This window comes from Rhipicephalus microplus, unplaced genomic scaffold (genome assembly GCF_043290135.1).
Source record: "Rhipicephalus microplus isolate Deutch F79 unplaced genomic scaffold, USDA_Rmic scaffold_42, whole genome shotgun sequence".
Lineage (NCBI taxonomy): Eukaryota > Metazoa > Arthropoda > Arachnida > Ixodida > Ixodidae > Rhipicephalus > Rhipicephalus microplus.
Window position 1 is genome coordinate 34,623 of NW_027464615.1, and position 72,089 is coordinate 106,711.

Consider the following 72,089-nt stretch of genomic DNA (forward strand, 5'->3'; position numbering starts at 1 on the left):
ATATGATTATGAGAGTCACCGTAGTGGAGGGCTCCGGAAATTTCGACCACCTGGGGTTCTTTAACGTGCACCCAAATCTGAGCACACGGGCCTACAACTTTTCCGCCTCCATCGGAAATGCAGCCGCCGCAGCCGGGATTCGAACCCACGACCTGCGGGTCAGCAGCCGAGTACCTTAGCCACTAGACCACCGCGGCGGGGCACCCAAAGAAAGAAGTGCGTTGAAAAAGCATGGGGTTTCAAATATTCGGCGCCGTCTATGTCTGACTGTAATGTTTATGTGCCGCCGTGCCACGCAACCTGATCAAGATCAGCGTTCAAATAAGCATCTCGCTTCGACTAAGAAATGCATCTTATAGCGCGCTGAAGGCTCTTATGAACTCTTAGCACACTGCTACAGTCATCCCCATTCCCCGAGATCTTTAAAATGGTGATGTTTATCTGCAGTAACGTATCATACATTGAAAACTGTTTTCTGTACCGACTGATGTGCTAGCCAAACTGACAGTATACCCCCGAGCAGCATAAAAACATTGCAGATAAATTTAGTGCGATAAAAAAGTTTTCTTACCATTCATGGCTTTCGTAGCTTGTCATCGTCACAGTCACGGTTAGCGTAAACCGAAAACCAACTTCTAAGGCACTGACATTGCACGGAGAGGTGCTTTTTTTCAACGAAGCAGTACGAAATTGTGCGCGTGCCGCTGCTAACCTGCGTGGTGCGTCGAACCAGAAGCCTTCGTATCCCACAGTTCCCTGCGAATGCCCATATTATTGGTCACCTAATGACACCCACCATAGTACTAAACTTGTCGTCGAGTTCCAAAAATCTAACACGTGCCCTGATTATCAGCAAAATGCTGAGTAGACAACACTGGCTTCATGTTGTCTAATCATCTTTCTTATCATGGTGACGGAGTTTCGCTTCTTTTTTCATTCTTGCAGCTTGAGGCTGAAAACGGCGTTTGCTGTCCGTTTCTGAGAGATAATTTCTGAAAATAAAATTACATTACACGCACTTTCCTAGTAACGCATCACGTGTGGGCGACGGCAAACCAAACCAGTTTTTCAGATGTAGGGAAAAAATCATTGCAAACGTAGTAGGAAAGAGCAGCCTTATTTTTTATGAAAAATAACACTGGAACGTGTGGCGGAAAACTTCCCTCTGTACTTTTAATGAGGCGCAGTGCAGCGGCCAAATATGAAATAAAAAGGCAGGGTGATGTTGTCCCGTGTCTATATACGGCTTACACTCCCGTCACCAATGTGTATTTATTTTACGCTATTCTCTCCATCTGTCTGGGACATTTCAGTGAATAACGGTTGCGTTCGATTAGGATAGTTGCTATGCCACAACAAAATGAGGTGATAAAGTAAGAAGAAATGCTGCAAGAAGAAGGAGGGCATCAGATGAACACATTGTGCATGCTATGGAACGACTATTTTCTTTTATTGTCTCAATTCGTCACTTCACTGTTTACAAGTGGGATACGAGGCTATTTGCTTTGCACTCGCGCGTTCCCGTTCACAAAGGTGACGTCTGTACGAGAAAAGTAATAGGCGTTATAGAGCGTAAGTCTTAAAACTTTTTGCCCGATGGTAACGCTCACTGTAAGAACGAAAGTGATCGTCGGAACATGGCTGTAAGTAGACACCTTAGGCTTTGATTGGTGTAAATGGTACAGAGTCATGGGGGCAGTTCTGTTTCTTGCGGGTAACATATGGGTTGCTCGAGTTATCGGTGCAAGAGTATTCAACAGATCCCTATTAATGCATTGAAGATAACCGAATACACGTTAGGCCTTTCCCGTATACCTATCATGCTTCCGGCATAACTGAGGTATACAATTTACAAAACATAGACGCGCTGTTATGCGAAGCTTCGCTGCAATAATTTTTACGTGCATTATATGAGTGATTTAGTGAAGCAGAGAGGAGCTTGAATAAAAAAAATTATGGTGTAGAATAAGTCATTTATTTTACAGGAACACTGAAAGCGAGAGTAGAAACAACTCGAACAACTCATCAGCTCACATCAGCGTCTTCCGTATGTTTTTGCTTTAAACCTTGTCTGAACCACTTGTTAACGGCAAATACCATTGCGAACTGTGTTTATGCTTATCTAAAACCGGTATGCCTTTTCTTCGTAACTACTTTTATTACACATTTATTTTGGTCTTTGAGAGGGGGCATTGTGAAAGCGTCAGCGCGTAGGCGTGCAATACCGGCATTGGAAAACGCTGCGCACTGAATTACTCAGAACAAACTTGCATGAACCAGTGATAGAAATGTTTGGCACGTGGCTTCGTCCACCTGGTGGGGCAACGTAGGCCTCCGCGTGTGTCACACACGCCAGGTATATATTTAGTCCACAAGGGTAACAGCCCGTGTGTGTCGGTGTTTGCCGCAGTCTATCAGTTTACGTTGTGTGTCTCACGCATCTGTTGTTCAGCGGTGGCACCATGGTCTTCAGAAAGGAAATCGCTCTCACCTTCGTCGCGGCTGCTTTAGGTACGTTGTCAGTGAATTACCCTTGTTACTTGTGTTCTGCGAGCGGGGGGTAACAATAAGTATAGGTACTTGTGTTTACCGAATACCAAACAGGCTTTATCATTTTGAGGTTCATTGTAGTGCTAGCGGCCGGGGGCCTCGGAATAATAGTGATGCTATTTAGGGTTAAAACGAAGGGCCGGCCCACCACTTGCTCTTGCGCGGCCATGTCGTAAGACCATGGCTGCTCTGTCAGTGCGGTAAATGTCATTTACGGGTAGCACCAGGCTGTAAGCGTGAACAGCAAGAAGCACGTCGGCCTTCGTGGTTGACGAGCTACACCCAAAACAGCTGGCAATGCTGACAAACCGTTTGTACACTCCGCCAGAAATTGTCGTTTGCACCAGTCGCGATGGTTTGATTGTTATGGTGCTTGCTGGCTTACTGGAACCACAGTTTGCAGGATCTAATCTCAATTAGTTGTGGTGGCTGCCTTTCAGTGGTGGCGAATTGTTAGACCCATTTACTTAGTTGAATGTTAAAGAGCTTATGGTGCTCAGGATTTCTGGGTGCCCCCAAAACAGCGTTCCTCATAATCGCAGTCGGCTTTAGGGACGTAGAACCCCAAGAGTTAACGGTTATCAACCATCGTTGGTATATCTTTGGTGCAGCATAGGTGAACATGAATCGTATATAATGGAGAGGAAAGAATTTTTGAACTGGGTTAGCGTTCAGCGTTTCTAAAGATTCGCATTTGGCGAATGACAGTGAAACTTTTTGTAAATTTCAGCATATCTTTAAACACATTTCATTCTGTCGCAAAGCGGATGCATGACGCATTTCAAGGGACGTCCGAGTTTGCTGCTTTTTGCTGCTTTGCAGTTTTTTTGTTCATTGATGATGGCGCTTGTAATAACGTATGTGTGCGCTTTTAAGAAAAAAAAGATGTTATACGCACATTCGTTTCTACATTCACCTACTTTATTTTATTTTATTACTCTGTCCTAGCAATATATTCCCAAACAATGAACTTGCGCACTTAACACTCGTGCCGGATTTGATGACCTGCAATTTTTTTTTTTTTTTTGTGCTGAAACAGGGCAGATGGTGTTGGTGGTGGTACTGATTTTGCCGCAGGCGGAGTCAGCCTGGAAGACCTGTCCGGCAATTGCTTTGCCTGAGAGACTCTTTCCACGTAGTTTCTTTCACCATGAATAGCTTAACCCTTTCTCTCTTGAACAACGTAAAAGTATGTTAGTCATTTGCTTTCGCATCAACCGCACACCTGCAGGAAGCACAATGGCCTCGTAAAGCAGAGTTACGAATAGTTTTTATCGAAACGTTTGAAATAGTTATGTAAAGACCTCTGAAAACTATCAAGTTTCAATCAGCGCTATCTTTAACTGCTGCCGGATTCAAATACACAATTGTATGCTGGTCTACCAATGTTCTTTCCTTGGAGGAATCTGTCGCCGGTCATACGTGTCTCCGGTTAGAGCCACTATGCGCTGTGGGGGGTTGAAGACGAGTTGAAGAAACTTTATTTGTGCAATGATAGTTACTGTGCTAGAAGCTAGGGTGCCAGGAATCCCCTGCTAGGGGAAAGATCCCAGATCCTCGGTGACAACCCTGGTCCACTAGATTACCCACTATCTTGTGTTCCTGGGCCTCGCTCACTGAGTGGCTTGACATTTCTGAACGAAGCTCCCGCAAGGCAGTTTAAGAAAGTACTTCAGCAGATCTTATAGGCATAGAACAGCAAAGGTTGTGCAGCTCATTCAGACTCGCTCATTAACTATATTTTGCGCTTAGGCCTCACCCGGAATCGCCAAAGGTTTCCAGAGCGGCACTCACTTGGACTCGCAAAGATTTTCATCAACCGGGCTCACTCGGACTCAAAGTTGCCAAAATATTACCCACTCGCTCAAGCTCGCGGCTCGGACTGAGTCGACTCATGAGTCAGTTAGCCTGGAATTGACTTTTTTGATTATGGTGTCAATGCCCTTTACTATCAATATGTCTCGTTATCGGTGTTCTTGGCCGCTTTTGATTAGTACCTGCGAGTACGAGTTCCGAGTGGCTGAAAACCAGTAAGGACACTTTTCTTGAAAGATATAAAGATGTTGTTCGAGAACTTTCTTGGACAAGTTGGCGGTGTTGGTGGTTGAGAGTACAAGGCATGAATGCATGCATCTTCCCACCAATTCGCGCCTCTGAGCAATATTGAAATGGTGTATAAACAATACTGCCTTGAAATACGCGTGAGCACACGCAAGTATGACCATGAAATCCAGTTCAGACTGACAATAAGTAATGCTGGAGACAAGTAGATAGGATTACAGGTCGGCAATCATAAGTAGAACTCGCTCAACAAATATATTTTGCGCTTTGCACTCGCCCACACCCACGAAAAGTTTCCTGAACTCACTCGGGCTCATACTCGGGTAATTTTCCTTCAATCGGACTCAAACTCGCCAAACTATTACTGACTCAAACTCACTCACGGCTCGCTCGGAGTCTACGTGAGACGAGAGAATCGACTCGTGAGTGAGGTCACCAACTTATGGTTATAGTTCATCTCACTCCGCCTCGGATCAAGCCATGAGCCTGAGTGACTTGGGTTGAGTAATGTTTTGGTGAGTCCGATTGAGAAACATTTCTGTGAATCTGAATACGAGTGAGTGCGCTTGAGTAAAACTCTCATGAGCGTGAGCTCGAGCGAACCCTAACGGCGAGGTATATTCGACGAGTTAGTTCGAGTGAACTGAGCGTGGTTTTGCCCACTTATCGTTTTATCTACTCAACTTAGGCACTATATACTACTACCACCCTTAAGTCGACTCGCTTATATTTGGTCTACTCGCATATCAATGCAGTAGTGTTAATATGTCAGCGCAATAACAATTGAACAGAAGTGTATGAGTGAGTTTGAGGGCATTCTGAATTTTTTGTGGACGTATGGCTGGCGTAGTTCTTTCTCGTGCCCTATCTTTGTTTCATGCGCATTCCTAAAGCAGATGGGCCTTATATGTCCATTGGTACTGGCACCACGACCAGACCAGCGACGGTTTCAGCGCGGGCCAAGGGTGGTGCAGATGGTAGCGGTTGATAAAAGGGCTCGTCTGCAGCCGCCTCTGATCTACCGCCGGTGCCCTGTCCAGGCGCAATAATGGTTCCGTATATTTGTTCCGCTATTCCCAAAGCTGCGCAAAGCACGAGGCCACGAAATCGCATACCGGCTATCGACGACACTTGTAGTAGTTGCGAAACTCACTTGCGCTTAGATTTCGTGCACGTTAATTATTTACGGGTGCTACAACTTTTTCGTGAATTGCCCTACGGCATGCTTCCTAATCGGCCCATGCTTTTGGCGAGAAAGGCCTGATATTTCGTTATATGAACGGTTATATTGCATAAATTATATATATTTTTTTTGTACTCGCTAAACCATTCCAGATGTTTTTCTAGTTCGCTGTTCCGCTGTACAACCACACCTGCAACCTCGCATAAATCGGCCGTTTTCTTGTAGCGCGTAGGCATGTTCAAGCACTCGAAAAATATTTTTCGTCCTGTCGCGAATACCCGCACGCTCTTCCTGACCATCGTTTATCAGTCACACGTTTGACATGACCAACACGTAAGGCGTACGATAGATAACCAGTGGTCAGTGAGCGTGTGGAGGTGAATACCAAGAGGCGAGCAACTCAGCCGACGACGGCAGAAAGTTCGATGTACACTCTACGAAAAAAAAAAAAGAATCAAAACTTCTCTTTGCGATTTCTGACTTGCCACGTGTATGATACCCTCTAAATAGGCACGCAAACTCTCTTTGGGGTGTAACTGTACGCTCTTCTGAGAGTTATGTGACTCACAAGAGAGTTAGTGTGCCTCTTTAAGGAGTAATTCCCGCGGCAAGTCAGGAGCCACAAAAAAGAGACACGTGCACTCATTTTTTTTAGTGTTAGAAAAATATTTTCAGGCCCAAAATGTCATCGGCTCGTGAAAGAGGCTTCATTTATGATCGTCCTCCATCCAGCAGTGGACATTAAATAGCCGTATGAAGATGATTTATTCCAGCTGACTCCCTCTATCTGATTACATTTGGCATACTCGAAACACGTCGTAGCCTACGAGTGAACATTGACCGGCAGCTATGGCATAGAGATGAGTGGTGGCAGTAATTGCTCTGCCGATCAAAGTGTTGCTGTTTCGGCCCCGCTAGTATTCTGGTGAGAATATGATACAGACACGCTGGAGCACCGCGTCCACTGACTGCACTATAGCACATAGTTTGAGTTACACCGCGGTATCGCGTGGCTAAGTGCACTGTTAAATTGTACAGTGGCGCCGATCGTGGCATGTTATCGGGAAATAGTTTCTCTTTTCCTGCGAGTGCGCATCGTTTCGACGTGCTTTGATGCTCACCCTCGTTTCGCCCTACCGCGCTTTCATATTACCAAAGGATAACTTGGAGGGTGTACGCAGGCAACAGGAGGTGGTGCACACTCTCACAAGCAGCTATCTCGAAACTATGCCATGATCGGCGCCCCCGCACCACCTTCCAGTGCACGCTTGGCTGTGTTCAGCTCAAACTGAGCGCGATAGTTGGTCGTGAACCATTGGTTGTTAAAATCTATACTGAGTCCTCCAATGCATGGTGTCACTTGCATTTCAGCGCAGTTTATAGAGACGCTGGGAACTGTTTCATTTTCTGTACCACTGCTTGCGAAATGAGCCGAGTTAATTTGAAGCACCGTTTATTTTTCCCAAATATTCAGTGGCTGTGCTACAGTTGTCTGCCGCCGGCGCTCCTACTTGCTCCTCGGTAAGCTATAAATATTTATAGGCTGCGTTTTTAAATTGTGTTTATTTGTGGCCTCTTCCAAGTCAAAGGAAATACTTATTGCATGAGTACGCCTGTTACTTACACGATTCACCCTATTGAATGTATACAGCACAATGCCAGTTTGGCTGTTAAATTGTCACATACATAAGAGGAAAATTGCATCAATAAGTTTCTTTTCTGAACGAGAAAAAGGCGCCAAGTCTCTTCAAATGAAAAAGACTTGTAGAATGGCTCAAGGAACTAAACAGATATCAACACAGCCTCGAAGTTCTCTCAACACGGCTCATCGTAGCGTCATGTTTCTAGTAAACGTTCTCGTGAATTTTGTACTTATCTGGTACAGATGGGCTCCACTAACTCGAAAGTAGAAGGCCTAGGCTAGGCAATATTTAAACTTTTCTTGACTTAGAACGCTTGATCTACCAGAAAAGTAGCGTTAAACTCTTCCGTCACGTTGACTGTCACTTATTCTAAATTCGAAAACAAAATTTTGGTATCAATTTTTTAATAACCAACCTATTAACTCTGTATTTCCCAAAAATAGTTTTATCTATATACATCGGTAGTTCAAAGGCATTTGAGGTGTATTTTTATAGCGTACTTACATCTGGACTTGACAACTAAAAAACAAGGAGTGGCCAGAACTACCTTCTCTTATCACAGAGAAGTGCAAATTGAAGGGCTGATTTTCTTTTTTTTATACAGAACATTGTTCAGAACTTTGTAAAAGACAGAGACGGACAGCATCCTGCCTTCTTCCTCCAACTGGGCTAACTCAGATATGTCATCACAAGGCCTGTCAACGTAGAACCAAGACTGGTCGGCTGTTATCAGCTGCAGAGAAGGAAACTGGGGTGCCTCCGTCAAGTTTCATAATTAGCAGTTCAACACTGCTGCCTCTTGTAACGCATAACGCTTGCTGCAAATCGGCATGCACCAGCAGTGATTCAGCCGCATCAACTGCACCGCATCGTAAACAAACTCTCCCTAACGGTGGATCGACTTATAGGCTTGCCTGTTGACTTCGCGCGTCTCAGCGTCGGAGTCCTGCATTAGTCCTGTCGGGAGTGATATATTTAGTGAGACGCTGACCCTGACAGTACCGCACGCTTTCGGAACACGCTCGTCCGACGACATCGTGGTCCCGGAATGACCACTCCCGGGTTTCATGGCACCGAATGTTAATAACCAGTACAGGGCTATCTCCGCCTTCCTCCCTGTTAGTTGTCTTTTAGTTCGCAATAGTGTTCTCTTATCGAGTAGCACTGCCGCACCTAAGTGACAAAGGTCCATGCAGTGCTAGCGGAAAAGTAGTCAGTTTATACCGTGCGTTGCAAAGGAATGTGTCCGAAATCCTAAAGAAATTGCTAAAACCGATGTTATCTTGAAGCCTTCAGTTATTTCTCCTGTAGTCGCATGCGTGTTAAGATGGCTAAAGAAGCTAATTGGGAAGGTATTTAAAATTAAATTAAGTTTTATTTATTGAACTTCAGCGTTTATGCGCAGTCGGTGAATTAAAGCCCTTCATGCGAAGAACCCATTGCAGCTTCGAGATTTCGAAAGGCTGGTCTCTATATAGTAATCATGAAGTAGTGGGGTTCACCCGAATTCAGCGGTGAAACCGCAACTTGGAAGAGCGCAACTGACGTATTATTCCGAGACTTCCAGAATGAATGAGCTTCGTTATATCAACTATAAACAGAAATCGCATTGTAAATGCCCGGCCAGTAGTTGCAATTATAGCACGCATGACTCGCATGCGTGAACGAATGCGAGAGAATCATACCTGCGTGGCCCTTGTAAACAGCAGCCACGCCATCCTTGTCGCCTGCTTGTTGCGCTTTTCGGTGCACCGTTTTCACCGTTGAATCGCATTTCGCCACAGTGATTACGAAATGGCACATTTTCAGTATCAATAACGAAATGGCTGTGATGGGTTGCTTGCATGAACAGCTTCAGTTGTCCCACTTGACATAACAGCCGCGGCTCACCAGACCTGGCATACGTTCGCTAGGGTGGCCAGTCACAGTGTTAAGCCATTTCACGGTATCTTGGGTTGTACTTACCCTGACTAATTGCGTGTGAATGCAGGATTCTGACTGCTCCGGCGGTCAGCGATGCGTCGAGCACTTCAACATGTCGGTGAACTCTAACTGCGACAGCTACAAATACTGTAAGCACCTCTTTCATTCAACTTAAGTTCGATGCGTGTATTGCCAGTCTTATGCATGACCCTCACAAAATGCTTACATGTAATCTTTTCGCGGTGACTTCCTTTGTGAAGGCTGGGTGGAGGGCGCTCACGGCTAAGTGAACGTTTACGGTAAATGCGCGTTTTCTTTTTATTTCTGAGCGTTCTAATGGTCGCACTTTTTTTCTTTCAGTAATAAAAAGAGCGAAGGGAAGGTTTTTCTCGTAACTTCATGCATATGGTCCATCCCGCTTCTTCACTATTGCACGAAGGTCTTCTCTCCAGCAATGTAGCGCTTTTTATCGGCGTACTAGTGCGCCGTTTTTAAAGCTTTTTATTTATGTCACCAGATGGTAACACGTATAGCAAAGGAATGGATGGTTTCGTGACTAGCGCCTCGAAACCGCTTATTTTCAATTCAGAAGCACCGGGCGCTGCTCGGCTTGACACAGCAGTACCGTGGTTAGTTGCCTGTTTTCTGTTAGTTTTGTATAGGCTCGGCCCATCCCTAGTGTTCCCTCGAATTTCGCTCGTGAAAGATTTTGCATTTGGAAAATCAAAATGCGCATTGAGTCCGCCGTAGGTTAAAAGCACGCTCAACTTCCTGCCACCTGCAATTCCTTACTTTGTTTCTGCAATCTCAACCGTTTGTACTAGCTGGCTACATGATCAACTTGCAGATCCTTTAAACCATGCACTGTTCATTTTCTTTCGCAGGTATTGACGTGTCGGATACATCCTGCTCCGTGAGTATCTTGTTCGATGTTGTTTCTTACAAAATTGTGGGGAGTTGTCTAAAGCGACATAATCGTCTGTATTGAGTCTTGCCAACAAAACCCACAAAATAAACAAAAATGCACGGATTATTTTTTTGTGTGTTAGCCATGCATTGTACGTACAAGCTTTGTCACGAGTAATTGCAAAGGAATTATAGGCTTCATTATTCCAATTTCGTTACTATATAGTCACATTGTGATATCCATGCAGCCTCGCCTCACACCTTCCCGCCCTGCTCATCATTCTTTCCTTTTGCTAAGTAGAACAACTTTCGCAAGTTACAACCCTATAGCACTCTCTGTATGTTAATTGCGTTGGTAGTGAATGTTCCTTAGCCCACAAAATAAATCTAGAAGCCCACGTAGTGACATTGTGTAGTTGTGATAATGCGAACTAAATAACGGGATTTTCTTCCCTTTGACTTGTTCGTATTTCATTTGTCCATGACTCTGCGTGTTCGTCCACCTGTAGGGGAACTCGCGTGTGCGACTGGCACCCATTTTTATTCTTACATCGATGCTCGTGCTCCCTCACTACTCTACTTTTGAAAACTCAAACTGGCGTTTTAACTTAACCTCTCTTTGTATCCAGTGCTCTGATGGCTACACCTGCCGCCTGATGGATTGTCCACGTTCTCCGTATGAATGTAAGTGGCAAGGTCATTTCTCGTGCTCGGTTCTAGATTGGGTTCTTCATAGAAAAAAGATTCTTATCTGGACCAGTGAATGAAGCAAACACACCGATTAGCGAATACCAATGACATGGTTATAAATGCTAAAAAATATTCATTTTGCATGAGTCATGGATCTTGCTAATACGCAAAAAAACTACCATTGAGCTGTAATCAGTTTAAACAGCATTCGGTCACTCTAATCCACATTCGCTTCAGAGTAGAAAGACATATTTAGATGGAAGATTTGCTACCTATGGCGACGTGCCCTGATTGTGCACTTTGTACGAAGTTATTTCTTATTCCCACATAATGAACACAGCCTTGTAGCACTAATACTCATTTGGCGCTCACTTGTTGCCCTTACGTATTGTGGCGCTGATTGTGCGCAGTAGGCTATTTATTTTACTGGTGTTACGAATGAGAACTATTCTTCGGGAGCATATACGATAGGCCATTGCACTCAATGTAATGAACACGCCGATTATATTAGCGTAAGCACGTGCTGCTAGGGCTGTTAAATAGTAAGTAGAGTTGCGTAAATTAAATCGCCCATTACTGCTGTAAATGGCGTTTCATTTTGTCGCAATGAAATGATGCAGTTGGGCAACAACTTTGCTCGGGTTTCTCAGTACATTAAATTTTTTTATACTTTTTGTGGAGAATTCAGCATTCTAGTTGTACAACAAATGAATAGATGAATTTTTATTATACGTGAAATCATTCATCTGCATACATTAGGGGTAGTGTTGTCCGACCCGGTGCAACAGCGGTTACAATGATTGGCTGCTGACCCTAAGGTCGTGGGTTTGATCCCCTCCTTGGTGGTTGGATTTCAATGGCGGCACAATGGTAGACGCCCGAGTACTGTCCGACGTCAGTGCCCGTTAAGCAACATACCATACTCAAAAGTTTTGGAGCTCTCCATGACGGCGTCTCCTAAGATGGTACCGTGGTGTTGGGGCGCAAAATAGCTGTTGGTAGCTCCATAAGTAATCCTGGCATTAGCTTTTGCGTACTTTTGCGTAGCTGAAAGGTTATAGGTCTATTTCATCGCGCGAACCGAACGTTTCAGCCACGGTAGCCTGGCTCCCAGCATCTAAACACGCCTGCCTTTCTCATGCCGCGAATATGAGCGCAATGTTCCATACCATTATATTCCCCGTGAATTTCGGCCCTATGTTTACGTGATGCTATGTTTACGGTACTTTGGGCTGTATAAAGTCCTCCGTCGTCTCAGTGATGTTAACTATGAGGTGATTCCCGACAGTCCACCATGTCCAAGACGCCAAGGACATGCACCAGAAGTTGTGCACGTAGTTTGGATGAAACCTTATTTGTCCCAATGAACCCGTGGGCTGCCAGTGACTAATAACCCTTCCACCATGATGATGAAGCATTGGGACGATGCCTTCTCGAGAAGGAGGCTAATGTCACGGTTATTAGCCGTAAACACAAAAGGACGAAGAAGCCAGCATCACGAGTGGCAGTCTCTGGCGTTTTTCGAGGAAGACGACGTTGCGCGTTTGCTCTTGCGCTTTGTTTTTGTATGTGAATATAACCTTGCTGTTAACGCCGAAAGGAAGCCTTGTGTCCTGTTCTTTTCACGTTGTGACACTATTCTCGACCTACAGGCTTTGCTATGTGTCCGCCGGGCGTGTGCCTCTTTGCCTTGCTTTGTGCTGGGAGAACAATGTTGTAGTGTGCATGAGACCGGGTTTTCAATTCGACAAGCATTGAAAGCCTGGCTTGGGGTACTTGATCAAATAAAAAACTTCATCTCGTAAGCCTTTTTTTAATATACAGGGGGTTTTATGTATAGTGCACACGTTTTGACTGAAGACTTGAACTTTCGACTTTTCCAGTACGAAGGATATGCAAGTCCTGACCTTCAAAGAATATAGCGCTACGAGTCCCGAATTTTTTCAGCACGCAAAAAATCTAACGATGGCAACGGCACCCCACTTGCATATAGTTAAACACATTCACAAGAGTTTCTGCAGAACGTATTTAAATTGCTGATTGGTGACAAGTACGCGTCAATAGAAAATTGAGGCAACGCACAAAAAAAGTACAAGATATTGGTCGTATGTTATTATGATAGCTTAGTGGCTAACATGTACTGCTGCGGAACCTCAGGACGTCGGTTTGGTTTTTAACCAAGCAGGGCGTATTTTGACGGGGCAGATGGCAATAATCTTCTTATGCTTCCATCCACGGGCACGTTGAAGAACTCCAGGTGGTCCAAATTAGCCTAGACCACAACAGAGCTGCGCTACTGTACACCCCACTAAGTACCTATAATCCCAGCGTGTCAGTTAGACCCCCAAAAGTAAATTTATGATTTTTCCCTAGCAGAGCACCACATTATTATTATTCTCTCTGTATCGTACAGACGTAAAGTGATCGTGTTTCTACTCTTTCAATTCCTTCAGGTCTCTATTTAGAAGATACCACTCACCGATGCGGTGCATCAAACGTAAGTGAACGTTCATTTGTCTATTAGAGAGGTACAGCACAACGCAATTTAATTTCCAGCTCAGTGCAATGTGAAATCGCAGAAAAGTGAATACAACGCAGGCTTCTCGATACGCCGCCTTTCTGTTATTAGAACATGATTATCTCGCTAGCTTCAAACAAAACGTCCTGTTTTCACTATGAATACCTCAACCTTAATTAATCAGTGTAAAGGTAATTTTCTTAGAAATCGGTTTATTCATTGTTCATACACGGCTGCGCTGTGACACTCGTTTTACTTCACCGATATGAAACAAATATTTGCAGGCTCCAGTGTGCAAAGGAGATGAGACTTGCGCCTACGTCTTCAATCTAGTTTTTTGCTACAAGTGCCCCTGCTACGGACAGTTCAACGTCACCTGTGAGTACACGTCTTTGCGGTGCTCTTCCGAAAAGCAGTGAACACTGCCGCATGTATAAGCACATATTAAACACACCGTGAGAGATACGCAGAAGGAAGAACTTGCCTCCGATGAATATGCTCAGCTTTCAAACTATGCATCGACTTTTGCACTACGCTCGCACCTGTGTCTTCTACTCGGAAACCTCACCATTATAAATTTCTATTCAGCATCCAGGGTGGCACGAACTAAATATAGATTCGTCCTAGCCCGTGTGTTCTCACTTTCAAATATTGTGGTCCTATATATTTGTTTTCCTTTTTTTAGAGTGAAACTGTTCTCGGTTAACGCTTTCGTGTGCAGGAGAGACGTATATTGTAGTGGGATTTACCCACAGAAAATGGGAAAATTTCACTATGAATAAGTACCACTCCTCCCTCTGATCACTACTCCCATAACTCACCACGACGCCCACTAATGCTCTTGCCACTTCAGTCACCCACTTCATGCCACATCATGCACACTTCATTCAACACCGCTGCACGCAACTCCTAGCTTCACTGTTCCATCGGTGTTCGTGAAGTCAAGCTGGCTGTCTTTCCTGTCCTTCTAGGACCTTTCTTTCTCCAATTCCAGCAGCTCATCAAGTGCCGCTGTAATTCCGGCTGCAGAAATTACAATCAAATTTAAGTTGTCACATATGACTACATCTACGGCATCAGAGCTTGCAGCTATAAGGGCTGCTTTACAATATCTCGTTCAAGAACGTCCAGGAAAATGGGTCATATTCTGTGATTCGAAGGCAGCGCTTCAGAGTTTGCAGTCTGCCATGCGTAGGAGGAGCCATGACCAACTGGTACAAGAAATAAGACATTGCCATCATGAAGCTCTAGCACGAGGGCATGATATTATATATCAATGGCTGCCTGGACATATCGGTATTACCGGAAATGAACTAGCCGATGATGCAGCCCGCTCAGCCCATGAAGAAACCCGTGTAGTCCCGATTCCTCTATCAAGGAATGATGCAGCAAGACAACTTTACCTGCTGGCTCGAGATCTCACACGCACGTTCTGGTCGTCTACCAGCTTCCAAAGGTGTCAATTTTATGAACTGGATCCTTCGCTAAAGCTAAAGCTACCATCACAACTTTCCCGCTCCGATGCGACACTGTTATGCCGCCTTTGGTTGGGTGTTGCATTCACAAAGGTGTACTCCTTTCGCATTGGTATGGCAGACACTCCCACATGCGGCTACTGCGGAGATGAAGAAACCATCGAACACGTCCTCTGCAGCTGCGCTTGCTACGACGCACAGCGATGCCAGCTACGGATGGTTTTGAATCGACTTGACCCCGGACCATTTTGTGTGCGGAAGATACTAGGACCTTGGGCATCTGCCTCAGTTGCGCAGAAAGCAACTAAAGCACTGCTTCTTTACCTTAAGTCAACAAACCTGAGCGACCGCCTGTGAACTGTGTGTGCTCACCGAGTGTACTCGTGATTGTGTGTACCTTCTCATCTTTGTGCAACCTCTTTTCTCCCCTTTATCCCTTCCCCAGTGCAGGGTAGCAAACCGGATGTGCGTCTGGTTAACCTCCCTGCCTTTCCTTGTATCTTTATCTCTCTCTCTCTCTCTTTACGATATTCAGAATACCATGAAGGTACCTCTATGTCCGCCTACAGACTTTGCTGTTTTTTGCATAGAGAACTTTGTTTGTCTCTTTTTAGTACTAGATGTTTTTACCTAATAGCGCGCCACAAATATGAAACATTTCTCAGAAGTCACAATAACCTTCCCATATACCCCATTCACAGGTCTGAAGGAGAGCAGCCAGTACCCGGCCTGCGGACCAAACAGCATCGCCACGCTCTACGGCACTGAATACACATGCGATGGCTGCCGGTCGGCTAGTACCGTGCTTGTTGCACCCAACTGACCACATGAGTGCTGCCTCCAACAGCCAACCTCTGTGATGAACATTGACATGCGGAAAGTGTAGGCCTGCTTCGTTTCAGCAGTACCAATACATGAACGTTATATTGTGTTCTTTAATAAAGCAATGAGTTCATTGAAGTTTGCCAATTCTCCGCAAAAAAAAAGCAGTTTGTTTGTATTTTACGAAGTGTGGGGCCGGGCAATACATATATCGACGGTCCCATTGGGCGTCTTAACTCATTGATGACAGATGTACATGAACTTTTTTTACTAAAATAAGTGTATGCAAAAAATATTGGTTTTAATGCGAGAGGGGGGGGGGGGGGGGGCTGGCTAAGCCTTCTTTGTTGCGCGGTGTTGTCGTCGCGAAGTAAAAATCTAACACAAGGCTATACAGAGGTGTATAATACAGCCCTCGCACACTCGTTCCACGTCCTTGATTCAAAATCTGTCCGCGCACAAATATGCACATTTACAAGTATTCAAGCCATTCAAATGCCTACGATTGAAGCATAAAACTTTTTCATGAATCAGAGGATTGATACAGATGAGGCATTCATGCTGAACGAAAATTCACAGTCCATGCGACGAGCAGCATCTCAAAAATCCGAACAAAGCACACTCGGGGACAACAATGTAGAGTGAAACAAAAGAATATGCGTATTTTTCTGTACAAGGATCACAGTTCACAATGAAAGGCGCATCATGGCGTATAAGATTGCACAAGTGCATTTCCGCTTGCGGTCACACTCAAGCACGACACATTGCGACAAAACAAACGCGTGTATTACACAATAAAGCGCACGGCTCGGAACGCTTGGCACGGAGAACGTACTGGTAAAATAGAGCCAAATACAGCCCATACATTGCACGATAAGTAGCGTCACTCAAGATTATCTTCAGGCACAGCACTCTTAATGATAAGAGGAACATGCGTGATTTAACAAAAGAATGTCTCAACGTGTGAATCTTCGAGATGTTAGCATATATAGTGAAGCTCATGTTGACTCTCAGCCTCTTTTGGGACGTTAAGCAGAAACATCATCATTATTGGTCTTCTTAATTGCTCTGTCTTTAGTGTGTGTTCGTGTGATCGAAAACTGTATTATGTGTTCCTTCATAGCAATTATAGCGCGTAAGTTTGATTGATATGTGGAGTTAAACGTCCCAAAACCACCATATGATTATGAGAGACGCCGTGGTGGAGGGCTCCGGAAAGTTCGACCACCTGGGGATCTTTTAACGTGCACCCAAATTTGAGCACACGGGCCTACAACATTTCCGCCTCCATCGGAAATGCAGCCGCCGTAGCCGGGATTCGATCCCGTGACCTGCGGGTCAGCAGCCAAGTACCGTAGCCACCAGACCACCACGGCTAAGCAGAGCGCGTGATCTTGTACTGCAGCTAAGCACTACTACTCGTGCAGAACTCGCTTGGGATTGTCGACAAAGAACAACCGAGCTGCTACTGTGCGTAGGTTTACGCATCAGATTGTTCACTAGTGTCGACCACAGCCCCTGAGGGTAGCGTTTTCAAAATGTATTGAAGTCCATGGCTGGAATGACTCTTAACCACACAATGCATTATATATAACGCAACGCTAATTCTCTTTGATAAGAACTAGCTGAGGCTGTGTGCCCTAATTTCTTTAAGGCTTTTTTAACTACCGTATTATTGCAGCTATGTATTCACGTATACCAAGATAAGCTCACGTCAAGCCCAAGAAGCAGTAGCGACTGGCCTTCTAACTAAAATTTTAGCCATTCCAGCTAAAAGTTCACTAAGACCATGTAGTCCAACGTCCGCCAGACTTTTTATTTTTAACCTATGTGGCTCTTAAAGCTGTATGACGTCTTCACGTAGACCAAATCTAGCCCACTTCAAGTTTGGTGAACAGTGGTGATTGTGCAACTTAAAAACCTGCCGTTCCCGAAATACGAATTATCCGCGTCGTTCTGTTATCTTCAGCGTACTCGATGTCATCGTGCATGCATGCTGCTTTGTTCTGATTGCCAGCACGGGAAGGTCTGATCGCTAGATTTCGTGCCAGGCGTTCTGGGCATCAAGCCACGTCACTCGGTAATTATCGCCATTCATACACAAGTCCACCAATTCTTTTGGCGTCAATGTCCATGATCTTAGCCGAGGGCTCCGGAGATCTGAAGGATGGGCGTAAGGACGGAGCGGAGGTTCTTGTCACCAGACGTGGAACTGAAGTCGATGCTCTTGCACTTCTGGCCCGACCGGTAGGCGGTGCACACTGTTCCGAGTAGCTCGCCGGAGTACCTGTCGACGAGTCCCTGGGCGAACTCGATCACGTCCGAATCGCACTGGCCCTGGACCACCTTGCTTACGCACTGTTCGAACACGTTGTACTTGCTATATGAGGAGAGAGAGAGAGAGAAAGAGTGCTCAGAAAGGAGACAGAGATAGCCTTCACACTGCAACTCTATGAAGCTATCACCATGGTTATTGAAACTGAATTTCTAATCTGAAGCGAGAAGTGGTTGCTCAGTACTCGGTGGCTATTTCATTGCTATACGTTCCACGGCATAAAAAATGGTTTAAAAAATAAAATAAAGTACAGAAAAACATATCGCAAGCAGTAAATAAATAAATATAACACGGTAATGAACAGTTCACTTCGCAATTGATTGTACGCGCGCCCACAATTTTGTCAAAGTTCCACTCACAGTGTACTGAACACATAACTTCACGTGTAGTTGTGCATGACCGTTCGTCACGTTCATGCGCAACTTCATGACGAATATGTCAGTTGGAAAGAGATCGGCAATATTAAATATTTTTAAACCACGTGTTCTTTCGCGACGAAAGCTCTTTGTAAAAAGAAGGGTGTATCATAGCCGTACAATATAACTTGATAATCAAATAAACCATCGTATCGAAACTGAATAAACATGAACGGATAAGTGTATTAGAAGTGTGAACTGCCACAACTAATAAGGTTAGCCAGTAGAAACTGGAGCTGCAAGTGTGCCAGCGAATTCGACACATTTAGTGTCTTTTTACTTTTCATGGATGCTATTTGCCATAATTTTAATATCTGTGAAAATTAGCTATGTAAACCACCGAGAGCTTCTAATCAACTTCCAAAAAAAAAAGCTGCAGTTTAGCAAGACGCTTTCTTTGATTGCAACGCCTTATAGGAGGTCGGTTCATCTTAATTTCTTATTAGAGTACGCTTTAACACATTCTTTGCACTCACGTGCGAATTGAGAATTGATAAATTTTTACCTCCCCCTGACATCAAGAATAAATAAACAATACTTAGTGAAAGCCTGTTCTTAGGCATAGTGATCCGTGTTATCAAAAATACACCTGCAATTTCGCTTATTGTATAAATTCTGCCAGAATGATGGTAAGGTCGATGGGTCTAGCGGGCAACGTAGAGTGGTTAGTCAGACTCGACTATATATATATATATATATATATATATATATATATATATATATATATATATATATATATATATATATATATATATATATATATATATATATATATATATATATATATATATATATATATATATATATATATATATATATATATAGGCAGGCATGGTGGTTGAGTGGCCGTAGCGTTGCATATAGTCTAGTAGATCCTCCGTGAGCGGTCACAACGTGGTTTATTTCGACGTTTCGGCCTAGAGTCTGGCCTTCATCAGGAATCTTCATCAGGAGCCTTCATCAGGAGTCTGGCCTTCATCTGGCCTGATGAAGGCCAGACTCTAGGCCGAAACGTCGAAATAAACCACGTTGTGACCGCTCACGGAGGATCTACTAGACTATATATATATATATATATATATATATATATATATATATATATATATATATATATATATATATATATATTGAACGCGTTATTCGAAGGTCGTGGATTCGATTCCTGCTCACGGCTGGTTATTTTTTCATCCACTTTTCTTTCTTCTGTCTTCTTATTTACATTCCATTGGTTCTAATAACTTCCCCTGTACAATCCTTGGCATTACTGTCTGTTAGATCTCATTAATATTGTGTTAAAACACGGAAAAACGAGCCCTTAGGTATACACTTCTTTCCCTTATATATATATATATATATATATATATATATATATATATATATATATGGGAGAAAAGTGTATACCTAAGGGCTCGTTTTTCCGTGTGTAGTGGAGCATACGCACCAACGCGTATGCGCCTTCGGAAGACAACGAGAAGCCAGATGACTCGCATATTTGGTACAGCGGGAGAGTCAGGCCTAGTATCCCAACATGTTGAGAGTTCACGACCAATAGCTGACGGTGAATCTGAAACTGCGCCATCGTCTTATCAGCCCGCAGGAGCCTCTGCAATAGGCGTTCACAGCCAAAATGAGAAATTTGAAACCGCACCATCGTATTCTCCGTCTACAGCACCCTCTGCAGTAGATATACAGAGTGTAAGTGAAGACAAAGCTGCATATACAATAGATTCCGATGACATGGATTTGGACCCTAGGTCCCTGAAGAGATCTAGATCCCCTGTGTCAAGGAAAACTAACTCACCGAAACAAACAAAGAACAAAAAGTATCTGAAAGAAAAGGAGAGCCTTTCAAAGAGGGATTTCTTGAAAGAAAGCATTCTAGAGAAAGCTATAGCGGAAGCAGCTCTTTCGAAACCATAGGGTCGCTTAAGATTCTCCATTGGAATTGCCGATCAATCCTTTCTGCATCTACGGATTTGATATACTTGACTTCTAAATTCGCTCCTGATATTATAGCATTACAAGAGACATGGCTATCTGTACATAATTTGTTCCATTTAAATAACTTCCAATCTTTTCGATTAGACCGTCCATCGAGAGGTGGGGGTCTAGCTCTCTTTATTAGTAATAGAATTAGTATGAAAGTCAAATGCTCATACAAACATATGTCGCCAGAATGCGAAATTTTGGCAGTAGACATTACACTGCCCAACTGCTCTCCCTTCACTTTAGTTAATATGTATTTTCCGGATGGAGTTCAAGACACACGAAGTTTGGATCTAGCTACAAAATCGTGGTGCAAAGACAAAGTTTTAGTTGGAGACTTTAATTCCCAACACACGAGTTGGGGTTTTAGAACTGATCTTAGTGGGAAACGCTTGTGGGAGTGGACAATGGACAATGACCTGACGTGCCTCAACGTCAGAACCCCCACATTCATTCGTAATCACTCCAGGTCGGCCTTAGATTTAAGTTTTGTCAGTTCAGCCATTAGTACTTCTTCTTGGAAAGCGCTGGACTGTGGCACCAACAGTGACCACTTACCGATAAGTTTTGAAATTTCTTGTCCGATAATTCCATCTTGTTCAAATGTAAGAGTATTTGTAAATTACACTAAATTTAGGAATGACCTGAAGTCAGCACTGGCTTTTCACTCGGAAGAGAGCGATGATAAAAAAGCACTGAAAATAAACGCAGTCATTAAACGATCCTACAAAAGAGCCGAATTTACTGTTGAATCCACAAAAAGAGTATACAGCCGTTGGTGGAATGATGAATGTACAAGAGAGCACCGAAGACGTCAGGCAGCTTGGAAGCAGCTCTTACATAATCAATCCCCACAAAACTGGGCCGATTATAAATTCATTGCTGCGGGCTTTAAAAGAACGGTAGCTCAGGCTAAACAAGATTATGACAGAAGACATTATGAATACCTGTCGAAGCCTAAACATATGAAAGCACTGTTCCGATATATGAGAGCTCGGAAAATCTTGCCATCACCAGTTAATGTAGCTTTTGATAATCTGACGGCACAAGAAATGACCACTACCTTAGAGGCTATCGGTAAAGGTCTGGAAAGCAGATTCACTTCAGTAGTGCCAAACAACTGGCACAAGTCTACGACAAAGTCTGACTTTGAAGAAGTGACACAGACTGAGGTATCCAACGTGATTAAACATTTACCCTGTGCATCTCCTGGCCCAGATGGAATCACAGTACCCATGATTAAAATTCTGTTCAATTTATCGCCTGGAGACGTCGCCAATGTTATTAACTACTCCTTAAAAAACTCATGGGTGCCGCAGGATTGGAGGATAGCAAAGGTGATTCCTATACTAAAAAAGTCGGGTGGAGGATTAACAGTCGATAATATCAGGCCAATCTCTTTAACATCTAACATGGTCAAACTAGTAGAGAGGGTCCTACATAGCCGAGTAAGTATCTGGATGGCAGACAATTTAGTAATAAAACCGAACCAAATCGGCTTTCGTAGTGATTTCTCAATTTGGTGTGCCCATGCTGATTTAGAGAGCCGAATACAGCTCGCGCGTAAAAGAAGGCAATACGCTGCTTTAGTAACGCTTGACATAGCCAAGGCGTATGACAGTGTGGAGCACTTCATATTGTTAAATACGCTAGAGAGATTGAACTTCCCACAATATTTTATTGAGTGGGTGGCAGAATTCTTAAAATCAAGAGAATTCTACTGCGTCAAGGATGGATGTTCCTCATCTAGATTTAAACAAACGCGCGGAGTTCCCCAAGGAGCAGTCTTATCTCCAGTATTATTTAATGCTTTAATGAGCACAATTCCAACAGATCAAGAAGTTACTGTCTACATTTATGCTGATGACATCGCACTCTTTGCTGCTGACTGTGGTATTTACTCATTACAACTTAAATTACAAAGATATATTAACATGTTGGAAATTTGGTTGCAGTCGATTTCGTTATCGTTAAATGTCAACAAAAGCGCGCTCATGGCGTTTCCGCTTGCAGAACCATTTTCAATTTCAATTCTATATAAACAGGAACCCATCCAGCAAGTAGACTCTATAAAATATTTGGGAATCATTTATAATGACAAACTTAACTGGAGTCCACACATAGAGTATATAACTACCAAAGCACAGCGGGCTTCAGGCTTACTACACAAGCTAAGTAACCGGAAATATGGGTTACGGAGGCACACCTTGATAACGTTGTACAAGATGTACATGCGCCCCATCATGGAATTCGGCTGCATATTATTCTCGGGTGGCCCTGCTTATAAAACGAAACCTCTAGTTGTCTTGGAGCGAGAAGCACTGCGAATGTGTCTGGGACTCCCTAGATTTGTGGCTATCAACGTACTGTACCAGGAAGCGCGCCTGCCTACACTACTTTGTCGATTTCGAATTTTGACCGTACAAGCATTTTTAAAATTTTATAGCTTACCGGCAAGAAGATCTCAATATGCTTTTATCGCAAACCCAGACGCCTTCTTCCTTGCTCATTGGCCACGGTTTCACACACCTCAGATAATGTTTGTACAAAAAAATCTACAAAGTATAAATGTGAACATTAGAAATGTAATTGAGACTAATGACTCGAATTGTCATGTTATTATTGAGTATGATGATATATTCCCGCAAAACGCCAAATTACAATCCCTCAAATTTTTAAATAGCATATTATTAGATTACTTAGAGCATGCAAAAACTAAAAATATAATAGCCACAGATGCTTCCGTGAATAATCAAAAGGCAGGTGTAGGCATTGCCTCTGATTTGCTTGACTGGTCCTTTTCAGTGAGACTGCCTGATTTTACTCCAGTTTTTGAAGCGGAGCTCTTGGCGATTATTTTAGCTCTTCGAAAACTTCCATCAAATCAAAACAATGCAGTAATAATGACGGATTCTCTTTCAGTTTGTGCAGCTCTGACAGCTTCAGAGAACTCTCGAATTCTAAGCACATTCAAAACATTAGTACCGCCGCAGTTGAGACTCCTGAGATTACTATGGGTTCCGGGTCACTGTGGATTAAGATTAAATGAATTGGCCGATTCCTTAGCTCGAGCCGCACTTGATGGGCCAGTTTTGCCCATACTGCCAGATGTAGAATATATCACGGCTATAAGATATCGAAAATCGGCAATCTCCACTGATACGATAGAAAAAGTAATTACATGGACAGACTATAACCACCTCATGTTTCCATGGCAACCCCACTGGAGTCAGTCCAGAAAGATCGAAGTCTTAATCACTAAATTTCGATGTCGTGTCCCCCCCCTAAACCTATATCTACACAGAGCTGGTCAGACAACATCACCCCTCTGCGCATTCTGCGGAGAAATGGAATCACTAGATCATTATTTTTTGTATTGTCGCCGCTACGAAATACTTAAAAAAAGGTTACTAGTTATGCCATTTCGGAAAATAGGTCTTACATTGACGGCGGAAACGGCGCTAAGCTTTGGCGCCTCAGCTTTGGGACATTGCCACAGGGATGCTTTCAATGCCGTTTGCGATTATATTTCAGGCAACCAAGCGTATACCTTTGTGATCTTCAATCAAAAACAAAAAAAAATTATTTATTACTCCCAAGGGCAGAGTGAAGTAAACGCAGCTAAGTGGTAAACATAACACCTCAAATCTCAAAATTGCTCAACTTGATTTTTTTTTTCGTTTGCTCTTTTTATGTTGTTTTTATTTTTACATTAGTCTTATTATAATACCAATTCATTACACATAGTTAAAATGATTATAGATAAACTGCACTACACTTTCTTGGCCAATCCCCCTAAGTGGGTATGAGCCAACCTCCCAGGGAAACAAAACAAAACAAAAAACTGATTGCGCGAGAACCTGTGCCGCCTTTGCCAGACTTGCTGTTCGCCCATTTTTCCGTCGCGACCTCGTTGCGAGTCCTCTGTTCTAATAAACATCATCGCATTTGGTGGAGGCTGCTGAGATCCCCAAGCAGACCTGGAGCTCCGCTCTCGCAAGTTGGCCAAAAGACTACCGTACAACATGACTGACGCAGTCGCCAACCAGCCCATCCCAGCACAGCCAGCACCATCGGCTGCCCCGTCGACCTGCCCCGGTGCTACCCGTCAGCGGGACCCACCAATCTTCAGCGGCAGTGGTGAGCAAGACGTCGAAGACTGGCTCTCCTTGTACGAACGCGTGAGTGCCAGCAACAAATGGGACAACGACTCCAAGCTTGCCTATGCCATCTTTTACTTGGCTGACGTCGCCAAGCTATGGTTCACCAACCGCGAAACCGCCATCGCCAGCTGGTCCACCTTCAAGACCCTCGTGACCGAAGCGTTCGGCCGACCAGAGGTCCGCAAGCTCCGCGCTGACCAGCGTCTGCGCCACCGAGCCCAGCAACCTGGTGAGACCTTTACTAGCTATATTGAGGATGTGCTAGACCTATGCAGGCGTGTTAACTCATCCATGCCTGAAGAAGAGAAAATTCGACATATTCTCAAAGGCATCGAGGATGGCGCATTCCAGATGTTGCTGGCGAAGAGCCCGACCACGGTGGCAGTCCTCGTAAGCCTGTGCCAGAGCTTCGATGAATTGCGGCGTCAGCGTTCCATCGCCCGACAGAGTGTTCCATCACCAGATTCGATCTCGGCCGTCGCACTCGCCAATGGCAACGTTCACCAAGGAACTCTGTCGAACCAGATTAAAGACTTCATCAGGGAGGAAGTCGCCCGACCGCTTTCCCTGCTGCCGCATAGTGACGCGCCCACGACAAGCCTCCCTTCGAATATGCAGCAGGCCATACGCACTGAAATTTTCAATGCACTTCCTACAGTTCCGGCTTCTTACCCGTGCACTTCGGTGCCATCTGATCTCTCAACTGCTGGCTACGCACCAACTGCGCCGCCTTCACCTCTCAGCTACGCAGCTGTGGTCGCGCGGCCCCCACCGCATCCAGTCGCCTTATCGGCTCCACCTCCTCCGGCCTCGCCTCCAGTCTACAGGCCCCCACCTCGCTTTTTCCGTCCATCTAATGAGTGGCGCACCCGAGACAATCGTCCCATCTGCTTCGCGTGTGACATCGCTGGCCACATTGCACGCTTCTGCCGCCGCCGTCCCACGCCTGCGCACGCATACTTCGGAGCTCCTACCTACGCACCGCAGCAGACCACCACGTCTGCATATGAACAGAGGCACTCCGACTCGGATCGCCACCCATCGACTGCTCGTTTCCCATCACCTCGTCGCCGATCGCCATCGCCTATGCGTCGTCGACCACCTCTCGAGGAGGGAAACTAATCAGTGCAGTTCCGGAGGCAAGAACTGCAACTTGTGCGCAATTCCCAAGGCCTCCATTTTCGCCGCAAAATGTTGTTGATGTCGATGTTAAGGGAGTCGCCACATTAGCGTTAATTGATACCGGGGCCGCCGTTTCTGTGATGAACGCAAACTTTTGTAGGAAACTGAAGAAAGTGACCACATCTCTCAGTGGCTTGGTGCTGTCCACGGCTAGCGCGCAACGCATTCATCCCTTGGCTGTGTGTACGGCGCGTGTCGTCATCCGAGACGTTTTGTACGTCGTACAGTTTTTTGTTCTACCATCTTGCTCTCATGACCTTATCCTGGGTTGGGATTTCTTATCACGTCATGAAGCTATCATCGATTGTTCCCGTGCCGAAGTGTCCCTTGTGCCAACATGTGAATTTCCACCACCCGACCGCTCTCCTCTGCTCTGCAAAGTCATCGCTGATGACGACATCACCTTGCCTCCTGAAGCTTCGGTCCCTATTAGCCTTTCATGTCTGGCGCAACCTGACGGCACGGTGGTGTTTACGCCATCTCCGGTTTTTACTGAACGCAAGGGCATCGTTCTCCCATTTGCTGTTCTTACAATTGCGTCTGGTTTAACCGTAATGCTGGTCACCAACCACTGCAACTACGACCCCCTCATTGTGCCTACTCCCAGAGTCGCCAGGATGGCTACCCTTCACCCCGGGGGTATTGTAGTGGAGCATACGCACCAACGCGTATGCGCCTTCGGAAGACAACGAGAAGCCCGTGCTCTGATTGCGCGAGAACCTGTGCCGCCTTTGTCAGACTTGCTGTTCGCCCATTTTTCCGTCGCGACCTCGTTGCGACTCCTCTGTTCTAATAAACATCATCGCACGTGTTTTAACACAATATTAATGAGACCTAACAGACAGTAATGCCAAGGATTGTACAGGGGAAGTTATTAGAACCAATGGAATGTAAATAAGAAGACAGAAGAAAGAAAAGTGGATGAAATCCACGACCTTCGAATAACGCGTTCTATATATATATATATATATATATATATAAGGGAAAGAAGTGTATACCTAAGGGCTCGTTTTTCCGTGTTTTTAACACAATAATAATGAGATATAACAGACAGTAATGCCAAGGAATGTACAGGGGAAGTTATTAACATTAATGGAATGTAAATAAGAAGAAAGAAAAGTGGATGAAAAAATTACCAACTGTAAGCAGGAATCGAACCTACGACCTTCGAATTACGCGTTCGAGAGCATCGAACGCGTAATTCGAAGGTCGTAGGTTCGATTCCTGCTTACAGTTGGTAATTTTTTCATCCACTTTTCTTTCTTCTTATTTACATTCCATTAATGTTAATAACTTCCCCTGTACATTCCTTGGCATTACTGTCTGTTATATCTCATTATTATTGTGTTAAAAACACGGAAAAACGAGCCCTTAGGTATACACTTCTTTCCCTTATTTCATTGAACGAGGGTCTCGTACTGGCAGACTTGGTGTGTTTAGGTTGTATAAGAGGGACAATTAATCAGCTGCCCGCTCATAATAGGTTCACGTGCTACGTGACGCCAAACATGCGCATAAGAGTGTTTTCACACTCGTTGTTTGGCTTATAGATGGCGCTGACTGTCGCTCCTACTTCTAAATTCACAGATAAACCCAAAAAAAGTGGATGGAGGGAGTGCCGCTGTAAGAGCATCGAACGCGTAATTCGAAGGTCGTAGGTTCGATTCCTGCTTACAGTTGGTAATTTTTTCATCCACTTTTCTTTCTTCTTATTTACATTCCATTAATGTTAATAACTTCCCCTGTACATTCCTTGGCATTACTGTCTGTTATATCTCATTATTATATATATATATATATATATATATATATATATATATATATATATATATATATATATATGCATTTGATTCGCTGAACAACAGGTACCTTTTCATGAAAAGTTATCTCACTACAGCCTATTCATTGGAGCTTTCACAAACCTCCAGCACGCTATTAAAAATCCTCAGCAATAGTGAAACAAACAGCTTGAGTGCAGATAATTCTGCTTCCTGCTGAGCAACACCAAAGTCTGTGTTTAAATGTAGCAGATCTATTAGCCCCAAGCTTCAGCGCAGCCCAGTGCACTTCAGCAATCGCTTTCGCTGACAGAGAACCATCGCTCATATACGCACCAGCATGCCCCGCCAATCCTTTGCTTGTTGGGAAGCTTGGAAGCCAAGTCGAGGTCAGCAACGAGACCGCGGAGGCACTTGTGGAATCCAGCGCCAACCTTGTTTAGGCACGGAGCGCTCCTGAGATAGTCTGTAATAAACGCATTGGGAGAAAGAAACGGATTAAATTTCTCGAAATCGAGATCAGTGCAGAGATGTGCGAATCGTACACACTAAGAAGAAACTCCTCTGGCTCTTTTTTTAGTTCTGGCTTGCAGCGCATTAGAATACATTAAAGAGACAGCGTAGTGAGAAATAACACTCGATTATATTGAGGAAAGTATAGGGGGCGGTATTAGCAGTAATTGTGACGTAAATGTGAAGAAGGAAAAGCTGATGAGAAGATACCTTGTGCCTGGCAGCGGCAAGTTATGTTTTCATCCACTTTGCTTTCTCCATATTTACATTGATATCACCACTGGTAACACCCCCTATATTTTCGTTAAAGTTATTGAGTTCGCAATAATATTACGTCTAACAAAAGAGAAACAAGCCCTTAAATATTTCCTTCTGTCCATCACTTTTCAAAGCGAATTATATACGTCAAATACGTGGCACGCAAGGATTTCCCAAGTCAAACACAATTTTTTTTTCTTGCAGTGTAAAGCAGCTGAACGAGTCGCACAACTTCTATCGAAGCACCTGATTATTTCGTATACACTTTCGGTATCAGCAGTAGTGAGCAAAATAGCTCTTCACTTGTTGATTGCAGAAGTTCCACACGTGAAGAGAACACGCGAAGAGAAATTATATCTAAGCATAAAGCTACTCTTTCGCAAAACTTGCATCTTGCTACGCGGGACACTGCGAATGCTTGTGTCACCAGCTAAACATATGGTTAATAAAATAATGTTCTGGCTGACCATTTAGGACAACTCCTCGGAGGCCTTCACACACCAATTTTCAATTACTCGTGTTTCGCGCCAGCGTACATATCCTCCTCCGTTGAAATGCGCGTGCGATTGTTCTAGAAATCGATGCTTTCCAGGAAATATATAGCGTGGAGAACCAAAGGCAATCCTGCTCTTTGAAGCGCTGTTAAGGCACGATACAGAATCTCTTCTTCATGTGCACCACATTAATGTTGAATCTCTCCCCCTCCCCCCGCCGAAAAAAGTTTAACACAAATGTCCGCTCGTCGAACCACACTTTGGCTCTGCTTTAGGTAACTGGTGTCCGAGTCCTATATTTTGCCTATTAGCGCACAGGTAATGTGTATAAAAGGAATATTGGGCGGCCACATGTAACACTACTAGAATCATGAAAATTAGATGTCTTGAAAACCGCATGCAGCGTATGAAAGTTTGGCTTTTCAGAAGATGCTTTTAACAGTGCCTTTGATTCATTGCAAAAAATGACATTGAATGCTGCGCATTAATGATTTTGTTTCTCCATCCGGTTGTTCGTGTGAACGTAATACACAGTCGAGGTGAACGCGCGCGAGCATTAGGTAACCATGCATGGGATCACTAGGCGTAATTCTCTGTAGGCTAGAATGAAGCCGATACGTTAGCTTCACAACTCATAGGTATGTCTCAAAAGCGTATTTTTTTTGTGCCAACTGGATTTTTCAGTTATTCTGTACATATATAACATGGTAGACATCAGTTGAAGATGGGCTTATTTATTTTTAGGAGCCTGAGCACCTGTTTACCCTTCTAAATTTCAGATCAATCTTTCTAAAGACAGTGCAAATTTTCTGAAACTCTGGAAGAAATAAAAGCAAACATGAAAGTTATGAATTGGTTGTACCAGGGATTGTATATAATATGGTGCACCCCATGTTTGTCATTAGTTGACTTGGCAGGCATATAATTTGTATAAGCTAGCATAAATAGCAATTAAGTTTCAAAAAGTGATTATATCGACCACATAACGGCAGCTGACTGTTCAGATCTCAACCGTGCGCTTCATTCTTCGTGGCTTCGGCAGCGTGTAAACCATGAGCACCGATAAGGTATATGAGATTAAGGGCATAGAGTTTCCCAAAATTAACTAGAGGGTACTCTAGCGCTGCGATCGTTCAGCGACAATGGGAATGATGGGTAGTACGCACATTTGCCTAGTCTACGTACTTGCGGGCGGCGAATCGTACTTGCGGCTTCGTTTGTTGCTGGTTACGGTTTTGTTTTGGAGAAAAGAACGAACCCAGTTGAGCTTTGTGACCCGATTCGGAATGGTAAGACTAAAAGAATAAGGTTGTGAAGTGCGAATGCTTAACATTTGCAAATTTTCTTCGTGAAAAAAACAACTATAAGCCACACGAACACACACGAAGCCAGAAGCAGGCCAGAAGTACGAAAATTAGACAAATGTGTGTACTACCCATCGTTCCCATGCTCGCTGAAGCGCCGAGCATTGCAGCTCCCATAGACACTAGCGCCAGAGTTTCCTCTAGTGTATATTAGAAGACTCTATGATTAAGGGATGCAACCGCCGTGACTGTCACATCTAGACCCCTACAGATTTTCTATAGGGGTAGCTTTATTTAGGTTTCTTCCAAAAGTGGATCACTTATGTGCCTTGGCTACCGCGTACGCAGTCATCTCATGTCGCTTGGCATTACGCAGGCAGAACAATGTATGGACATGCATAGCACGGACGTGTATGGAGGCACAGACAGCATATGCATGGGCAGTGAGGTGGATGAGCATGGAAAGGAGAAATAAAAGGAGTAAGGGGGTGGCTAAAGCAAAGCGTAGCCATGTGTAGTATTGTATGACAAGAGATTGAAAAAGGAAAGTGAGGGCGAGGAAGCACAAAGGAGGGGGGTAGAGGACACCACTCATGGTGAACCAGTTTGCACCCTTAAGGGTGCCTTCCCTGTCTACCACTATAACGCGTATACGATGAGGGTGTTTTCACAGACCAAAACACCCTTATCGTAAGTTTTAAGGCCTCGATTTTTTTTCGTGGATGCAATACTAACGAACGGACTTACGGTGGCTGTTATCTGATGCCAGGGAACTTACGATGGCGGTTATCAGAAGTCACTGATGTAAATAGGCAGAAAGAAACTGAAACGAAAAGCTGACTTGCCACTGGCCGGTTGCAAACCTGAGACCTTTTCATAAGGTTAGGATCCTGCCGGTGGCAAGTCATCTTTTCGTCCACTTTTCTTTCTACCCATTCGCATTATAGTGACTTCTAAAACTCATACTTTCCCTGGTAGTATTGTCCGTTAGTTATGATTATTACAATCGCACAGTGTTAATTTAGAGGCGGCCAGCACCCTTAAGGGCGTGAACGGCTTTGCAGTAATGTCGAAAGTTGGGTGAGTTGGTGATACTTCATGATTACTTATGAAGCAGCGCACGACGACAGGCACAAAAGGAGCGGTGTCCCTATCGTTCCTTTAGTACCTGTCGTTGTGTGCTGTTTCATAAATAATCAGGATTTGCAGCACTGCATCATAAATTAAGGTTTTCGTTCCCGCCAGAGACGCCGAGTAAGGTGCATGCTTGGAACCAAATGTGCATGTGTCAAACGGAGCCCGTGAACGCTAGCGTTCCTGAAGAGCAGGCGAATGACGGCTTCCCACCACTTACAGCGTTTGCGTTGAGTGCAACTGCACACATTTTTTCGAAAGATCCTACTACAAAGGCGCAAAATCCGCAATATTTCCGCAGTTTCACTCACCTTCGCGATAAACGGAGGACTCATCGCACCGGTCCTCAATCTCGCTCTTGATGTCGTCGAGGAAGACATCGCCAATACCCTGGGAGACGCTCTCTGTGCAATGCTTGATGTAGTCGCGGGCGCAGGACTCCGCTTTGTTCTGCGTGCTGCTCGCCGAGGGGAAAAAAAGCAACATACACGTTTGTCAGAGGGATTCGTGCCACCAGTGCGCATAACATGACAGCAACAACCCATGTCTGATTCGACAAATTGCTACAAGGCATGGAGGGCTTTCTACAAATGCAGACATCTAGTTCTACTTATCAGACGAAACAATCGCTTAGGCATGGATGGCCTGAGCGAGAATTTTTAGCACACGATGCCTCCACAAACTTTTTTTTATGTATTTTTAGCCTCGAGCTGGCTTTTTCCTTCACTTCTGTCTACTGTGACGGCGCCCATGGTCCAAACCTTTTTGTTGCGCCCTTTATTGGGGCGTTGAGTGCGTAAGCTAAAACGGGCTTTGTACTGATTTCGTAACAAGCATATCGGCCGAGGATAGCAATGCTGTATCTAATGCAAAGTAATATCACTGCGACAAAGACTTGCAATGAGGTCAGTGCGACATTTTAGGCTAGTGTAAGTACGATTCCACTAAGTTTTTTTTACGCTGTTTTCTGTGTTTCAAGTTGGAGACGCTAGACAATCATTGTGCAGCTATATTGCAGAAACAAAAAAAAAAGAAATTTGTCAGTTTCACCAGCCGTTTGGCGATTTGGCTTATACACTGAAAAATCGAGCGCTATACTTGAACGAATACAGAAGACAAAGGCGAGATACAGATGGCGCTCGTCTCTGTCGGGCTGTGTGTCCCGTCTTCGTCTAAATCACGTTCAGGCAGGTGACGACTCACCCACAGAAAGACTCGAGTTCCTCAGGAGTGGTCGGAATCTTCTCCGAAGACCCGAAGATGAACAAGTCTGCCGCGCAGGCGTCCAGCTTCTTGGCGTCACAGTCGGGAGCGGCAGATGCAAGACTGGCGAGGCCTGTATGCAGAGAACAGGTCCTTTGAGCTCATTTTGTCTGTGAAATCTCTGGTAGTAGATTTGGCAGTAAATACATTTCTCGCTACTACTCTGGACGTTTTTAAAGTGTCTGGTAACTAGATTACAAAGTGCAGCTGGTGGTCATTGTCACCGCAATAGCTTGTTTTAAAGACCATTTTGTTGCAGTCAAATGCCGAGAAAGACTTGTGAATGATGAAAAAACAAAGAGGACACCCGGACAACGGCGAGAAGACGCCTTCTTCAGTATCCGAACACGGGCCGCATAAACTCAGCGTGACGTCTCCTAACCATGTCACTAAGTTCAGAGGCCGTCAAAAATTCCCTGGCCACGCCGCAATATGAATACGTTGTATTCATATTGGGGGCCTGGGAGCTTTTGAAGTACCCTATACATTTTACTTTCCCCAGAGAAATGAGAAGAGCGCGTTTCTGATTAGCTATGTGAAAAACTAGAGAGACACCACGAAGACATTGCGAGATGTTTATTTTTCCTCCCTTCTCTCACTCACTCACTGTCTCCTCCTCTCTCTTTGTGTCCGTAAGAGGGAACATGGACCGTACAGAAGAACTGCTAGGGCAATCCTCTAAGATAGCCTGGAAAAGAACTTCGTTGCGTAGTGCTGAAACGAATTTTCCAGTAAATTGCCCGAGTGCGCATAGAACGAAACTACAAAGGTAAAAAAAAGATTAACAAAAATTTCCTAGAAATGAACGTAACAATCAATAAAAATTGGATGTCAACGCGTGGTATGTTCTATGCAAGATCTCATTGATAACATGACTCCGGAGTTAGCTCTTCCCTTCCGGTTATCTCTTTCCCTCTCTCACGCCGAGCCTATACTTGTTTGCATAACGTATCGCCATCTTGCAAGTTTTTTCATACAATATGGACAACACGTGTAATTATTAACTGCGTGCTACTGGTGTCGACGTTTGCATTTACCAGAACTCAAAAAAAGACGATCTCAACGCGCGATACGGCTCGACATCAGACGCTGATATCATGATTATCATTATCAGCCGGAATTGGCCCACTTCAGGGCAAAAGCCTCTCCCCCGTATCGTTAATAATTAAGGTCCAAGGGCTAGCTGTTGTCTCATTATCCGAGCAAGATTTAAAAACTCATCTGCCCACCAGATTTTCTTTCTCCCCATCGCGCGCTTTCATTTTCTTGGAATCCATTGGGTCACTCTTAAAGGTCAGCAGTTATTCTGGAATTCGCGCTACATTCTTGGCCAATTTATTCTTCATATCGAAGAAGACGTCCTCAACCCCAATTTGTACCTGACCCTCTCTGCTTTCTTTATGTCAGTCATGGTTACACGTATGATTTTTATGTTTCTGGTTAATATAATGTAATATAAAGTTCATTTTATTATGTTGCATTTCAACATGACATATGTCAAGGTATGATACCGCTGAAGGCACATTCACCGCCTGACAATGGCCCTACCACCCACGTATTGTTCAACAGGATTTTGAACACATATGAAATATACAATGGAATATGAAGTGGAAGCACTAGCAGAAAAGCGCCAGGCCTGCGAGGAAGGCGCAGCCCAGTCACAGCGAAAGCTAGAAGAGTGACCTCTGAGAGTCTTTCAAGACACTCATTGGGAGACTACTGCAAGTACACTTGCTTGATACCCACTAGGGCATTAAAATAAAAACTTGTGGGCTGTAGGCTGGCATTCGCCATGAAATGTTTCGTCATTCTTGTGAGAAGCGTCGTATACGCTAAAAACTTGCAAGGAATTTTGTGCCAATTGTCAATGCAGTGGCTCACGACGATGAGGAATTATGACTGAAGTGGGTGTGCGCCACAGTTAATGGGGGAAGAAGAACAAGCTTTTGTAATAGGTTGGAGCATTGGACTACCTACTCGTTACGCTATTCGCATTGTGCGACCACTCACTGTTCTTCCACTGTTTTAGAACGCTTTGTAAGTCGTATTAACGCGATTGCTTTCCCGACATCAAGCCTGCCTAAGGCAAGTTTGTTAACAAGTCCCGAGCCCCGGTGTAGCTCAGTGATAGAATAATGATCTGGCACCCAGCGGATTCGGATTCAAGTCCAACTGTGTCATTGGTGCTAGGGAATTTCGCGTGATGAGAATACGGACACCGGCGGTGGCGGCGGTGGACAACTGCGCGTGACCCGAGTTGTGATCTCATAACCGCTTTCGCTGTAAAACAGAACATAATATCGCATTATCAGGAACAGTACATGACACACAGAAAGCGATTTAAACAAAAACTTTTCAGTACAAATTTCGTGCACCACATGATGCTTTAGGACATGCTCGCACCGCGAAGGCACACACGACAAAAAATAAAACCTAATGACACGCTTAAACACACATTTCTACATGGCTTCACTGACAGTATTTAGAACTTGCGGATGCTCAGTTAGAAAACAAAGTGTCAGGTATTCTAGTTGATCAGTTTCGTATGTAGTCTTACAATCCGAAAGTTCGAAGTGGCTATATCTCGGACTATATTGCTCACGTGTGGTTAGGTACATCTGTGAAAATCTCGGTTTTGTTTTTCATATTTCTCTGTGTATGTATACAGGACGTCTGAGGTTATATAGCTGATCAACTTTTAATGTCCAATTTTTGAAAAAAAAAATGATGTGGTGTGGTCAAACCATTCAAGGTTTTCTTTGTGTCTAATAGGTCGCTTTTGAAGGATTGTCAGCCTAAGTTTGTTTTGCTTGAAGTGCCCCATAATATTAAGCAGTAATAGAGCTGAGAATGTACCATTGAGTAATACAGCTGACGTTTTAGCCAAGTCGAGACCAGTTGCCAAAAAACTCATTTGGTTAGATTTAGAAATGCTAGAGCACAATTTGTTTACGTGATGAATCCAGTTAAAGTATACGAATAATACTCGCAGAAATTTATATACCGATATCCAGTCAATAACACAAGCATAAAAAAAGAGAGAAATGTAAGCATCATTAGGCTTTCTCCTACTATTGAAAACACTGTAATTAGTTTTAGAAACATTCAGCTGAGGTTGGTTGAGAGATAACCAAATCGGCAGTTCATGCAACCAATGGTTCGCCGTTGTTTCCAAGTAAGCTAAATTTTCACCATAAAACAAACAAACTAATATCGTCAGCGCAGAGGACCATTTTAAGTGAATGCAGTATATTCACAGTGCCGTTAATATCAATGTTAAAGAATAGGGGACCATGATCGAATCCCTGGGGCACGCCGTACTTCATTTACTTCCATTTTGAACACACCCTGTTCTGGCTTACAAATTGAAATTCATCCTAAATATAACTTACTATTAGATTTAGGGCAGCGCTTCTGATTCCGTACAATGGTAGTTTTTGAGATAAATTGTGATGCTTTATTGAATCAAAAGCTTTTTTGAAACCAAGGAGAACTCTTACAGTGTATGGCATTTTTTAGACCTTGTACAGTATTTTCTCTTCGACAGTCAGCAGTGTCTCTTCTGTGGACTTATTCTTGCGAAAACTGCATCATCCTCAGTTTAAGTTGAACACCTTTCAGAATACTTCAGGTTCCTGGAGCATAAGTTAGAACCAGTAAAGCGCAGCTGTTATATACCTTAACCTCAAGTGAAAGTGGTAAACTACCGTAGTATCATGTGTACTGTTGGTGCCGCACACACATCTTTTATGTCATCATCAGTATGGTAATTGTCACGATGACCATTATATTTGTATCTCTGTATATTAATTACATAAGCTACCCCAATTTTCTGGGGTGAAGCTCCAGGGCGACGTAGTAATCATAAGTCCAGAGTAACTCTTCGATGCACTCCTCTTCACTCCCGCCCCTCCGACCTATCATACTATTTATTAACCATTAGGAACACAACCAGGTCGTATTTGTTTAGTCTCCTTCAGGCAAAGAAAACTAGCCACGGACACTCATGTTCCACCCCTGTCTTCCTGTACTTTCGCTATCATCTGCATTTTCCGGCGGATGTCGCAAGCATGGGGTTATCGCCTCCTCAGGATGAAATAAAGATATGGAATCAGTTACTCAGTTTAACACATTAGCAGGAGTCAATTACAGTACCCGACGTAATTTTTGTTCCGCCAGACTTACCACACCATCGACACTGAGATGCCGTATAAAAATAGTATTGTAACCATTGGAACCGTTTCAAACTATTATAAGCTATTAGAACCGAACATTACAACGTTTAACGCTAGAAGCTTATCTAGCGAGGCAAATCTGTCTGTGCTATTTGAGGAACTAGGGGGTCGTAAATGGGACATAACAGGCCTCATTGAGGTTAGGAAGGCAGATGAGGCCTATAGAGGGCTACGAAAAGGGCGCGTTCTTTGCTATTGTGTCTTGGTTGACCAAAGGAAACTAAGGGTGGGGTTTCTTGTCCACAGAAATGTAGTTGGTAACATAGAGCAATACTAAAAATTATTGGAATAGTGGTTGTTATCTTAAGTAAACACAACAAGGGATACAAGATCAAGGTGGTGCAGGCCTACGCGCCTACATGCAGCCGTGATGGCGTATCAGCTTAAGACTTCTATGAAGACGTGAAATCAGCAATGAGTGAGGAAAAACACGGCATACTATATTGATGGGTGACATCAATGCCAAGGTAGGGAAGCAGCAGGCTTGAGACCATGCAGAATCGAACTATGGCATATTTACTAGAAATTTCAAAGGCTAGCAATTAGTAGAATACACCAAATGCAATAATTTAAGGTTCCTCAATACCGTCTACCGCAAAGTAATGACCATTATGAACGGTAACTTGACATGAAGGAGCCCTCATGACGAAAGTAAAAATGAAATAGACTTTATACTGAGCGCACAGCCAGGCATCGTGCAGGTTGTTGAAAATGCTTAGCAAGGTACAATGCAGTGACCATAGAATGTTGAGGTGTCTAATTCACTTGAAGTAGGAACGACAGAAACTGTTCCGACAAAAGCAAGTCAAGGAGCTAGTACTTAGAGGCAAAGTACAGGAATTCAGAGTCTCGCTTCAGAACAGATAGTTGGCTCTTATCGAGGAAACCAGCCTTAGCTTTGACGCAATGAATGATAATCTGACGAGTGTCATTACGCAGTGAGAAGTGAAAGTTGGAGGTATGGTATTTAGACAGGACACTGGCAAGCTGTTCCAAAAACGAAGAATCTCATTAAGAAACGTCGAAGCATGAAAGCTTCAAACACGAGAGACAAAATAGAAATGGCAGAGCTTTCTCAGTTTAATAATAGGCGTAAGGTATCCGATATAAGAAGGTATAACATGGAGAGAATTGAACATGCTCGTAAGAACGTAAGAAGTGTCAAAGCGGTGAACCGAAAACTTGGGATATGCGAAAACCAGATGTATGCACTGAGAGACAAGGAAGGCAAAGTAACTACGAATATGGATAGGATAGTAAAGTGGCGTAGTACTTTCACAAAGATCTGTACAGCAGCCGGAACAACCATGACTATAATGCAAGAACTAGCAGTAACCTAGGTGACATCCCACCAGTAATCACAGAAGAAACCAGCAAAGCCTTGAAGGGAATGCAAAGAGGCAAAGCTGCTGTTTAGGATCAAGTAACATCACACCTACTGAAAGATGGAGGACAGATTGTGTTAGAAAAACTTGCCACAGTGTTTACGAAGTGTCTTCTGAAGAGGAGGGCACCAGAATCTTGGAAGAATGCTAACATTATCTTAATCCAGAAGAAAGGAGACGACAAGAAATTGAAGAATTACTGGCCGATCAACTTGCTCCCCATTCTGTATAAGCGATTTACAAAGGTAATTGCTAACACAATAATACAGCATTAAATTTCCATCAACCAAAGGCTCAAGGAGTATTTCGAACAGGCTACACAGCAATCGACTACATTCATACTTTCAATGAAGTGATAGAGAAATGTTCAGAATGCTTTCAACCACTATAGAGAGCATTCATAGATTACGCGAAGGCATTTGATTCAGTAGACATATCAGCAGTTACGCACAAAATGCGCAATCAGGGCGTGGACGAAGCACATTGTTATGAGAAGATGACAGGAAATTTTTGTATTTACAATATTTGCAGTCACAGTAATGCGGATAAAAGCAACCAAGATGGCGACAGCAGGCACCACCTAGTCCTTCACTTCTTCGTCCTCTAGGTAAGCGTCGTCTATTTCTCGGGGCGTCGTCTATTCGCGGGAGAGGACAGACATCTCTCTTGGTAACTTAGTTGAGGTGCCGGTAGTCGACGCATAATGGCCAGGTGTTGTCTTTCTTTTTTACAAGTACCACGGGTGACACCCGAGAGCACGAAGATAACTCGATCATATCCTGAGCGAGCAACCTGTCAACTTCCGTTTGATTGACGCTGCGCTTGGTCGCCGAGATACGGTAAGGGCGTCAATGAATGGGTCCTCCGTCTGTGGTGCCGATTCGATGGGTCACCAGAGATGTTTGGCCAGGTTTGAGTGAATTGAAATCAAAAATGTCGTGGTATAACGCCAACTAAAGGCGTAGGTCCTGGTTATGATAAGGGTCAAGGTCCGGGGCAATCATGCGGTCGAACGCGGAGTGTCGGGCTAGCAGCGTGGCGGCCTGGAGGCGGCTGTGGGGCGTCAATGGCCAGGGCAACGGGGTCGTTTGAGTCTAAAGGTGATACAGTGCCCAGCGCGATACCTTCAGGCAGCAGTTGTGCGGAGCGTTAAATGGTAATGACAGGTTTGCAAATCTCTTTCACAGAAAGAGTCACAAAAGAGTCAGGCAGAGCTACACGTCGCGTCAGAACAGCGTCCAAGGAGGGGGTAATCAAGCAGTCACCATCACGTACCGGCGGGTTTGTGTTAAATGGGGTGTAAGTTGCGGTACCTGGGCGCAAGTGAACAAACTAGACGACACATAAACGTGGTGGTGACGATAGTGAGGTCAGGTGTAGCAGTAAGTTTTTACTGAAACAAACCAGAAAAACAGTCGATGAGGGCAGAATCCGTGCTCAGAAAGTTGTGGCTGAGGATTAGGTCATGGGGGCACTCGTCCAGAACCGCAAAGAGAACTGAAGTCCTGTGGTCATCGAAGCTCACACGCGCTGAACACATTCGAAGGATGGTAGGTGTTCAGCCATCGGCTACGCGAACAGGTGATCCAGTGGGTGTAACGACTTCACGAAGACGGCCAAAAAGATGAGCGCTCATGACTGATAAGTGAGTACCTGTGTCGATGAGCGGTAAAACAGGCGCGTCATATATTTCTACGTCCAAAACGTTTTGTCGAGTTGCCAAAGCTAACAGAGGATTTCCAGGTCGATAGGTCAATGCAGCATCACCTCTGGGAGCTGCACTGGTCAGTTTTTTGAGGAGAAACAGCGTGAGAGAGGCGAAGGGGATTGACGGCACATAAGTCACCAAGAACGTCACTGGGTTGGGGGGACGGCAAGTGGTCATAACGAGGGGTCGATGTTGGGGCCTAAGGGTTCGGTGGATCCTCATGGCCTTGCACAGGAGAGGATCGAGTGTCGTCTGTACGACATGGTGCACGAGGAGACGATGATTGACGATAGCGATAATTGCGAAAAATCGGGCTGATGCCGTTGCAGTTTAAGCATATCGGCCTGTCGTCACATGTGCGCCACTGGTTCGGATAACGGTACCTGGAATCAGTCAGTTGTAGCCGGTAGCATTAAACAGGGCTCACCAAGGGACGACTTAGGGCACATACGGGCTGGATACGTGCATTAACCAGTTCTTCGCGCTTGATGAATGAATGACATTGTCGGGCGGGCCTCCTGGTGAGCACGAGCGTGGGGAGTAGATGGAGTTGCTGCCTCAATCTCTCGCCACACAAGACACAGGAAGTTATTGGTACTAGGCGGCGGCTGGATCTGGACGTCTTCGCACGACGACGTGGCGTAGTTTAGGGAAACACGGGCAAACTGCAGCGTGACTCGTCGGCTCTTTTATTCTTCGAACCGTCAGCACTCCCTGATGATGTCGTCAATAGTGGAGCAGTCTTTGAATACAAGCGAGTGAAAGGCGTTGTCAACTATGCCTGCAAGAATGTGACTGACTTTGTTGGCTTCTGGCATTTGGCTATCATTTTGCCGGCATAAGGATAAAACGTCTTGTATATACATCATGTGCGGATTCGCTGAGGTTCGGGCATGGCACGAGAGTTATTTCTGGGTGGCTCGTTGGCGTGTGATGGGCTTTCCGAAAACGTCTTTCATTTTTTGTTTACATGCATCCTGGCTGGCCAGCTACTCTTCGTGCGTGTCGAACCACACATCGCAGTACCCCTGCAGTAGTAGCTAACATTTGCGAGCATCGAAGTCGGATCCCAGCGATTGGTCTTGCTGGCGCGCTCGTAGACGGCCAGCCACTTCTCCACGTGCGCGATATCAATCTCGCAGAAGGGGCCAGGGACTGGGATGTGCGTCACAACAACATGGCTAGGTGCATTCAGCATAGCGGGAGCTGGACTAACGGGACTGCCGGTTGACATGATGGACTGTCCAAGATGAGGCCCACTTCGAAGTTCCGTGATGTGCTCCGGATGTACTTAGCACCTCCATCAAAGATGTCACGGGGAGATGACAGAAAACGGGTGTATTTACAATGTTCACTGTCCGAGTAATGCGGGTAAAAACAACCAAGATGGCGAGAGCAGGCACCACCTAGTCCTTCACTTCTTCGTCCTTTAGGTAAGCGGCACATAACACTATATAAGCATACTGAAAAAATCTACAGAAAATTGATTGGTTGATATGGGGGGGGGGGGGGGGGGGCTTGAGGTCCCAAAACCACCATAGGGTTATGAGAGACGCCATAGTGACGGGCTCTGGAAATTTCGACCATTGTAAATTTCTTTATCGGGCACCCAAATTTAAGCACACCGGCCTACAGCATTTTGCCTCCATTGAAAATGCAGCCGCCACAGCCAGAATTTGATTCCCCGACCTGTGGGTCAGTGGCCGAGTACTTTAGCCACTAGACCACCGAGGCAGGAAATCTACTGAGGATCAACTGCCAACATAGTGCTCCATAAAAAAGGCAAGAAACTACCGATAAAGACTGCTGCAAGGCAAGGGGATGCGGTCTCCCCAATGCTATTTACCACGTGCTTACAGGAGGTTTCCAGAGGCCTAAAATTGGAAGAGCTAGGGATAAGAGTTAACAGAGAATACCCTAACAACCTGCGCTTCGCCGATGACAATGCATTGCTGGGTAACACAAGGAACAAATGGCAATTTGAGATTGATGAGTTAGACAAGGAAAACAGAAAAGTAGGTCAGAAAATAATATGCACAAAACTAAAGTGTTACAGTCTCGGTAGGAAACAGCACTTTGCAGGAGATCGAGAGGCGCTGGAAGTTGTAAAGGAGTATGTCTGCTTAGGACAGGTAGTAACCACGGAGCCCAGCCATGATAGGGAAATAGCTAAAACAATAAGAATGAGTTGCATCACATTTGGCAAGCATTCTCAAATCATGACTGCTAGATCGCCACTATCCTTCAATAGGGAGGTAAATACCAGCTGCATCTCGCCAATACTTCATTACGGAGCAGAAACCTAGAGGCCTACAAAGAGGGTTCAGCTGAAATTGAGGATGACTCAGCGAGCGATGGAAAGGAAATTGATAGGTGTAACCTTACGAGACAAGAAGAGAGCATAGTGGGTCAGGGGACAAACCGGGGTTAAGGATATTATTGTGGAAATCAAGAAAAAGCAACGGAAATGGGCCGGGCACGTAGCGCGTAGGAAGGATAACCGCTGGTCATTAAGCGTAACTGACGAGAAGGCCAGCGTGTGAGGGGGAGACGGAAGGCTAGATGGGCAGATGAGATTAGGAAGTTTGCGAGTATAAAGTGGCAGCAGCAAGCAGAGGACCGAGTTGACTGGTGGAACGTGGGAGAGGCCTTTGTCCTGCAGGGGGCGTAGTGCGGCTGATGACGATGATGATAAACTATTAATTGGACTATAAATATAAAAGCCGATCTCATCGAGGCAGTTAGTCTGAACAAAGAAAAAAAAAAGCTCGACGGTGTTACCGTAGCACACACCTGTAAAACATTCAGCAGTGGAGTTAAGCGAGGCTCGTACGAGGCACAATTCCATTCATTTGGCGGGGTTTGGGAAGATAAAGTGGGCTGGAGTGGAATAAAGTTCCCTTTACGCACCTACAAGCATGAGACAATAGCCAATCCGAGACATGACTGCAGTGAAGAAGTACGCAGCTGCGTCCCTTTTGAAGCACCACGTAATAAGTGAAAGCACCTGTGAGGATCTGGAGTACTTCAAAGGTCCTCGTCGACCCGCGTTCTTTTTATAGGAATTCACAGTCCAGTGGCGAGGGCCACTTTGTCACGGCTGTCTCGGAAGGGCGGAGAGATGGTGAAGGTGTTACGAGAGGAAGGAGAAAGTCCGGTGAGAGGGTGAGAGAACGTTGAAGGTGAAAGCCATTGCCACTGAAACCTGACTCCTCGCGAGCGGCAAATGCCCTTGCCTGGAAGCGTCGCAACATCTTACGCGGCGTTGGCACACACAATCGGTCGGCAAGGTCTCCTCGGGTGTGCTGTACGAAGTACGCCAAATTACAATCTCCCAGCGCACATCGGCTTGATGTCGTCGAATCGCGGCGTGCTTCTGAGTCGCTCGTATTGTGTCAATTAGGCGTACTCAACTCCGTGCCTGCGGACATGACCACCTGTTCGTCCTACCAACGTTATGCTTATTATTAGGTCCCCTGTTCTGCTGGTTGTTCAGGCTAGCCGCTGCGTTGTATAGTGGTTATGATACTCGGCTGCTGACACGACGGTTAATCGTTCGATCCCGGGCCCAGTGATCGCATTTCTACGGAGGCGAAATACCAGAGGTTTCCGCACTTATATTTATGTACACGGTATTTAATCTAAGTGGCATAAATTTGCATACCCTACGCTGCAGCATGCCTCTTGACAACAGCGTATTTTGTGCACTTAAAACCACAATATAATAATAATAATAATAATAATAATAATAATAATAATAATAATAATAATAATAATAATAATAATAATAATATTAATAATAATAATAATAATAATAATAATAATAATAATAATAATAATAATAATAATAATAATAATAATAATAATAATATAAATAATAATAATAATAATAATAATAATATTAATAATAATAATAATAATAATAATAATAATATAATCACAATACCAATAATAATATTATAGTAGTAGTAGTAGTAGTAGTAGTAGTAGTAGTAGTAGTAGTAGTAGCAGCAGCAGCAGTATTATTAGTAATAGCAGTAGTAGCATAGTACACTGTAGCTTTGCGGCTATAATGTTTCTCTGCTGAGCCCGAAAGCGCTGCTTTGATTCCTGGCCAGTGCGGCAGTATCTCAATGGAGGTGCAGGGCATGAAAAAAAAATGTCTACCTTTAGTGCCGGGCTAAAAAACACAGGGAATCGAAACTAATCTGACAGCTCTTACTATTGTGCAACTCGTAATCATATTTCGGGGCTGGCCCAAATAATACCACAAAAAAGTTGAACACTGTCTGAACTTCTGGGCCCGTAGACACATGATCACTAAGTTCCAAGTTCCAGCACGTAACGACGCCAGCACAGGGAAAGAAACATAAAAGAAAAACGCAGACCCGACCAGTCTTTCTCTTTGTACACTGATATTTTTTTTTTCTGGTTTGCAATTTTGAATCTATTTTGTTCTGGTGCTCGCAGAAAACAGACCTTACACCTAAAATTACACACAAGCTCTGACGTTCGTTTGATAAGTAAGCGTATTTGTTATCAGTAAGTGTAGTTGTTACTTGAAACGTGTTAATGACGAGCGTTACTACCAAAGCTCCAAAACTGTACCAGTACGCTATTTTATATGACTTTGGAGTCTTCGTGCATCTAATGACAAGTGCTACAAATACTAAAGTCCAACAAAAAGTTCAAGCTATACTAAATCTGGTTTTCTTTTTGTTGATTTTAACTTATTGCTTCTGTGACGAGCAGTATCATGAATGCAGTGCAGTGGGACACAAATCATAGAAAATACAACATAATGGCAAACGAAATATGCGCATATGTACACGCAGAGGTTACAAAACATCAAGGGGTATGTATGGAACCATTGATATCTTATATTCCATAAATCTTAGCGGTGTCATTTTCGTCAGTCCACGAGGTGAAGGAATTTTCCCAAACAACATGCCAAAATATAGCACGCTAAAACAATGAAAAATAATTGCTCGGAGAAAGGGAGAAAGTGGCCGGCAAGACGCCATATTTCCTGGTGGATGTGAACCAGGAGTTCAGTCAACAACAATATTTAACCATTCGGACATGCTATAAGCTCAACCTAGAACAAGTAGGAGAGGATGGGTGAAATTTCGCCCAGTATATAGTTTTCCGAAGTTGGCGTTACCCTCACCACCTCAAAGAGCTTTTGGAAGAAAGCTTTAGCTATTGGTTCGACATCGATTGTCAGCTAAAACTGGTCGTGAATGTTCGGTACGCTAACCGAACTCAGGGTGTCCTGGATTGACGGCGCCTATGCCTGATACATCCTCTAAATGAAGCTGTTTATTGTTCAACGGCACTAATACAGAGAAGGACACAGAGCAAGTGAAAGACGTACAGTATAAGTGTGCAGACATGGTGCTCTTCTGCTATATTTTTATTTCTTTCATTTTTTTCTTTCTAATAAAAAGAAAATGTAAAAAGGAAGAGGAGGGCATTGCTTCAAACGCCAGCCCAGAAACGGAAATTGAGGATCTTTAATTTATTATATCTCTTTTAAGCGTCGTCTGCGGGTGAGGGGAGCTTTTTTTGGAACAAATTTAATGGTCAGTGAATACACACTTCGTTTGAATATGAAACACGCATCTCCAAATCGGGCTGTAACTGCGTCGTTATGCTTGAGAATCCATCTCCCTATCAGAGTTTGTAATATTTTAGCACTTGGAACTTCAACCCTCCCTCAGCTATAGCTTCAACCTTACACCTTCTATAGTGTAAGTCCTTTTTTTCTTTTTGCCACCCTCCCTGAGGACGTTTGCCCGCATCAGCATTGACTTAAACGGTCTGTTACGAACGTCACTAGACTTAGGCGTTTTGGTACACTAAAGCTATTCGTATTTATGGTACGAATGAGCAGTGATCAGCTTAGCCAAATTCTCATAATCTACTATGGCCAAACTACAGTCACCCTCTCTCCTCCCCTAAACGAAAAAAAAAAGATCATGTAAGAAACGCTCTAGTAAGGCACCTTTGTAAAGAATGAATTACCAATCGTTCAAACAGATGCCAAACGTTGAACGAACAAAAAAACTATTCGTTCCGCCTCACATCACACATCGCGTAAGGTGACAATTCCATTACCTATAGCAATGCAGATCAGTGATTCTTCTTTAAGAAGATGGAAGTATAGCGTGTTATCCACATACGTAGTTCAGTTAAACATCGTTCAGGAGACGTTCCCCAATAATGCCGTAGTTGCGCGATTCTAAGCAGCACCTTCTTTTGGTATGTAACCTTCAAATGTGTGTGAGCGTCAGAATCAGGCTTGAACGTGAAGTCAGTGTCAAGTTTCTTTTGTTTTTTTTTGTTTTTTTTTTCATTTTTCGTATAGTGCAAGATTTCCCGCGCGTTAAAATATAAGCCGGGGGGGGGAGGGGGTTGGGAGGTAGAGTGATGAAAGTATGGTACTTTCCCATGGGCAACTGTACAAAATGTACTGGCCTACAACCAACTAGTGTGACGGAAGCATAGCTTACGGTTTCTAGGGAATCACCGATGTAGAGATACGGTGTTCACGAAGCGATGTAATCTCTTTCTTGACTTTGCCTGAGTGACCTTGCAAAGGAACTCGCTGAGCTCAGCGCGACCGTCGGTGCAGGCAGCTGCCTCCCGACTATGACTCAACTGAAGCGATGCCAATATGCTCGCCTGCACTTACCTAAGTCTTGGTTTCACACCAAGCAACGAGTACGTTACCTGGCACGCAGAGTGCCACGATTTCGACTGCTGCTAAATGTACAAGACACTGCAATGGCTGTTTTGAGAGAGCCCCCCAGTCAGTGTCAGAAAGGACGTCGCTGGGTCTTGTGTTGGCGGGCATTAGATGGGGATCACTGTTTTTATGGTTCAGCAATGATCATAATGATGTCTGTGGTTTATGCATCGAAACCATTCATGATGATGAGAGACGCCGTAGTGGAGGACTCTTGAAGTTTTGAACATCTGGTGTTCTGACATCGCAAAGTACATGGGGCTCTACCTTTTTGCCTCCACGGAAATGCGAACGCCGCAGCCGGGTTCGAAATCACGACTTTCGGGTCAAGAACCATTTGATAATATATTGGCTTACTGGCACTGCGAGAGTGGTAGTAGCGAGCGATTGGCCTTACAACTGCTGTTGTTGAGCATTTAAAGAGTAGCGCGCGAGATTCGAGACATTAGAGAAAACGCTGTGTTACTTAGTTTTTGTAAACTATCAGTAGACAAATGCTTACGGGGCAGTAAAAACGTTGGCTCTAGAACCTCTGTGAACTGTTTTCGCCTGTATGATACCTTTTACAACCATCTATTTAATAATTATAATTTAGGTGCATAATGTATGCTAGAGCTGCAGCTTTGTGAAAAAGCGTAAATTATGACACAGCGTAGTGACAATTCTGCAATGCACAAGCGTCGTGCATCAACGGCATCGCATCAACGTCATGTATACAGAAACTCCAATCTGAAGCTTTTTTTATTTCCGCTCATCGCATATTCCTCACGGAGAGAGAGAGAAACAACATTTATTAAGAGTCCGGCGATGACTAATCGGGGTGGGCTTGAACCCCGGCTTAGGCATCGGCCGCAAGCCCTTGGGCTCAGGCACCTTCCTCGGCTCGCTGGATGGCCAGTTCCTCACGAAGCAAGGAATTTTTTTATTGCATTGATTGATCAATTCACTGATTGATTGGTTGAGTGGCTGGTGTAATGATTGCTTTTTTGCTGACTGACTGATAAAGGATGTCATCTGACTGACTGATTGATTAGTTAATGGACTGCTAGATTGTTTGATTGATTGATTGATTGATTGATTGATTGATTGGTAAATTGATGTATTGCTCGACTGAGCACGTTTTGTTGTCATCCTTACCAATTTCAGACCTGATGCTTTTTTTCCTCCTTTTCACAGTGGCAAGTCAGTGCATGAAAGCTCAGGCTGATCTCTGTGCGTTTAATTTAAGTAATGACCTTTGCCTGGCAACGTCGGCTCAGGATCGAACAAATTTCATTTAAAGCTTTATTATTCACCTATTTGCCATCTTGTATATTTGAATTTTCGTCGCATGGTCTGAGCAACAATGGATGTTGCCCAGATCGGTATGGGTGTTGCGTGCTATGGTACTATATACAATTCTCATTCCAAACAATGTATCTTACTGGGTATATTTTCTTTCCTGCTTATTTACCGGAGAGCTGCTGTAATTAACGATCACCGAACGTTGCGGTTCTCTGCCGACTTACGAAAGCCGCACGGCTGAATCGTATTATTACTGTCCCGGAAACGAGCCGTACAATAAACGCAGCTCATCTGTTCATTCATACGTTATCGCACTGTTTACGGCAAGCACCGCGGCTGACGCATTCAGTTCAGGCATGGCGGCATTTTCGAAAGACAAATGACGTCACTCAATCGCCCGTGGTGCGGCACGTGCTAGCAGGGAGAAGGGAGTGGGGTCTCCTTCATAAATAATGCTTTCTCGCAGGGACCCCGGAAGCGGCACCTTGACAACATCCATTACGACGCTTACGACGGCTGAGTTGCGGTGTTTAATACAACATCTAATCACCGCTTGTGAATCAACATTTCCAATGTGTCTCTCTCTGCTAGACGTCAACAACAGAATCATAATATCTGAAGAGCAGCCATTAAGACGCATGTGCGTGCCAAGCCTTTCATGATTACGGCCGCCACGAGCTCGTCGTCTTTATAAATAAACATCACCCGCAGATCACCTTCCGTCTGCGATCAGCCGGCTGGGACGAGTGGATCGCGCAGAGAAACGACGTTGGCGCGCGTGGAACGTAGAAGGGTGCATATAGACCTTGGGAACCGTGCGAAATTCGCGCCCCCCTCAGAGACGATGGCGACATGTTTTCGATCGCCATCCTTGGAGACGGAGTCCCTGACGGAATACGGTAGCTGAATGCGCCATGAACTTAGATAAAAAAAACGCTGTTACGGACGCCACGTTGTTTTAATAGTTATACCTGTACACGCGGCATGGGAACACGCCGTAAATACTCTAGAGATCAAGACTTCACATGTGACAACGTCAACGACGGCAAAACTCGAGGCTCTGTGCAATGCACTGGAACTCATCAATTCGGAAGAAAAACCAGGTAAATGGGCTGTGTTTTCTGACATACTATAGATGCCCTTTAAACGTCAGGTCAAGCCAGTTCATATCCGAGATCTTGTCAGAGATATTTAGTGGATTAGATGTCGCAGGTAATTTGAAAGTAGTCAGAAACATGTACAGAAAGTGGCAGTTCTTTTACATGACAATCACAGAGAATTGAATTTAAATAAATCTGATCGCATGAATTAAAAAATTTAAAATATTATGTTATCTCAATCTCCGAGTTGTATCTGTCTTCACGGTATTTTTGTGCATTGTTATTTGATGGCCTCATTCTTGCTACTCTATGTGCTCTTATTCCTCAATGTGTAATTTATATCTGTTGAATTAATACCTGTGCTTTTATGCGGTAACCCAGGCCTGCCGTGGTGGTCTAGTGGCTAAGGTACTCGTCTGCTGACCCGCCGGTTGCGAGATCGAATTCCGACTGCTGCAATTTCAATGGAGGCGAATATGCTGTAGGCCCATGTGCCCAGATTCGGGTACACGTTAAATAACCCCAGGTGGTTGAAATTCCCGGAGCCCTCTACTACGGCGTCTCTCATAATCATGTAGTGTTTTTGGGACAATAAACCTCACATATCAATACTGTAACCCATATTTCTTATTTCAATCTGAATAAGGAGGTCTGATTGCAGTCCCTGACTTTGGGACCTTCTTATGTATATTATATCAACGTGCACCCTTTGTACTAATTCCAATAAAATTTACTTTGGCTCTTATTCTCACAAAAGTAAAGCCTTCAACTTCATCAAATATAACATGTTGAAATAACACTTCAAATGTGCAGAGCATTTTCAATGAAGGCGAAAACGATTGAGGCCCGTGCGCCTACATTTAGTGTCACTTCGAAGAACCCCAAGTGGTCGAAAATTCCGTAGCCTTCTATACGGTGTCTCTAATATTCATATGGTGCATTTGGGACGTTACACTGAACCTGCTAATGTTATTCAAATTTAAATGAGAAATGCACATAAAGCAACATTCGCGCAGTTTCTTCAAACGTGACATACAGCATGGTTAAAGAATAGTAAAGGCAAAAAAGTTTAACATATTATATTGATACATATCGTGTGCAATAGGATTGTTCGGCCATTTTAAAAACGAAAATGGTCTGCTGAAAAAGTGTGCACCTCGTTGTGTCCTTAGCAAGCTTGCAGGCTAGCGTGTAATTAGTCCCACATTAAATGTTGTCAGGGGGTCGTCACATTGAAGAAGGCAAACGTGCGGCAATGTCTGGTCAGCTAGAGGCGGATTCTGCCAGTCGCTCCCCAGCCATATTTTAACCAGTACAACAATTCCCGAAGACAACTGCGGAAATCTGCTGCGCCAAAGAGAATGTTTCCGACGCACCATACGAGCACTCATACCACCGTGTGGTTCCGACCTCCCTGGTGGGCTTACCCGCTTAGAGGAGGTAGCGCTTTGGAGACTTCGAGTGGGGGATGCTCTTACGTCGGCAGTTACCGCCCACTGGCAGCAACAATACCGCGCACGCTATGGAACCACCTGCTCCTTTAGTGACGCTCTTATAACTGCCTTGGACGTGACACAATTTGTGTGGTCATGCCCTGGCCTAGAGAAAGCGCGCCTTCGTCAACTTCAAACAACAGGTCACCGGCCCCGCCACGGTGCTCTAGTGGCTAAGGTACTCGGCTGCTGACCCGCAGGTCGCGTCATCTAGTTCCGGCTGCGGCGGCTGCATTTCCGATGGACGCGGAAATGTTTAGGCCCGTGTGCTCAGATTTGGGTGCACGTTAAAGAACCCCAGGTGGTCGAAATTTCCGGAGCCCTTCACTACGGCGTCTCTCATAATCATATGGTGGTTTTGTGACGTTAAACCCCCATATCACTCAATCAACAACGGGTCACCGTCGCGGTCGCCCCCGGACTTAGAAGAGTGGTTAAGAGGACCGTTCCATTGATCTCTGTTAAGCTTTATGTGTGCAACTTGTTTATCTAAGCGTGATGAAACTGAGTTTATCTATGCTTGTTATGCCAAAGAGCAATCTCTCGAAAAAAAAAGAAAGAAGGCAAACGTCGGTGGGTTTAGAATGTAACTTTTCATGAAGGTGAACTTTTGCCAGACAAAGGAAAAATCAAACTACAAGCGATTCACATTGTACACTGGTAGCGCCGAACAGAGCGTCGGCCGTCAGTAAAGCTTTAACTTCAGTAAGGCACGTCTGGATAGATAGATGTGGTACAGAACATCTGGAAATTATCGGTGGTACTCTCCTCAGGTCTCGAATAAACTTCAGTACTTACTTGCTCTGCGTAAACTTAGCATAATAATCTCGACCAATCGTGAGGCTTCTCAAGAATTGCAGAGTAGTTTACGCCGAGCGTTGCCAACAGAGAATAGGGTTGTAACCAGAGCACATCGAAATACTGCCCTGAACACTATACTATACTCCTCAACTTTTTGTTTTTTAGAGAACGCCGCGTAAACGACAGAAAAGGGTTGGTAACAGTGAGTGTGACGTCACACAGCACGATGTCGAGGGGTTGTGTCATGTTGCATCGTTCTATGTCCGAGTGCAGCCGTTTCTTTGTGTAATTCGGTTCCAGGTCCGTTCATTCATTCGAGCTGCGTAATGCGAACGTCATGTCATGATCTTGTGTGCGTTAGGGTCCCACCTGACCCGTCAAAGTGGTCTAGTGCTACCGCTGTTCGAGCGCTGACGCGAAGGTCGTGGGATGGAATCCGGGCCGCATTGAGATGGAGGCCAAACTGTCGAGGCCCATGTGCTTATATTAGGCACACGTCAAAGAATCCTTGATGGTCAAAACCTCCTAGCCCTCGCCTACAGCGTCCCTCGTAATCATAACATTGTTTTGGAACGTGGAACCCCAAAGACTACTCTTCTTATGGATACACCCGGCCTGACTCGCTCGCAAGTTTGCCGGCGACAGGAGTTCGTGGGTGAAGTGGCCACTGCCATTCGTAGCGCACACGGGTCTGCATCGAAACACCCGAGGCTGTGTTCCGTGCGTTGTAGAGACGAGTGGTACCAGTGGAACGTGCGACTTTTCGTGGATTTCGCCGAAGCACAAGGTGGAAGGTCCTGAGCATCGAAGCGGAAGCCTGATGCGTCGCCCACGATTCTCGACCCTCCTAAGCGTCAACTTCCTGAACGCTCCGGTTCGGCGAAAAGAAAAACGGCGGGAGGTGAGCGCTGATCACTTAATGAAATGTGCAGTCGTGGCCACCGTAGGATTTCACAAACGTGACTGAGCATTTCCATGGAACATTAAACATAGGCGTTTGCGTTAATGCGTAAGCTCACGGAACCATACGCTAGCAATGAGAAGCTCTGTGGCATACAAGTGTCAGTGCGTGGGTAAGCTCTTGTTTTTTACCATAGCAGTATAGCGTAGCCAGGGAGGGGGGGGGGGCATTCCAGGCCCGTGCCTTTCCCCTTTCCCGTCCCGTGATTTCTTTAATATCAAGCAGATCACAAAATGACACTGAATCGCATCTACCTGCCCCCCCCCCTTAAGATCAAGAAGAGCTCCTTCCCCTCCCACACCCTTCGAAAAAAAGCTTTTTGTCGGCGCTTCCGTACCTATGACTGAACGATTATAATCATTGCCACAAATCCTCTCACCCTCACTACAAGCATTCGCGTGCTCAGAGTATCTCGTTTGAACTGGCCACTGCACCGTAAACATAGGTATAACATAAAGAGGGAACATTATTACGACATCACTTAGCCATCAAGAGTCGTTGCATCTAGTCAGTTTGCGAACAGGGTTAAGCGCGAAAGCATCGGCTTGCCGGAGATGAAATTTTTCGTCATTACGAAGGAGCTCGCGTAGCAGAAGTAACCGAGTGAAAACATCGACCATGCCCTATATATAGAGCGCGCTTCGTATCCCGTACTTAGACATATTCATAAGGAGGATAAACATGCAAGAAATTCCACAGTATGTAGTAGTCCTTATGTCCTGCCTTGCATCGGCCCTTTTTGGGCCACTGATTTTGCACTAAAAAAAAAAAGGAAACACTTGTTTCTTTTTTTAACATTTTTGTGATGCACGAAGTAGCTTTTCAACCCTATTCTGCTCATGAAAAACTAACTTCTTAAGAAAACAGCTAATTTAGTTTCTTCACGCAAAAGTGAGCAGCTTTTGTCAAACAAGGGAAGAGCTGTGTAGCCGTTGAATTCACCGAACAGCACTATCCATTTATTTTAACCATCAAGCTATTCATATTCATTATCTTACAACTATATTGGTCATATTGATTAATGAGCTTCATTACCGCAATCTTTGAATGGTGCGATAGCCGTGATTAAGTAACAAAAGCACGGCGTGATCTGGCTGCTTGAGTTCTCCGGCCTGTCTTGAGGGGTTTTCCACATCGAGCACCTCTTACTAGTGTCGCCGAAGCAACGCAACGTACTGCATGGTTGGTCCACTGTTACAGGAAACACGCGAACTTGTGGTTCCCGCTCAGCGCAGCGCCATGCACGGCAAAACGGTGAGCACCAAGCACATGCGCAAAACGACGCAGAGGCGGCACATGCCGCGCATCATCTTATGGCGAAGCGCCCCTTCGCCTGAGCGTAGCCGGGCTGTCGCTGCCTGCCGCGATATCGCACGTCAACACCGCCGCGAAAGAATTGCGCGGAATTCCTATTTATGAATACACGGTTTGAGGATTGCAAGCATTGTACCCAAAAAAACTTCCGGTTACTTCATTTACCAGGCTCCTAACTTGGAAAGTGAAAGCACGTTCTCAAGTTCTTTTCAATGGTACGGAAAGTCTCTCTTTAGCTTTTTTTTTTTCAGATGAAAGCAACGTGCGTGAAGTTCGAAGGAATCTGCTATTATTTTTATGTAGCTCAAAAGAATATTTATTTGAATAAACTTCGCCAAATAAAGGAAGAAAATTGTAGAAAATGAGCGGGCTATTTTTGAAAGCTCTTCTTGCCCACCAACGCTATTAAGGCACATCGGTGGACGAAACAAGATGTCATCAAGGGTCTGTGTTCTTAAACAGTGAAAGGGTCTTATTTGAACCCATGCACTCAACGATAAGGCTTGCTCGGCTTCATTCCTGGGCTAGTTCATTGTTGCAACAGGTGACGAAATAGTGTAAAGCGTTCAACGAGACACGAGAGAAAAAAAAAAGAGACAACAGCACTATTTCTTCTCTTAAGCGCTGTTGTCATTCATTCCTCATGTTGCGTGCAGTGAAATTTTGAGCACCCTTCCTTTCCCTGATTTATGAAGAATATATGTAGCAAGTTAATGAAGACAAGGTCGTCAGTGTGAGTGTATTTTATTATTATTATTATTATTATTATTATTATTATTATTATTATTATTATTATTATTATTATTATTATTATTATTATTATTATTATTATTATTATTATTATTATTATTATTATTATTATTATTATTATTATTATATGTGCTCCTACAAACCCTAAAGAAATACTGTTCTCCACTTTGCAGGTCATGTTAAAAAGGAGAATCCATCATCCAAAATTTTTCCACGGCCCACTACTCCTTCGAATTGCTCGTGCGTGAAAGGGCTGCCATGCCACCGCACGACTCTTGATGGGCGACTCCGCTGCACATCCATGACAGTGTGACCGCGCGCGAGCTATGATGCAAAGTGGTGTCTCAGTAGCACACAAAGCGGGACGTGTACGGCCTCTGCGTTGGTTTAGCGCGTGGGTTCGTTTTTCGCAACTTGTGCTGCATGACGCTGAGCGGAGCGTGAACATCGCGCTCTCGCGTTTCCTGGGACATTCGACCGACCTGTACATTTTTTTTATTTATTTATTTATTTATAATACCCTCAGGGCCAAAAAGGCATTAAAGAGGGGAGTGGGTAAATACATGAAAAGTACAAATAAAACAGTGCAATAAATACAAATAAACAATACAATAAACACAAATAAAACAATACAATAAAATACAGATAATATTAACACTTCTGCAGAATGTATAAAAAATAGTTAGTTCCAAATATACAAAAACAGAAGCAATAAGCATAGGTAACAGGTTTCCTTGGTTATACAATGTTAGCTAATGTTTCTTGAAAAAGTTTGAAGTCAGTGATGGTTGCGACATTCGAGGGAAGGCGGTTCCAATCATGACATTACTCGTCTATGCTATCTGACTGTTTTCTTTCTCGAATAAATCGATATTGAATATAGGACGGTATGGGTACAGCTAAAACATCAGGAATCAGCTAGAGCATTCCTAGAATAATAAACATGGTCCACCCCATCAGAGCAGTGGTTATAGTCCTCGGCTGCTGAGCCAAAAGTCGCCGGTTCGATCCCCACCATGGCGGTCTCATTTCGATGGAGGTAAAATGGTAGAGTCGCATGCACTGTGTGATGTCAGTGCCCGTTAAAGAACACCAGATGGTCGAAATTTGCGGGGCCCTCCACCGCACGTTGTTGCTCATAATAAGATGAGCGTTTTGGGACGTGAAACTCTAGACATTGTTATTACAACGCTAGGTGTACGAACGTTCTCCGATACCGAATGACGACGGAACCCGAAGAAGCAATGCCTCAGACGCCCTGCAGAGCATTCAAGCTTGCGTCACTGCTTACGTAAATAGTTGTTCACTACTCGATTCCTGATTAAAGAAGTGATCACGACTGCTTTTTATCGCACGTATTGGTACGACCGTTGACTTCATTATGCAATAAATACCTTTATCGGTTCGTTCATCGCAATGCCTGAGGAGGTAAACGGAACTGCTAGTGACAAAATAGGGTAGTGCATCAACGCTATGGTTACTGAAGGACTGAGCACAGTGCATTCTAAATATGTCTGTCTGCCTCTCTGTACGGTGCGACAGTCAACAAATCGAACGAAAGGGATCTGTGTCCTGTGTACAGCGTTACAGAATAATTTGTAGCTTCCGGTGACCTCCGACAAGCGATACGTTGCTATCTGTTTTTGGCATCTCTGCAGGCCTATGCCTTTTCCTTTTCGTTAACGAAGTTCGTATCTTGGTTCGCCCGCAAGGACCCGGCGCCGGTTTGTTCCTTCTCCGCGCTGTACAAGTGCTCCCGATACAGATCAATAAACCTCGTCGCCACGTTCACCACCGATGAGCTTGAAAGCACGTAACTCCGTACATAATGTATTCCTGCCACAAAAAAAAATATAGGAGACAGAAGGGGTATTAAAACGCGTCGCAATGCCTACCATCGATGTACGTAAGGTATCTATTTTTTTGCTTGCAGTAGAGTTTGCCTTTGATCGGTGACTTTGCGGAAAATATATTATATTTTATTGGCCCCGCCGTAGTGGTTTAGTGGCTAAGGTACCCGGCTGCTGACCCGCAGGTCGCGGGATCGAATCCCGGCTGTGGCGGCTGCATTTTTAATGGAGGTGAGAATGCTGTAGGCCCGTGTGCTCAGATTTGGGTGCACGTTAGAAACCCCAGGTGGTCAAAATTTCCGGAGCCCTCCACTACGGCGTCTCTCATAATCATATGGTGGTTCTGGGACGTTAAACCCCACATATCAATCAATCAGGATTAGAGGCAATTATTAGAGGGTAGTGGACTTGGCTTCAACCTCTCTTTCGTCAAACAAGAAAAATTAATTGAACAGGCTTTACCAGCATTGATGTACGCGGATGATATACCTCGAACACCAGCCTTGATGCTTCCTTGAGAGTTCACCCAACCATCAGGGCTAGTCCCATCTTGTTGAATGCTTTTTCACTCCGTTCATGAACTCTCACACCTGGCAAAACTGTGCGGCAAAAAAAAAATAAGAATAAAGCCATCAGGTGCCATTCTTGAGAGAAGCGTAAGTAGAAAGAGATCTGCGCACGCCGACCTTACTTTTTCTTGCCTGTTTGCAGTATAACCGTATAGCGTACAGCGAACACGTCACGCAAAGTAAAATCGGCACGTGCCACAACTATAGAAGATAAAACGAAAAATAACGTCAGCGGAAGCTCGCAACAAGCGTGATATGTATCCGCGTCCATGAGCCGGAAAAGCACCAATGCAGAGACGAATCATTTGCTAATAACCAATTCCGGAACCCCGGCAATGAAATCACCGTTACTGATAAGGACATCTCGGCGCTGCTCACCTGTGCTTTGCGCCTTGCGCATCCTAACTCTATGTTGTGGCTGTCTTGCCAATTATACGAGTGCTGGTCACTTAGCATGTGTCAGTTGGTGCGAGGCCGAATGCACAACTTGAGTCATCGTGTGCGGCACCAGCGTGTTTGTTGACTCACTTTTGTACCCTTTACGCGGGCCACTCAGATAGAGGACGAGTATTCAAGCAGAGCCCTTGTCCTTCGAGTGTGTTCGTTTCCAGTGAAATGTCGGAGCGTTTTTTTTAATCGTTGCCAGGGCATGCATAACTGTCTTGGAGCTGTCGTTTCTTGTGATCGTTGTCGTAATCATCATATTCATCATAATCATAATTATTCCCTTCTTCGTTGTCGGCCTTCGAAACTGTGACTCGTATTAATCATATGTGGCATTGGCCGCTATTCAGCAGGAAAATGTTTCATGAAAGCAGAGAGTGCCTCCATTTCTCTTGGAAACCTGCCCTTGCACTGTACAAATTGGAGCATCACAGGGAGAAGAAAAATACTTGAATAACAGTAAATTAATATAAGTATGAAAAACAGATTTAATTGGACAAGTGCTTGACATAAATAACGATGTCTGGCTTGAACATTCCTCAAAGTTTAAGCTTTAAATAAAAAGATATATATAGCCAAAAGTGCCCCAGGTTCTATTCGATGTACTAAATTTCCAACGTTGTTTCCTCAATTTTTCTGCCCATAAAACGAAACAATAAAGCACTCCTTTGTTGACTTATATTACGCCAAATTGAGCTAAACAAATGCTTATAACAACCTCTGCATGTATCACCAACCAGAGTTGATGCAGGCTAATACAATTTCTTGATGAATATTCACACCGTCATGCATTCGATGCATTGTGCGCCTTGTACATAAATGGAGAAACGAGGTCAAAACAGAGTTACCGTGCTTGCGTGACAGTCCGCTGGTGAAGTATACACGTAGTTTATAAGGTACACGAAGGCAACACAATACGTGTGCTTTCTCTGTTTTTCAACCTACAGTTTCACTTATAAACGAATCCTTGTGGCCCGGTTAGCTTAGGCGATCAAAGGAACAGCAAGTCAGAGGCAACCACAGACTGTGACGCAGTTGTAACAAAATAAAAATATTCGAGGCAACGGTGAAATACCCAGGAAGGGACGAACGCCCATTAATAGAATCTGTGACCGTAGTAATATTGGTACTTGCAGCGCTTTACATACTAATGGCTGAGATTTCTGTTGCAACCGTGTTAAATAAGAAGAACAGTCAATTTCGGAAAGTTAATTTCGTGTGCTTAATTATTCTCGCAGTTACTAATGTAATCATTCATTAGAGTTGCTGAAATATTTTTAAATGAACTTCAAGTAGGGCAATTAGAACAAATATAGTGTAACACTATAGCCGCTGAAGCCATGCTTCGGGGTGGAACGTATGATTTGTGGTAATGGTGGTAGCGTAACATTATTTGGTACGAATATTGTATAAGCACTATTCATGACAGTTTGTTTCGGATTTTCACATTCGGTAGGCGTAGCGAAGTTTGGTCAGAAATAATTTGCAGGACGTGAAAGCCAAGGTCATTCAAGGAGAAAACTCCCCGATATAAGAGCAACTTACAACCTGCATGAGAATTGAAAACTTTGAAGAAGTTGGCAAGGGTTCACCTTGATTCGTCTCGATCGGTTCGGATTCAGCCTGCTTCAAAGGAGACCCAGGAAGATAAGCATTTCATGGTCAAAAGGTGAAATCGGCACGACAAGGCTCGAATTATTGCTTTCGAGTGCAACGCAGTGCTTGCCAGAAGGCTAAGCACCCGCGACGTTTAGCGCAACGTTCCTCACACCGACAGAATCAGCAGTCGAAGCATGCACGCAGGAGACTTGGAAAGAGAGAATGTCACGTGAAATAATCTTGGTCCGCTGCCGGAAAATGGTAGGTGCACTGATTCACGAGTGTACTAAGCGACAAGGACGTCATCGCCCGCAGTGTATTGATACAGTCATTTGAAAGCAATCAAGCAGATGGTTTTAAGAGCAGCTGATACTTGAGAGAAAAAATGAAGTCGCATGATTATAATTCAAGCAAGCGAGGCCCTCGGTTGGGTTCTTGGAGTTCCTTTCCATAAATTGAATGAAGTTCATCTGATCGGAATGACCGAGCGTTAGGGGAGAATATCCGCTTAGCAGTGGTCTGATGCTGTTTCTAACGCCTATGAGCAGCATGCGAACATTTATAGCTTACTACCGAGAAATCTCTGCCTCACAAAGAGAGCCGAAATTTCTCAATTTACTTCTGGCAATGAGATATTCTTCTAAATATTGCACGCATTTCGCGCTTCAATGATTACGGAATAATCTTTAGCTTCTGGAGCTAGTGCGGAACTATTTGTCAGAACATACGTCAGGCGGGAGGGTACGTTTTGCGAATCAATAGCTCGATACCTCACCAAGTTCATCAGCATCTATTACAAATAGTCAAGTATTATAATAATTTTGCTACCACTTTCACCCTTATAGTCTCCTTGTGGCAAGTTCGTTTTTCAGTTGTTTTGATAACTTCTTCGTTATGATGCCTAACATTCTGACACTAGGCTACAATCCATGTCTTATTGTTAATCACAACCGTCTTGTGAACTCAATACCCCGTCGCAGGCACACAATTGAACTTACCTTCTTCATTATTCGGCATGACCTATTCTGACGAGTATCGGCACAACATGTAGATCTCTCTAACGAGCCATGATACCGAATCTTCGCTGATAATCTGCGTTATGTGGTTTATTCTTTGGGTATTCACAAACAAGCTGGTGAAATGTCCACTTGTTTAGTTTAGAATTTAATTTATAACGAGAATTTTAATAAATACCCAAGCAGCCTGAGAGTACGACAATTTTGGCTAGATATGACATGAAGGAAATGAAAAATTAAGGTCATCTTACAGTTTTTTATTTTGAAGAGAGTCCTAATTTCAAGGCTGGAACAATTTATTTCGCGTTCGAACGTGTAGATGAACTTATCAATATAATTGTTCTCACCGTATTTGCACATACTCGCCATATTTATGCCTTTCGCTCTGAACCGTCACCAGACCACACCGTGAGCATCCGTGCATTTACTTGCTAAATTATTTTCGCCCACTCTCTGGCTAAAGTTCCGCTCTAGCTAGAGATTTCGGAGAATTTCAAAAAATTTCGCATTTATTACTAGAAGCCGCTTTTCGGAAATTTTAAAGCTGCGATGGGTTCTTTGCATGAAGGACTTCAATGCTTTTGTTTGAGTTAGCTGCCTAACTCCACAAATTAAAAAAAAAGGTAAACTATTTACCATACTAATTACTGTTACAAATGATGTCTTCAACTCTCTTAGGATGCCTGCTGCTACAGAAAAAGTAACTGTGAAGACAGCAACCATACAGCACCTGTTGCTGATTTTAAAGAATATTGGACTAATCTCTTTTAACATCCCGTATATATATATCTATATATATATATATATATATATATATATATATATATATATATATATATAGATGAAATAGATGATCAGAGTTTCTTCCGGCTACCGTAATAAAAGATATAAACTTCGAGAATAGTGCAGTATACGAAACAAAACAATAAAATATTTATTTAATCCTAACAGTTTCGGCTGGTGGACCAGCCTTCTTCGGAGGATGTAAGTGAAATGATACAAGTTCCCGTAGCAGAGGGTCACCCTCACAGTTTAAAGACCCTCCAAAAAAAAAGAGAGAGAGAAAATGACAAGCGGGCGAACGAGGTAGCAACAGACAACAAGAAGCAGAAGAAGGAGAGGAACTAGAAAGGAGTGACGGAGAGCCGCCGGAAACGAGCGGGTAATTCTGGCATTGTTACTGGGTATAGGTAAGACGCGCCGCCAGCGGAGGCGACCAAGAAAAACGGAAAAATGTGGAACATGTTGCCGCTTACTCGCATCCCACACATGGATCGAGTTTAAGTTCACGTGGTTTGGTGGCTGGCTCGCGGCGTCGGGCCACACACACACACACATACACACAAGAAGCATACGACCCGCTCCAGCTTTCGGAATATAATGGCCACATTGGAAAGCTAATGTGCCCTCTCCCCCTCCCTCCACATGCCCTCTCTTGCAGAAAAATGTACAACCAGTCATACTGAAAATAAATAAATGGGTATTCTTGTAAAGGATGAAAATATATAAAAATAAATAATACTAAAAAAGTACTCAGAAATGAAAATAAAGTCTAATAATACTAACACAATCCGTTTGGTTCACGTAGCATCGAATTCGTTTAGTTTCGCTATATTGACCAACTTGCGTGTGCGACTTCACGTATGTATAAATAAATTAATTGAGTAATTCAATTTCTGTGTTTCACGAAACGTCGCGGAGACACGTCAGTCGCCCAGGGCTCTCGTTGATTCCGTGGGTAAGTGATCTGAATTTCTTTATAAAGTATGACTCCCGCTGTTCGCGCTCCCGTCTGTTCTGGAAGCCGGATTGTAGGAGTATGACACTTACGCGTTCGAAAGAGTGACCAGGAAGATTGATATGTTTGGAGAACGGCAAATTGGGGAGGCCCTTTACGTGTGCCCTGTGGTTGTTGAAACGCAAACGGAACGCGGTTTCCGTGTGTCCAATATATTCCTGTTTGCACACCTCACAGCGAATTTTGTATACCGCATTGGCTGAGTTACAGTTAAGGTCGTCTTTAATTTTGTACACATAGTCTTAACAGGAGGCTTCGGCCGTATCTGTGGTCACCATGTGTGTGCACACCCTGCAGCGAGGTTTCCCGCATGGTCTACAGTCCTGATGGTGGTCGGATTTGTGTGTTTTCGCCCTGACCAGTAAGTCTTTCAGGTTTTTATTTCTTTGGTAAACCACCTTGGGCGCAGTCTGAAAAATGGCAGAGAGGCGACTACTCTGTTTAAGTATGTTGAAGTGGCGGTTTAGTATAGAATTCACCCGAGGGGCGGCGGCGCAGTATGTGAGGATTAAATTTGCCCCTGAAGTTATATCATCTTTATTCCCACCTTTTTCTCCCATTGTTGATTCTCGGTCCAAAGAGCGAGCGCGCTCAATTGCATTGTCAATTATTTTTTCGGGGTACTTTTGACGCAAGAAGGCTGTTCTCAATTCCTGTGCGTGTGTGTCAAATTGCGTGATTTCAGAGCAAATTCTTCTGTATCTGTGGGCTTGAGAGTAAGGAACACCTGTTTTGCAGTGATGGGGGTGACTGCTATGGAAATGCAGATACTGTTGGCGGATACGTACACGTATTCGCAGAAGAATGTTCACTTTCTGGATGTCACTGTATCACTCAGTGGCACCACCATATCTACTTCCCTGTATAAAAAACCAACAGACCGCCACCCCTGTCTTCACCCCTGTTCCACCCCTGTCTTCCTGTACTTTCGCTATCATCCGCATGTTCCGGCGGATGTCCCAAGCATGGGGTCATCGCCTCCTCAGGACGAAATAAAGATATCCAGTCAGTCACTCAGTTTAACACATCACAAGGAGTCGATTACAGTACCCGACGTAATTTTTGTTCCGCCAGACTTACCACACCGTCGACACTGAGATACCGTATAAAATAGTATTATAACCATTGGAACCGTTTCAAACTATTATAAGCTATAAGAACCCGAACATGACAACGTTTAACGCTAGAAGCTTATCTAGCGAGGCAACTCTGTCTGTGCTATTCGAGGGACTAGAAGGTCGTAAATGGGACGTAACAGGCCTCAGTGCGGTTAGTAATACAGATGAGGCCAATAGAGTGCTACAAAAAGGGCGCGTTCTTTGCTATCGTGTCTTGGCTGACCAAAGGAAACTAAGGGTGGGGTTCCTTGTCCACAGAAATGCAGTTGGTAACACAGAGCAATACTAAAAATTATTGGAATAGTGGTACTTATCTTAAGTAAACTAAACAAGGGATACAAGATCAAGGTGGTACAGGCCTACGCGCCTACATCCAGCCATGATGGCGTATCAGCTTAAAGCTTCTATGAAGACGTGAAATCAGCAATGAGTAAGGAAAAACACAGCATACTATATTGATGGGTGACATCAATGCCAAGGTAGGGAAGCAGCAGGCTTGAGACCAGGCAGAATGGAATTATGGCATCTTTACTAGAAATTTCAGAGGCTAGCTATTAGTAAAATACACTGAACGCAATAATTTGAGGATCCTAAATACCATCTACCACAAATTATTGACTATTATGAATGGTAACTGGACATAAAGGAGCTCTCATGACGAAAGAAAAAATAAAATAGACTTTACACTGAGCGCACACCCAGACATCGTGCAGGTTGTGGAAAATGCTTAGCAAGGTACAATGCAGTGACCATAGAATGTTAAGGTCTCAAATTCAGTCGAAGTAGGAATGACAGAAACTTTTCCGACGAAAGCAAGTCAAGGAGCTAGTACTTAGAGGCAAAGTACAGGAATTCAGAGTCTCGTTTCAGAACAGATAGTTGGCTCTTATCGACGAAACCAGCCTTAGCTTTGACGCAATAATTGATAATCTGACGAGTATCATTGCGCTGTGAGCAGTGGAAGTTATAGGTATTGTATTTAGACAGGACACTAGCAAGCTCTTCCAGGAAACGAAGAATCTTATTAAGAAACGTTGAAGCAATAAAGCTTCAAACACAACAGGCAAAATAGAACTGGCCGAGCTTTTGAAGTTTAATAATAGGTGTTAGGTATTTGATGTAAGAAGGTATAACATGGAGAGAAGTGTGAAAGCGGTGAAGAGGAAACTTGGGATAGGCGAAAACCCTATGTATGCACCGAGAGACAAGGAAGGCAAAGTAACTACGAATATGGATGGGAGAGTCAAGCGGCGGAGGACTTTTACAAAGCTTTCTACAACAGCCGGGACAACCACGACCATAATGTAAGAACTAGCAGTAATCCAGATGACATCCCACCAGTAATTACAGAAGAAATCAGGAAAGCCTTGAAGGGAATGCAAAGAGGCAAAGCTGCTGTTGAGGATCAAGTAACATCATATCTACTGGAAGACGGAGGACAGATTGTGTTAGAAAAACTTGCCACCGTGTTTACGAAGTGTCTTCTGACGGAGAGGGTACGAGAATCTTCGAAGGATACTAACATCATATTAATCCAGAAGAAAGGGTACGACAGGAAATTGAAGAATTATAGGCCGATCAGCTTGCTCCCCATTCTATATAAGCTATTTAAAAAGGTAATTGCGAACACAATTAGTACAGCATTGAAATTCCATACACCAAAGGATCAAGGAGGATTTCGAACAGGCTACACACAATCGGCTAGATTCATACTATCAATGAGGTGATAGAGAAATGTTCAGAATGCATCCAAGCACTATATATAGCATTCATAAATTACGAGAAGGCATTTGATTCAGTAAAGATATCTGTAGTTACGTACAAAATGCGGAATCATGGCGTGGACGAAGCATGTTTTTACGGGAACATAAAAGGAAATTCTTGTATTTACAATAATTGCAGTCACAGTAATGCGGATAAAAGCAACCAACATAGGGACGCCGGGCACCACCTAGTCCTTCACTTCATCATCCTCTAGGTGCGCGTCGTCTATTTCTCGGGGCGTCGTCTATTCGCGGCAAAGGGTAGACGTCTCTCTTGGTAATATAGTTGAGGTGCCGGTAGTCGGCGCAGAGCGGCCAGGTGTTGTCTTTCTTTTTACAAGTACCACGGGCGACGCCCAAGGGGTCGAAGATAACTCGATGATATCCTGAGCGAGCATCTTGTCAACTTTCGTTTGATTGACGCTGCGCTTGGTCACCGAGAAATGGTAAGGGCGTCGATGAATGGGTCGTCAGTCCGCGGTGCCACTTCTATGGGTCACCAGAGATGTTTGGACAGGTTTGGGAGAATTGAAGTAAAAAAAAAAACGTCCTGGTATCACGCCAACAAAGGGCGTAGATCCTGGCTATGATAAGTGTCAAGGTCCGAGGCAATCATGTGGTCGAACGCGGAGTGTCGGGCTAGCAGCGTGGTGGCCTGGAGGCGGCTGTGGGGCGTCAATAGCCATGGCAACGGGGTCATTTGAGTCTAAAGGTGATACAGTGCCCAGCGCAATACCTTCAGGCAGCAGTTGTGCGGAGCGTCCAAAGGTAATGACAGGTTTGCAAATGTCTTTCACAGAAAGAGTCACAAGAGAGTCAGGCAGAGCTACACGTCACGTCAGAACAGCGTCCAAGGAGGGGGTAATCAAGCAGTCACCATCACGTACCGGCGGGTTTGCGTTAAATGGGGTGTAAGTCGCGGTACCTGGGCGCAGGTGAACAAACTAGATGACACATAAACGTGGTGGTGACGATAGTGAGGTCAGGTGTAGCAGTAAGTTTTTACTGAAACAAACCAGAAAAACAATCGATGAGGGCAGAATCCGTGCTCAGAAAGTTGTGGCTGAGGATTAGGTCATGGGGGCACCCGTCCAGAACCACAAAGAGAATTGAGGTCCTGTGGTTATCGAAGCTTACACGCGCTGAACGCATTCGAAGGATGGTAGGTTTTTCGGCCATCGGCTACGTGAGCAACAGGTGATGCGGTGGGTGTAACGACTTCCCGAAGACGGCGAAAAAGAAGAGCGCTCATGACTGATAATTGGGCACCTGTGTCGATGAGCGGTAAAACAGGCACGCCACATATTTCTACGTGCAAAACGTTTTGTCGAGTTGCCAGAGTTAACAGAGGATTTCTGGGTCGACAGGTTAATGCAGCATCACCTCCGGGAGCTGCACTGGTCAGTTTTTTGAGGAGAAACAGCGTGAGGAAGGCGAAGGGGAGTGACAGCACATAAGTCACCGAGAACGTCACTGGGTTGGGGGGACGGCGAGTGGTCATAACGGGGGGCCGATGTTGGGGCTTAAGGGTTCGGTGGATCCTTATGGCCTTGCAGAGGAGAGGATCAAGTGCTACCACTTTGCTACCACTTTCACCCTTATAGTCTCCTTGTGGCAAGTTCGTTTTTCAGTTGTTTTGATAACTTCTTCGTTATGATGCCTAACATTCTGACACTAGGCTACAATCCATGTCTTATTGTTAATCACAACCGTCTTGTGAACTCAATACCCCGTCGCAGGCACACAATTGAACTTACCTTCTTCATTATTCGGCATGACCTATTCTGACGAGTATCGGCACAACATGTAGATCTCTCTAACGAGCCATGATACCGAATCTTCGCTGATAATCTGCGTTATGTGGTTTATTCTTTGGGTATTCACAAACAAGCTGGTGAAATGTCCACTTGTTTAGTTTAGAATTTAATTTATAACGAGAATTTTAATAAATACCCAAGCAGCCTGAGAGTACGACAATTTTGGCTAGATATGACATGAAGGAAATGAAAAATTAAGGTCATCTTACAGTTTTTTATTTTGAAGAGAGTCCTAATTTCAAGGCTGGAACAATTTATTTCGCGTTCGAACGTGTAGATGAACTTATCAATATAATTGTTCTCACCGTATTTGCACATACTCGCCATATTTATGCCTTTCGCTCTGAACCGTCACCAGACCACACCGTGAGCATCCGTGCATTTACTTGCTAAATTATTTTCGCCCACTCTCTGGCTAAAGTTCCGCTCTAGCTAGAGATTTCGGAGAATTTCAAAAAATTTCGCATTTATTACTAGAAGCCGCTTTTCGGAAATTTTAAAGCTGCGATGGGTTCTTTGCATGAAGGACTTCAATGCTTTTGTTTGAGTTAGCTGCCTAACTCCACAAATTAAAAAAAAAGGTAAACTATTTACCATACTAATTACTGTTACAAATGATGTCTTCAACTCTCTTAGGATGCCTGCTGCTACAGAAAAAGTAACTGTGAAGACAGCAACCATACAGCACCTGTTGCTGATTTTAAAGAATATTGGACTAATCTCTTTTAACATCCCGTATATATATATCTATATATATATATATATATATATATATATATATATATATATATATATAGATGAAATAGATGATCAGAGTTTCTTCCGGCTACCGTAATAAAAGATATAAACTTCGAGAATAGTGCAGTATAGGAAACAAAACAATAAAATATTTATTTAATCCTAACAGTTTCGGCTGGTGGACCAGCCTTCTTCGGAGGATGTAAGTGAAATGATACAAGTTCCCGTAGCAGAGGGTCACCCTCACAGTTTAAAGACCCTCCAAAAAAAAGAGAGAGAGAAAAAGACAAGCGGGCGAACGAGGTAGCAACAGACAACAAGAAGCAGAAGAAGGAGAGGAACTAGAAAGGAGTGACGGAGAGCCGCCGGAAACGAGCGGGTAATTCTGGCATTGTTACTGGGTATAGGTAAGACGCGCCGCCAGCGGAGGCGACCAAGAAAAACGGAAAAATGTGGAACATGTTGCCGCTTACTCGCATCCCACACATGGATCGAGTTTAAGTTCACGTGGTTTGGTGGCTGGCTCGCGGCGTCGGGCCACACACACACACACATACACACAAGAAGCATACGACCCGCTCCAGCTTTCGGAATATAATGGCCACATTGGAAAGCTAATGTGCCCTCTCCCCCTCCCTCCACCTGCCCTCTCTTGCAGAAAAATGTACAACCAGTCATACTGAAAATAAATAAATGGGTATTCTTGTAAAGGATGAAAATATATAAAAATAAATAATACTAAAAAAGTACTCAGAAATGAAAATAAAGTCTAATAATACTAACACAATCCGTTTGGTTCACGTAGCGTCGAATTCGTTTAGTTTCGCTATATTGACCAACTTGCGTGTGCGACTTCACGTATGTATAAATAAATTAATTGAGTAATTCAATTTCTGTGTTTCACGAAACGTCGCGGAGACACGTCAGTCGCCCAGGGCTCTCGTTGATTCCGTGGGTAAGTGATCTGAATTTCTTTATAAAGTATGACTCCCGCTGTTCGCGCTCCCGTCTGTTCTGGAAGCCGGATTGTAGGAGTATGACACTTACGCGTTCGAAAGAGTGACCAGGAAGATTGATATGTTTGGAGAACGGCAAATTGGGGAGGCCCTTTACGTGTGCCCTGTGGTTGTTGAAACGCAAACGGAACGCGGTTTCCGTGTGTCCAATATATTCCTGTTTGCACACCTCACAGCGAATTTTGTATACCGCATTGGCTGAGTCACAGTTAAGGTCGTCTTTAATTTTGTACACATAGTCTTAACAGGAGGCTTCGGCCGTATCTGTGGTCACCATGTGTGTGCACACCCTGCAGCGAGGTTTCCCGCATGGTCTACAGTCCTGATGGTGGTCGGATTTGTGTGTTTTCGCCCTGACCAGTAAGTCTTTCAGGTTTTTATTTCTTTGGTAAACCACCTTGGGCGCAGTCTGAAAAATGGCAGAGAGGCGACTACTCTGTTTAAGTATGTTGAAGTGGCGGTTTAGTATAGAATTCACCCGAGGGGCGGCGGCGCAGTATGTGAGGATTAAATTTGCCCCTGAAGTTATATCATCTTTATTCCCACCTTTTTCTCCCATTGTTGATTCTCGGTCCAAAGAGCGAGCGCGCTCAATTGCATTGTCAATTATTTTTTCGGGGTACTTTTGACGCAAGAAGGCTGTTCTCAATTCCTGTGCGTGTGTGTCAAATTGCGTGATTTCAGAGCAAATTCTTCTGTATCTGTGGGCTTGAGAGTAAGGAACACCTGTTTTGCAGTGATGGGGGTGACTGCTATGGAAATGCAGATACTGTTGGCGGATACGTACACGTATTCGCAGAAGAATGTTCACTTTCTGGATGTCACTGTATCACTCAGTGGCACCACCATATCTACTTCCCTGTATAAAAAACCAACAGACCGCCAACAGTATCTGCATTTCCATAGCAGTGACCCCCATCACTGCAAAACAGGTGTTCCTTACTCTCAAGCCCACAGATACAGAAGAATTTGCTCTGAAATCACGCAATTTGACACACACGCACAGGAATTGAGAACAGCCTTCTTGCGTCAAAAGTACCCCGAAAAAATAATTGACAATGCAATTGAGCGCGCTCGCTCTTTGGACCGAGAATCAACAATGGGAGAAAAAGGTGGGAATAAAGATGATATAACTTCAGGGGCAAATTTAATCCTCACATACTGCGCCGCCGCCCCTCGGGTGAATTCTATACTAAACCGCCACTTCAACATACTTAAACAGAGTAGTCGCCTCTCTGCCATTTTTCAGACTGCGCCCAAGGTGGTTTACCAAAGAAATAAAAACCTGAAAGACTTACTGGTCAGGGCGAAAACACACAAATCCGACCACCATCAGGACTGTAGACCATGCGGGAAACCTCGCTGCATGGTGTGCACACACATGGTGACCACAGATACGGCCGAAGCCTCCTGTTAAGACTATGTGTACAAAATTAAAGACGACCTTAACTGTGACTCAGCCAATGTGGTATACAAAATTCGCTGTGAGGTGTGCAAACAGGAATATATTGGACACACGGAAACCGCGTTCCGTTTGCGTTTCAACAACCACAGGGCACACGTAAAGGGCCTCCCCAATTTGCCGTTCTCCAAACATATCAATCTTCCTGGTCACTCTTTCGAACGCGTAAGTGTCATACTCCTACAATCCGGCTTCCAGAACAGACGGGAGCGCGAACAGCGGGAGTCATACTTTATAAAGAAATTCAGATCACTTACCCACGGAATCAACGAGAGCCCTGGGCGACTGACGTGTCTCCGCGACGTTTCGTGAAACACAGAAATTGAATTACTCAATTAATTTATTTATACATACGTGAAGTCGCACACGCAAGTTGGTCAATATAGCGAAACTAAACGAATTCGACGCTACGTGAACCAAACGGATTGTGTTAGTATTATTAGACTTTATTTTCATTTCTGAGTACTTTTTTAGTATTATTTATTTTTATATATTTTCATCCTTTACAAGAATACCCATTTATTTATTTTCAGTATGACTGGTTGTACATTTTTCTGCAAGAGAGGGCAGGTGGAGGGAGGGGGAGAGGGCACATTAGCTTTCCAATGTGGCCATTATATTCCGAAAGCTGGAGCGGGTCGTATGCTTCTTGTGTGTATGTGTGTGTGTGTGTGGCCCGACGCCGCGAGCCAGCCGCCGAACCACGTGAACTTAAACTCGATCCATGTGTGGGATGCGAGTAAGCGGCAACATGTTCCACATTTTTCCGTTTTTCTTGGTCGCCTCCGCTGGCGGCGCGTCTTACCTATACCCAGTAACAATGCCAGAATTACCCGCTCGTTTCCGGCGGCTCTCCGTCGCTCCTTTCTAGTTCCTCTCCTTCTTCTGGTTCTTGTTGTCTGTTGCTACCTCGTTCGCCCGCTTGTCTTTTTCTCTCTTTTTGTTTTGGAGGATCTTTAAACTGTGAGGGTGACCCTCTGCTACGGGAACTTGTATCATTTCACTTACATCCTCCGAAGAAGGCTGGTCCACCAGCCGAAACTGTTAGGATTAAATAAATATTTTATTGTTTTGTTTCCTATACTGCACTATTCTTGAAGTTTATATATATATATATATATATATATGTACAATCATAATGAGATATAACAGACAGTAATGCCAAGGAATGTACAGGGGAAGTTATTAACATTAATGGAATGTAAATAAGAAGAAAGAAAAGTGGATGAAAAAATTACCAACTGTAAGCAGGAATCGAACCTACGACCTTCGAATTACGCGTTCGAGCATCGAACGCGTAATTCGAAGGTCGTAGGTTCGATTCCTGCTTACAGTTGGTAATTTTTTCATCCACTTTTCTTTCTTCTTATTTACATTCCATTAATGTTAATAACTTCCCCTGTACATTCCTTGGCATTACTGTCTGTTATATCTCATTATGATTGTGTTAAAAACACGGAAAAACGAGCCCTTAGGTATACACTTCTTTCCCTTATTATATATATATATATATATATATATATATATATATATATATATATATATATATATATATATATATATATATATATATATATATATATATATATATATATATATATATATATATATATATATATATATATATATATATCGAAACGATATCGAGAGTGGGGTGCGAGCAAAGAGTATTACGCCTCTCCCTTCACCTCATGACTACGGGCATGACCTAAGGAATCCTCCTAGGAATGAACAACGCAAGAGTCACCCTTTTATCTCGTTTGACGTGCCAGATCATTCTGATCACGTCAAAGTCATGATGTCAATTTTTTTTCTTTTCGTATTATTTCGTGCTTCCTCTAGATTCAGCGTTCATACTTGTGCGATTGTCAACTAAAAAGCAATTATTGCGCATATCTGAGGCACCATAACCAAGTGTATAAATTCTGTATATGCGTCGTTTACTAGAAAAGTACATAATTAATTCTAAGGCACGTAGCGTTTATCATGCTGCACCGACCATGCAACGCTCGCACGAAGAAGCGAGTGTTTCCAACGCTTTGCTTAGACGACACGGTGGTGGCACCTACCCGTCGCCTTGCGTTCTACACCTTATCACCTCTGAGAGAGGCGGGCACACCCGTCTCAGAGCCAGCGCTACGCTTTCCAAGAAAACTGCAAGATGGCGCTCGTGTTTCACGTGTGAAGTGACTTGATGCGCTCGTTAGCCTCCGCTGCACGCTCGAGGCACTTTAACGCGGTGCCTACAGAACACAATTCACCGATTTTCTTGCACAGAACATCAAATAAATCTTTTGTTCACTCTCTCCACACGCAAGCCTATCGTCGTTCGACGACATTGGCAGATTAGTATGCAGATACGGGACCCTTTTTTTTTCCTTTCGTACTATTTCGTGCTTTCTTAATATACATGCAAAGCGGCGAAAACTTTCTGGAGCGGAGTGAGCAGGGACCGCAGGCAGACGTCACCACGCTCGTCATCATACTGGATGGCGTAGCATTTGTATTGATACGTGGGGT

At 44.1% G+C, this 72,089-nt stretch overlaps 2 protein-coding genes and 1 long non-coding RNA gene across 4 annotated transcripts; 2 read left to right on the forward strand and 1 right to left on the reverse strand.

The window, feature by feature from the left end:
- Positions 1-2,362: 2,362 nt before the first annotated feature.
- Positions 2,363-15,909, forward strand: LOC119167361 (uncharacterized). Its single transcript, XM_037418834.2, has 8 exons — positions 2,363-2,511; positions 7,269-7,315; positions 9,428-9,509; positions 10,245-10,273; positions 10,896-10,950; positions 13,410-13,453; positions 13,759-13,852; positions 15,651-15,909. The coding sequence occupies exons 1-8, from the start codon at positions 2,463-2,465 to the stop codon at positions 15,770-15,772; spliced, it is 522 nt and encodes a 173-aa protein (XP_037274731.2). The 5' UTR covers positions 2,363-2,462; the 3' UTR covers positions 15,773-15,909.
- A 1,664-nt stretch (positions 15,910-17,573) lies between these two features.
- LOC142787030 (uncharacterized) lies at positions 17,574-42,987 on the reverse strand. 2 transcript variants are annotated; one of them, XM_075884654.1, is made up of 5 exons: positions 42,836-42,987; positions 32,538-32,670; positions 31,646-31,791; positions 27,968-28,097; positions 17,574-18,151 (listed from the first exon to the last, which is right to left on the reverse strand). In XM_075884654.1, exons 1-5 carry the CDS (start codon positions 42,867-42,869, stop codon positions 17,911-17,913), a joined length of 684 nt encoding a protein of 227 aa, XP_075740769.1. In that variant the 5' UTR covers positions 42,870-42,987; the 3' UTR covers positions 17,574-17,910. The 2 variants fall into 2 exon arrangements, with proteins under 2 accessions (XP_075740769.1, XP_075740768.1); XM_075884653.1 differs by having other exon boundaries at positions 42,719-42,858.
- A 5,502-nt stretch (positions 42,988-48,489) lies between these two features.
- Positions 48,490-49,677, forward strand: LOC142787050 (uncharacterized). The gene is made up of 2 exons (XR_012889233.1): positions 48,490-49,063; positions 49,442-49,677. It is a non-coding gene; the product is annotated as an uncharacterized LOC142787050 (long non-coding RNA).
- Positions 49,678-72,089: the final 22,412 nt, after the last annotated feature.

Excerpts from the sequence above, each read along its gene's own strand:
- LOC142787030 (XM_075884653.1), bottom strand. The coding sequence starts at position 42,773 with ATGGAATTGTGCCTCGTACGAGCCTCGCTTAACTCCACTGCTGAATGT. Across the intron at positions 32,671-42,718 it reads CACTGCTGAATGTTTTACAG|GCCTCGCCAGTCTTGCATCT; the intron begins GTGTGTGCTACG and ends CTCTGCATACAG. Across the intron at positions 18,152-27,967 it reads AGGATTGGCGGGGCATGCTG|CAAGTACAACGTGTTCGAAC; the intron begins GTGCGTATATGA and ends CTCCTCATATAG.
- LOC119167361 (XM_037418834.2), top strand. The coding sequence starts at position 2,463 with ATGGTCTTCAGAAAGGAAATCGCTCTCACCTTCGTCGCGGCTGCTTTA. Across the intron at positions 7,316-9,427 it reads GCGCTCCTACTTGCTCCTCG|GATTCTGACTGCTCCGGCGG; the intron begins GTAAGCTATAAA and ends GTGTGAATGCAG. Across the intron at positions 13,853-15,650 it reads CGGACAGTTCAACGTCACCT|GTCTGAAGGAGAGCAGCCAG; the intron begins GTGAGTACACGT and ends CCCCATTCACAG.